Genomic DNA, 63,451 nt, shown 5'->3' with positions numbered 1-63,451 from the left:
CAAAACAGAGAAAAATAACTGTGTAAGTAGGGGAAACACCAAGGAAGAGCAATGTTATTTCCCGAGCAACTGTTTCACATGTTCCGGGAAGAACTAGGTGAAATACAGTGTATGTGTATATACCTTCTAATAATTAAAAAAAAAACATTGATAAACCTATGTTCATCTGAGTGAGGTTCTCAGCTATTGTCAATTCTCTATGATCCAAAAATAAACCAGATATACTATATATACAGGCTTTAAAACCAGAAGAAGTCACACTATTCCTGAGACAAAGACACAGAGCTGCTGTATATTTAGGGTAGATGAACTACAAATGTAAACAGCACACACTGTAAAAGACAGAACGTTTGAATCCCATGAATGATAATGAAGCCAGCGGCCAATGAGTGTTTATTCCAATTCATATGAAGGGAGGCAGAGGTCAGTGACTCAGACAGACAGTCAATAGCTCAGTTGGTGGCTTTTCTTCTAAGACCACAGCATGTAACTCTTCATCTCAGCCCAGCATTGTATCGGGGCTGTGGCTGGTGAAGGGCCAAGTCTCCCCCCTCCCCCGCCCCATCCGAGAAGCAGGCGACAACTGCAGCAGCAAATGGTAAAGTCACACTCCTACTGTATGATCAGCAGGCCATAAGGCCAAAGGTTAAACTGCCAGAAAAGTTACATTGTTGTCACGCTGGACGACTTCCGTGTTATTACTGAAACTGAGCTGATTCATGGTGCCTACTGCCATTCTTTCAAATAGAGTGGAATACAGTTCAGCAGGGTGGTGAAGTGAGGAGGGGTGAGGAAGAGTTCGAACCCGCTGTTATGGCAAGCACGGCAAGCATCCACCCTGCTGAAGTGTCCTTGAGCAAAACACTGAATCCCTACCAGCTCCAAGGTTAAAGTTCTGTAGCTGACCCTGACCTTTGACCTCCCTGTGTTTATTTAGTAGTTTATTTGATAGGGACAGTGCAGTTAACATAATTAGCTCCTATTGTAGCTCCTGCTAATTTCCAACCCTAGTCCCTAGTTGGGCTTTTAAATAGACTACAACTATCTAAAATGTCTTGTATAGGATAATAAAAAGTACAAAAATTTTAATCATCCAATCTTAAAATTAGTTATGATAATATAAAGACTGGCTACAGGTGAGTACAAGCCTGATAAGATTTCAGCCAGTTCTTGACTTTTGAGTTAAAAATCTTAGTATCCTTAATTAGTTTGATTTCATTTGGTAGTTTATTCCAGGGTTTAGTACACTTTATTTCCCCTTTTTGGATAAATAGTGAAAATGAATAAAATAAATTAACATGAACTAATAGATCATATCAAGGCTATTTGTGGCCATTAAGCTAAAAACAAGGCTGTTTTTCTTAGTTCCTCAAGAATTTACACTTTGAGGTTTTCAACAGCGATATTCATGTCTGAAGGAGAATCACTTTTATCAGCCAATAATTAATGTCCAAGAATTTGTCATGGTGGCACTGACGCAGCAGGATATGTCACATCATGACATACCAATGAGTCACGTTAAAAACGCAATTCCCTCCAATTTCAACAGAGCTTCACTGAGCGTTTCCCTGTTCTTTTGAAGGAGGCCCGTAACACATTTCGAAAAGGAAACAGCCTGTACTACTCATTAGTAGTAGGCTACAATTTAGGGAAGTGTGCGCCATTTGAAAGTCTTTGTGTGTTTTTTTCAGCTCAGGCGCCGCCTCGCCACGGGAACAGAAGAGGCAGTGTATCGCCACATGACACAGCAAACACACCACCACCCTCACACCGTCTGCCTGCCAGCCCCCGGCCTCCCCTCCGCCTCCGCCTCCGCTCCGCCGGGGAGACAAAGCGGATAAGGCGGAGGGAATCAGGCTTAATAAGGAGCGCGTGGAAGTCCGTGATGTAATGAGGGGGCTTGGAAGCAACGTAGGCAATAACAGGCTTTTCTGTGTTGATTATGTCAGTGTTCACCCGCGGCGTCCTTGTGGGAAATTATCAAGTGTCTGTTCATCAGGAGAGTAGCAGCACTACTCTTACCTTCTGATTATTTTTACTCTGTATGATACAGCAGTTTTGTTGATACGGAGCTAAATAGGAACCATCCCTGAACATTGGGCTGATGATGACCCATCTGATTCAATGCCAAAACTTTGGGGGGAAGATTTTGGAGCATGCACAAAATCTTGTCAATTTTCACTTGACAGTAACTAGGAATTTGAGCATGATAGTGAGCTACTCCTACTTGAGTACAGATATTCTGTCTGTATATCCAGCTATCCACCTGCAGCTGTGTAGCTAGCTAACTAGCTAGCTAGCTATCTTGTCATGGGGGCCTTTGTGAAGTGTATGTGAATGTAATTGTGTTAGAGAGACCAGTAACCAAGGTGATAGTACTATTAGCAGGCTTCTAAATGTGACATTCAACATAACATTTGCGACAACACACATTTGCCTTATTATCACCACTGTCAGGTGAAAACCTCATGTCCAAAATATCAACTTTTCAGGAACTAAGATAAACAGCCATGATCTTAACTTGACCACCATGTATTTTTGAGTTCAACCAATGGGTTTTGAAAAGGTTTCATATTCCCAAGAGGTCGGAAAATGTTCTCAACCGGTAGAAGACCATGTAATCCTTCAACTGAAGTTAAAACATGAAAATCACCAAATTTGGAGGTTTTCAGTGATATGTTAATAACAACACATATTGACAGAGTATAGGTTGATGTTAAGATATATTATGTTGAAAAGTGACACAGATGTGTGTTGTCCCAAACTAGACATATGGATGTGCTGAAAATGGCACGTCCTTTTTAGAGCATACTCATGGCAGGATAAGGAAAACTGACCACACAGCCTACAATAGGAAAGTACTTGATCAACAATAAATGTCAGTAAACACAAGTGACATTTCTGAAATCTAAATAATCACTTGTCTGTCACCCTAAATGCCTTTAGTCCTATAATATAATCAACAACAGAGCACAGCGTTCTGCTAATATTGACAGTCTGAGTCATCTGCATTGATCTAGTCAGTCGCCAAATATTAAACAGGTAAATATTGACTCCAGCATTATTTCAAAAACTGACCATCTCTAAAGAGCCAATGGGTAGAGAGTCATACAAAAAGGAGTATTCAAAATATTCTTGTGTAAACACTGGAAAAATCCTGGTTCCTGGTGTTACAGCCTTCCACTCACAACAGTTTCAGGTCAATCAGTTACAGGAGAAACTTTTACCTTGCACCTTATCTTAAATGATCGTTGTAGGGTCACAGGAATATTGGTTACATCCGTTGTCAGGGCTTTGTGGCTTTGACCCATGCACTCTTATTATCTGTTATTGATCGCATGTAATGTTAGTGAACTGTTAATGTAAGGGTTCCTTCTTCAATGCATTAATACCTACACATCAGCTGTCAGCGGTCCATTAACGTTGATCCCATAATTTTCAAGCAAAACCTTTCTCTTAAAAATAACTGGTAACTGCAATTGTTATACAATACATTAAGGACTATTTAGTAGGATATTTGCTTTGAAATGTAGTGGTGTAAGAGTGTAAACTTCCTTAAAATCAAAGTACTCATGTAAAGTACAAGGATCCCAAAACTTGTGCAAATAGAGTGCTTGAGTAAAAGTACTTATATGTTTCATCCCTACATAGAACTATTTGGATTTGGAAATAGCCATTTTTAAACATTTCTCAGAAAATACAGAACAGGGGAAGGTTTTCCAAAAGCAACTTTGAGCTGAATCATCCTTTGTCCCATTACAAGCGAATGCACAATGAAGACCTTTGTGTTAAGGTCAGGGTGGGCGGGTTTCCTCGCAAAATGGGTAGGAACAGCTACTTTGGAAAGTAACAAACCATCATTTGAAGGTCCTATTCTATTCAAAAAATCTGATAATCTGCTCTCATCTGCTCTGTTTGAGATGCTTTTGAGAAACCAGACCATGATATCTCTGATGTTGCATAACTCAGATATCCGTGTGCTTTAGAAAACCAGGCAGAGGTTATCATCTGTGTCTCCAGAGGAAGAGGAACTGAGATGCCCTTTGCTTAGGTGACTGCCTATCAGCTGTTGCAGAGGGAATGTTTTGCCAGAAAGCTCCTCATTATCAGTCATTGGAGTAAATGCACTGACCTTGGGAAACTGGCAACACCTTGGCCTGGAAAACAGAGGCTGTGACGCACATTCACCTGCAGCCATGCAAGCTACAGCACAGGTGTGAAGGAATGCTTATGGTGCAGGATAAAAAAAGGAGACAGAGAGTCACCTACAATGATGGAATATATATATTTTTTGGCTTAATATCATATTTATGCATAACATTATGTGCACTACTTTATGCAGAACTGTGAAACGTATGAAGCGTTCTTCTCCCAAATGCTATACAGCCAGAAAAGATTGAAGATTTGGGAATACTAGGCTGCTGTGTCTCTCTAATTTTTGTCTAAAATACTCAACAGAAGAATGTATTGAAAACCAAAAAGGGTGCAAACCTCTCTGTTGTGATAGCAAAAGTATAAAGCCTTTATTTTACATTGACAATCTGAAAAATTAAAACTGACCAATGTATTTCAAGTCGAACGAGCGTTTGAAACAGTCAGTCATTCAGTTTTAGCTTTTCAGATTGCCAATGTAAAATAAAGGCTTTTAACTTTTTCAGGCCTTTAAATCCGTTATCACAATGGATTGCCCCAAACTATCTTTGGTTTTAATACATGCTATATATCCAGTGTGGAAAAAATCTCATCATTATTCAATGTGTCAAAACTATAATAAGGTTTAAGTCTGTTGAAGTCGTATCATTTTGTCAACCAAGAGCTTAAGTTACCTACCATCCTTTAAAAAGCTGTATAATTTGTTTCAATTCTATCAGCCAAAGAGTTAACTTGGTATCACAAAAATTCCCAGCTGTTATTTTCTAATGTGACAAAGATTTTCTGGAATTTCCACATCTGAAAGAGAGATAGATGGCTTTTTGTGTCCTCAGCCTTGTTGTTTTTGAAAACTTCCCTGACATACACACATGAGTAACGCATCACATGGGACAAAGTGAGACAAATGACATTGTTCAAGCCTGACACAACAGCTCGCCATGGTGGAAAACAACATTTTTTATAAAATCACATTTTCTGGGTGTTTTAAACACTGTGCTGTTGAATTGAAGAGTGTCATTCTAAAATGATTTATCCAGCATATGAAAAAAGCGAAAATCGGACAAAATGGCTGTTAGCAAAGATATAAATATAGATATAAAGATATAAATATATTGACAATTTTTAAAGGGACAAGAACACAAAAAGCCACCTATCTCTCTTCATCTGTTTCCATCTATCTATCTTAGATGTGGAACTTCCAGAAATTGTTTGTCACTTTATACAATAATAGACTATTAGTGACTATATATATGATATATAAAGTGACTATATATGATATATAAAGAGTTTTGTTCCAGAATGAGATATCCATCATCTGACAAAAGGAATTTACCCTTGCAAAATGAATTAGAGCACCAATTAAAATAGTTTTTAGTGGATAATGAGTAACTTACAGTCTTTTACGGACTGGATCCTCTATATTTTCAAGATACTGAATGTTGAACTAATGATTTCTTTTCCAAAAATGGATATAAAGCAGACATATAGTTTATATATAGTAGAACTCTTCATTTCTAGAGCTTCATTAATGAGATACCTTGTGTTTATGAGCTATGTCATTTCTGATCTAGTTCTCTCCAGTCAATTCTGCATAAATATTATTGCAACAATAGTAGGAAAGTAGGAAACTGATATTCCAAAAACCCTGCCAGTATGAGGAGCACCAACGTACAGCCGTGAATTAAACATCTGTTTATCAGGCTAAACTGGCATCTTGTGTATCCGTGGGCTGTCTGTGGGGTCAAGAAGGTCAACGCATCGCCAGGGATCCACCACAGCAACCGCCTATTTCATTCAATGAGGCCAGAGGAGGGGGGGGGGGACTTCACTGCCTACACAAGGGTATCATCTTACCTCCAACACTGGGACATTGTGTGTGGCCATCTCCAGGTGGCCCACTTTGGAAGTCATTTTGCAGATATGGTTGGCGTTTTCACACTTCAGAGGGATGTTCACACATTCAGGATCATGTGTGGAGCATGTCTCACAGCCAGACTGATATGGGGGGATTAGAGTCTTAGCCGTGTCGCGTTTATGAAGAAGCCTTTACCTGATGTGTTTTGTTTGAGCTCCATGCGTGAGCTGCCTGAGGCTCGGGTGTCACGCATACAATCCTCAGCTCACAGGGTGTCGGGTTTCCGCCCGGCCCGGCTGGCCTCCTCGGCTGCCGTTACCTGGCTACTCTCATCACTAATTCATCGGCACCCCGGGTCCCAAAGCTCCGGGTGGCTGGTTGGTCGGGCGGGGGGAAGGACAGTGTGTCTCTGCGCCCAGGCCAGAGCAGCACACCAGCAGGGCTCCAGGAGGAGGACCGCACAGAGCTGGGGCCGATGCAGAACGGGGAGGCGATGAGCCCGCAGGACTCCAAGGCACCGGGGGCCGGGGCCTCAGAGGAGCAGAAGGCCCAGAACCAGAGCCAGAGCCAGACTCAGGGGGGTGTGGAGCCCTCGGCGCCGCCGCTGCCCCCTCCGTCACCACCTCCGCCTGGGCCGCCGGAGTACCCGAGGCCCAGGCTCATCTTCCACACCCAGCTGGCCCACGGCAGCCCCACAGGCCGCATTCACGGATTCACCAACGTCAAGGAGCTGTACGCCAAGATCGCCGAAGTCTTCAACATCTCCTCCTCAGAGGTACAGAATCCTGGCTGTTCCTGGTTCAGAGATCAGATTGTGGCATTTCCACTTTATGTTGAAAATAGGTCAGTTTGGTTTTATTTCCTCCTTGTATTTCTGCTCTGACAGGCCAGCTGGAAATAGGTGTTAGGTTTCCATCAAGGCTGGTTTCCATGATGCACTACTGAAGATCGTTTGGCCTCGCTACTGTCTGCCAGACTTTGTACCCGTCTGATCCTTGATCAGGATCAATAAGGGAAACAAATAACCAGATAATGATCTAGCACCACACAGATAACACAGTGAATCATGTTGACCTACTGGAAGTGGCCTTACAGCAATCCAAACCACGTGACGAGAGAACTGGCATATTTTACTCAAGTGGAAGTATTGCTACTTCAATTAAATATTACTCCAGTTAGAGTGTTTGCCTGAGTAATGATAATAGAGTAGCTCACTAAAGATAACAGGTGCTTAGTTACATTCGAGCAAATGTGATTAAGATTTTGTGCATGTTGCACCCCTCCTTGAAAAAATTAAACAGATAACCAGTTTTGCTTGCTCCTTGGAAATAATTTGCTAGGTGATTATCAGCATAAGGTTTGCTGATTCATTTTAGCTCATGGCTATTGGCCAAGTCAATTATCAATTATAAGTCAATTATAAAAGGTTAGGCCAAGAATGATTCCCTCATTGTACTCACTACTCTTTTGTCTAGAAACAAAAGAAAATTAAAAACATTCAATTTGTTTTTATCCAGCCAAATAAAGACAACTTTTTTAAGGGTTAGGGTTAGGGTTTGTTAAGTTTGACCTTGGTTGACCAAATGAAAACACCTTAACAGACTGGATCCTCTGTTTTTCAGAGATATTAAATAATAAACTTCAGGTAATTAGTAGCGTTGTGGAGTGAAACCATTCGTCTATTGCACCTTGGAGGATCCAGAGTGTGCTGCTGCAGTCGGGTTACAGCAGGCAGCTGGCAGGCAGGGCCAGAGTCCTTGAGAGGAAATCTACTGACTAAACTTTTAGTAGATCAGGGCCGGCCAAGCCACACTGCAGCCTGATGCTGCGCTCAATGCCAAACACAGCCAAAGGCCACAGGCTGTCTGAGGTGAAGGCTGCCATGGGGAGATCATGGAGCTACCAGCAGCTAAGGCTCACTTTTGCATTTCTACACTTTAGGCTTTTACCTGACATGTATCCAGAGTGACTGGCAGTAGGTTCAACAGAAGAATAAGCTTGAATTCCTTGATCACAAACAGAGATTGTGAGCCTAGAATGATCATGTATAGTAGGCAAGGTAAGGAAATAAGAACCAAGGAGAGAAGGAAGGAAGGAAGGAAGGAAGGAAGGAAGGGAAGATCTTTTATGTGTAGGTAACAGATTTTCTGTCTTGTGTTGTTTTTTTGGTTTTGGTTTGTTTTTAATGTGTTTTTATGCCTGCCCTGAAATTGGAATGAATAAAGTTCACTGAGCTGAACTCCACTGAATTGACTTGAATTAAAACAAACTGAAAAACCATAAAAAGCATCACTGAGCATAGTAACAGGTAGTATCGTAATATCCTGCAATTCATAATATTTCATTGTTAAAACTGCCATTTGTTGTATGTGTAGTACAATATCTAATCTTTCATGCTACCATCATAAAAAGATATATATATATTAACCTTTTTTATCTAAGGATGGGCATGCACATACGTTTCCTGCACCACCCTGCTCAGTACAAACGCTTCCATGGCCTTCATGGTACCGCAGTATGTTATGGTATATACTCGGAAGGCATAATAAAGAACTGGCATTGGTCTTATCTAAAGCTTATCGTGTTATGTGTTATGAAGGCCATCATGAAGGAATGTCCTATCTGTGTAATATTACCCGTTGGACTTTAACTAATGTGGAAATGAAGTAATATGAACCAATCAGCAGGATTTTAAGAAATAGCTAACTGATGTTCAACACACACAGATTATTTGTACAAACTGTAATAGTACACAGAGCCTTCACTTTAGTTAGTAATAAATACATAAAAAGAAATAGTAAAAAGTAGTCCTGTGACCCTAGAGCCATATTAATTATGTCAGAGAAGGTGTCTCTTTTTTTTAAACAGTGGATTTCTCATTTTGGAATAAAACTCTCCATCTCATGCAGAGGCCAGTGAATGTGTGTGTGTGTCTCATAGACAATCAGTTAGTGTGTAAAAGAAATCTTCTAGTCTCCTTGGTCTTTTCTGAACTAGGACACCGAACAGCAGGGTGCAATCACAATGCAAAGAATATTCAAAATCAAAAATTACAGAACAGTTGAAGAGCTTTGTTCTGAAATCAGATATTCACCAAATGCATGGTAGGCTACTTTTAATAAAAGGACAGTCTGTAACTTAAGTCCTTTGTCGACAACATGATAATACTTTTACAGACTGGATCATTTTATTTAAAAGATATTGAATGAACGATATCAATACAATTATTGCATTAATAAGTGAGATAACAGCTGACTCAGGGAATCTTTAGGTTTCAGCCAAATTAAGACTTTTATGACCTTTTGAACGCTACCAGAGGTTTAATTCAAGACCAATTTATCAACCAAAAGAAAGAGACAAAACCTGACAGTATTTCTGATTGAACATAACTAATGAAAGTTCTGAAACTATACATGAGCAGAAAAAGCACACCAGGAAATGTTTAAGGACATGATGTCCAACTGTGCTAATTAAGAAATGAAATGCACTGAAAAGACTCTTCATACTATCAGGAAAAAAAGATACAGAGCGTTTTGGAATGAAACCTTGTATAGCATAACAAAGACCTTGAACTACAGTCAGACAGGACTGCTAGACACAAATGTTTCTGTGTGAAATATCAGACTATTAATTGGCGATAATGAGAAGTGCAACAGTCTCCTTGACCTTCAAGTTACAGTATAGGCTGACTGCCAGAAAAGACCTTGGACTGCAGTCAGACAGGAAAACCTGCCAGAAGAATCACTATGAACGATATGTAGCAATTACTGCGTTATTAAGTGAGATAACAGGTGACTCAGGGAATCTGCACGTTTCAATTTAAGACTTTTGCCACTGCTACTTTTACTACTACCTGAATGCTTTGAATGCAACCTGAGGTTAAATTTAAGACCAATTCATCGTCAAAAAGCTGACAATAACAGAGTATTTCTGATTGAACACACACTACCAGTCAAAAGTTTGGACACACCCAGTTGAATTGATGTGTTTCATTCTCTTAAAGCCATTTTGATCTAAAGGCTTCTGCTTAAATGCTTGAAATTTGTTTCTTAGACAAATATAAATTGTGAAGTTGATCCTATGTATGAATTTCTTTCTAAAGCCTTCGTCTTTCCATCAAGGTAAAGGGCGGCTACTTTAAAGAATCTAAAATATAAGATAGTTTTGATTTGTTTAACACTTTTTTAGTCACTGCATAATTCCATTTGTGTTATTTCATAGTTTTGATGACTTTACTATTATTCTAAAATGTGGAAAATAGTAGAAAATAAAGAAAAATGTGGTGTGTCCAAACTTTTGACTGGTAGTGTAACTGAAGTTCTGAAACTATATGAGCAGTAGAAAAAAAAGACACCAAGAAATTAAATGTTTAAAGACACGAGGACCAGAAATAAAGAAATAAAAAAATGCACTGAAAAGAAAATATGTTTAGCATATTGCAGAGGTGGAAAGTAACTAAGTCCATTTACTCAAGTACTGTACTTAGGTACAATTTTGAGGTACTGGCACTTTACTTGAGTATTTCAATTTTGTGAGACTTTCTACTTTTCCTCCACTACACCTCAGAGGGAAATATTGTACTTTTTACTCCACTACATTTATCTGACGGCTGGAGTTACTAGTTACTTTGCAGAATAAGGTTTTACATGCAAAACATACGATAAGCTCATAAAATATGTTGCATTGTGAGTTTAAACTCCCCAACAGTATATGGAGCAGTTAGACCGACAACATTAAAATACTTCTTACAGGTTAATGCATCAATAATTTAACTCTCTGAAAGAATGAGTACTTTTACTTTTGATACTTAAGTACATTTTACTGCTAATACTTCTATACTTTTGAATGCAGAACTTTTACTTTAATGAAGTATTTTTTTTTATTCACTTTGCACTACATTAATCTAAGAGTGAACATGCATGTGGGTCAAGCTTAATGTGACAAACTGGAAGTGCAAGTAATGTTTATAAGAAAATAAATCAGACTGCCGGTCCCATTCACATCTTTTGGTGAAGCTACTTGCTATTTGCCTCACTTTCCTCACTTTCCAACACTTTAACAGATAGAAAATGATTCTATCTGTTAAAAGTTTTGTCATTCAAGGTCTTGAATGCCCCACAACCCTTTATAAACAACTATGATTTAACTTGAGCTCGTAATGTCTGAACACAAAACAAAAAATATTATCTATAGTGAACTACTTTGTCTATTGTGGTTTATTTCTTGAACTATAAAAAATTTTTTTATGAAAGGAATGATCCCATACTGATCACATGACAAAATGGCCACAGTAGCAAAAACAAATCCCTTTGGGAAAACTGCCCTCTGCTGTTGAAATTATATACAGCACAGTTAAAGAAAACCTGATGTGCTTCATTTGCCTTTGAAATAAAGCTGGAGAGAGAAAATAAAACACCAGGCCATGCCACAGGTTTACCATAGAAACTATTAGTTATTTTCTTATATTGTCTATGGTATAATAAGATGTAGTAGTATGCAATATAAATCAACAGGGGATTAATATTAATCAATATATCCTTTTTTAAAAAAAAAGATTGTTCAGTATCAATATCTGTAAAACCACGTGTTTTTCACCAAGGACTCAAGTTATTTATTATCATTTAAAAAAGTACCATAAGTTGTTATCATTTTTAATTTTGCAAGAATGTAGGTGTCACTTTTGCTCAAATGGTGGATATCTCATTTTGGAATGAAACTCTTCAAATCTCACAATTGATATCATATAAAAAATGCAAGAAATCATGTTGTAAAAGTAAATGCTATTATTTTTCAAAAGGTTGTATGTCATTTTGGAGCAAAACCCTTCAAATGGTAAACTACACTAAAACAACTCTAGTTCACTTTCTGTTCAAATTTACTCCATTAGATCATCAATTAGCACTTAATAGGGACACTGGAATTTTGTTTGTTGTGTTAGTTCTTCCTGTGTTCAGGACATTGTGGCTTTAACCCCCCTGACTCCTTAGTTAATTTTTCTCTGCTTTTGCACCCAAGCCTAAAATGTGAATGTAAAATGTTAAGGGAAACATGAAGACACAATGAAAAACATAATGATTGATAGGAAAGAACTAATTAATTAATTTCTTTTATAGGCTGGATCCTCTACATTTTAGAGATGCTGGAAAATAAAGTTAATAATATTTTTCCAAACTAGACAAAGTGTTTTGGAAGGAAGCTCTTCACAGTAATGCTGATGAAAGGAAAACCTAACTCGGTCTGTTTATTTGTCTATCTGCCAGATCCTGCGCTTTCAGATGAATAAAAGGAACAATTAACTTGTCTGTCCATCAGATCCTGTTCTGCACCCTGAACTCCCACAAGGTGGACATGCAGAAGCTGCTGGGGGGGCAGATCGGACTGGAGGACTTCATCTTCGCCCACGTCAGAGGGGAGACCAAGGAGGTGGAGGTCACCAAGACGGAGGACGCCCTGGGCCTCACCATCACAGACAACGGAGCCGGATACGCTTTCATCAAGGTGAAAACAGACTGGAGGAAATCAAGCTCACGTCTTTATGAGAACTGGCTCGAGTTTCTTGTTGGTTATAGTTTTGCAGAATTCTCTGGTTTGGCTGTGAAAGAATCACAAAGCCCCCAATGACCATGAATGAAACAGACTAAGCCTTTACAGCAGTGGTTCTCAACGTGGGGTCCGGGGACCACCAGGGGTCCTTGAGGGAGTTTCAGGGGGTCCCCAGCAAATTGATGAATTGTTGAACTTCAGCATTTCATTTACAAGAATTTAGAGAATGTAGAAGAATGACTATTTTGATCATAGTTTCACTGTTATCTCTCTACCTACAATACAGATAGTCATGGAATTCTGGAGAAAATCATATCTAACAGTAAAAATATTCTCAGATTTGGGTCCGAGAGACAAAATTTCATCAAAAAGGGGTCCGTGGCCCTAATGTGGACTAAACTAGGGGTCCTTGATATGACAAAGGTTGAGAATTACTGCTTTAGAGTCTTAAGTTAGTAAGTCTAACCTTTCCAGTCCCAAGCTTTAGGAAGAGGTCTACTCCAAAAATGTAAATCCATTTTGGGGAAAAAATCATTATCTTAACTCCATCATTCATTATCTCTAAAACATACAGGATCCAGTCTGGAAAACTGTTGTCATTTTGTCGAACACGGACCAAGTTGCCTAATCAGTCTCTTTTAAAATTTCTCTTGTAACATGTTGTTTATACTTACTTGCTTTACTTGTTTCCTTCGTAAACCTTTTGGTGCTGTGTCCTTTTAAATTGTGTTCCTTTTATTCTCTCAAAAGTGCTCAAGATAAAGTTTATTATTATTATTATTATAATAACCATTACGCTCCTTTAAAAATACCAGTTTGTTTTGATTCTGTGATATTAATCACTTAGGCTCACTGTGATATAATTTTGTAAAAGTAGTATACAAGAAGAAATTTCACTCCTCTGTTGACAAAATGACAACACTTGCACAGACCGGACCCTCCAGATTTCATAGATATTGAATGATGGAGTGATTTTTTCCAAAATGGATTTGTAGTGTTTTAGAAGTGAACCCTGTAGAACTTCCTCAAGGAAACTCCCTCGGGGGTCCCCAGCCCCCAATCTGGGAACCACTGGGCACTTACACCCATGTCACCAAAATCCTTATCTGTTTCTTCCAGAGGATTAAGGAAGGCAGCACCATAGACCGGCTGAAGTCGGTATGCGTTGGCGACCACATCGAGGCCATCAACGACCAGAGCATCGTCGGCTGCCGGCACTATGAGGTGGCCAAGATGCTGAAAGAGCAGCCGAGAGGCATTCCCTTCACGCTCCGACTGGTGGGGCCCAAGAAGGCTTTCGGTAAGAGGAAAATGCATGTTTTTATCGTTGTTTGGTCTTTACAATCATGTGCACAACAGATGTAATCTAGGAACCAGAGGTGTGACCAAGCTCAAGTCTCAAGTCAAGTTCCAAGTCTAAATATAGATTACCAAGTCAAGTCCAAGTCAAGTCCATGTCATTAATGCTTTCTATCCTACCAGGTCGTTACATGTATTCACTCTGCATCTCTTGGAGTAAATGAGTCCCTGATTAGATGACTAGAATGAAAACCAGCAGGGTTTCGGGTGCCGGTAACCAGGATTCAGTGGTGGAGAAAGTACTCAAAATCCTTTACTTAAGTAAAAGTACGAATAACATAATGGAAAAATACTTAATTTAAAGTAAAAGTTCTGCATTCAGAAGTTTATTTAAGTAAAAGTATAGACGTATTAGCAGTAAAATGTTTTTAAGTATCAAAAGTAAAAGTACTCATTATTGATGCATCAACCTGTAAGAAGTATTTTAATGTTGTAGGTCTAACTGCTCCATATACTGTTGGGGAGTTTAAACTCTAACATTGCAACATATTTTATGAGCTTATTGTATGTTTTGTATGTAAAACCTTATTCTACAATGTAACTAGTAACTCCAGCCGTCAGATAAATGTAGTGGAGGAAAAACAGAAAGTCTCACAAAATGGAAATACTCAAGTAAAGTGCAAGTACCTCAAAATTGTACTGAAGTACAGTACTTGAGTAAGTGGACTTAGTTACTTTCCATCTCTGCCTATTGAAAACCACTGGAATTGGGAAGAGGGTAAAAAGAGGCATTTCTGTTTCTATGCTTCCCCCTTCTGGCAGGCAGATGAATTACAATCCAGTAGGTTGACTCAAAACAAGCACACAGCGTTAATTGCCGCTCCATGGATGGGTTAGTGAGAACAACCAGGGGCAAATTCCATTCGGACAGCAGGGAAGATTAAAAATTTCTACTACGTCAACTTACCTGCGCGGCAGATAAGTGTTCTATCAATAGTTTGACTATTAAAAACACTGTCATTTTGTGTTCTCAGTGCTTTCAGTGCCAAGAGCTGCTCCCTGGGCATGTTTGCCATGAAAATCTATCCATGTAGGGACAGCTGATTGCTGCTGATTGGAAGCCTCAGCCTGTTTTTATATCCGTTGGCCCCAGCGGTTGATGAATTTCAACATCCCCCTGGTACTTTCCGGATTTCACCAGCCAAACAGGAAATATAGAACAGACAGGAACCTTTAAAAGATGGCTGGCTACGTACCAAAGTGTCTGGAAGAGTGGTTAAACTTCAAAGCCACAGACATAATTTGCAACTATTTGGCTGATGTTAATTTCCCCACCCTGGTCTCAGGCTGTGGGAGCTTGTGTGATGGTAGACACCCAAAGGTGGCTCTGCAGGGTGAAGCAGGGGTCAACTAAGGTTCACTTCAAATGGAAATACAATCAAGTACAAAATAAGATGTTCGCCATTTAAAAGTGTCATCAACTGTCACAAAATGACTGACAGCACAACATTGAAATAAAACAAATGTAGGCCTACTGTAGGGTAGTAGGTAACCTTGTTTGACACTTGTACAGAGATACTGAACTATTGAAGGTAATGTTTTTTCCCCCTAAAATGGATAGTATTTTGGTAATTAACTGGAAATGAACTATTAAAATGTAATCCAGTTCCTGAAATAAGCCTTCACTCTTTATCATCCACTCTAAAAGTGCTTTGAGGAATCTATAGGGGTTCTTATTTCACCCTATAGGGGAAACACAAAAGGTTCTTTGAAAAACCTCTTCATAAGAAGTCATGAACCTCCAGCATGTGGGTTCTTCAGGGAACCCTTTAGGTATTTTGTTATCCCTAGTGAGGAACCCCAAGGTGCCGATTGGCTCCCTTCAGATCTAGAAGATCTAGAAGAATGGCTGATGAACTTTTTTTAGGGGGTATGGCTTTTGTCAGTGCTGTTACCTGGGGGAGGGTTATATAATTTAGTTTATTGGGTAGTTTTCAAAATACATGTTAGAAACTTAGTACAAGTATCTCAAACTGATTGTGGACAATGCAAAAAGTCTGTGATTTATTTCTTTTGAGGAATTTGCAGCCTGAGGAGGGGGAGCTTGCTGTTTTGGCTAGAAAGTGTTTTCTTTTTATCATTTTTTAAATAGCATCTCTGCTTTATTGGATAGTGCACAGCGCGCACCTGGCAGAGCGTTTTCTAAATATTCTAAGGTTAGTTTTTAGTTTACAGTTCAAGTACTGACATAAGACATGCACAAATGAAATGAAGCAAAACCTTTCATACAGCAACCTGTTCCATACAGGAACAACCTGTATGGGTACACAGACACACACACACACACACACACACACACACACACACCTGAAGTCCCCCGTTCATCCTTTCACACACTTTGTAGTTACACAACACTCAATGTCAAAGAAAATGTAAATATTTGAACAAAATGTACTTGCTGTACAGTGTGTTCCCTTCTTGCTAAGGAGCTTAAAAGGCACTTTCATTTACATTTTAGATATTTAGCTGCTGGGAATTAGAATGAGTGAGCAGGTAGGAGACGGAGCTGAGGGCGGTTTGACAGGACAGATGGCTGCTGATGAGCTAGTTCTGCATGTCTTATGTCTCAGGTTACACTGAGAAAGAAGACGAGTTATGAACTAATTATGAAGTTACTTTCATTTTCGAATGAATTGAACCTCAGGTGACCCCAGCAGCTCCCTGCACTATGGCACCACCCTGTGGTGACGACCATCTTACACATTTACATTTACATTTTAGGACATCAGCTGACACTCACATGCGGAGCGACTTGATGAGCAGGCAGGAGCTCAGTGTCTTGCTCAGGGACACTTTGGCAGACGCACTGTTGATGGACACACACTGGCCTTCATGTGACCTTTCTATTAGGAACAGCCTCTCTAACCATGAAGCTGCCCTTTTCTTTCCTTTTCGAGAAGTGTAATACCGGTCTACAGGACTATAATGACAGCTTTATTTACTGCATCTGGTTCAGTTTCATGGAAAGGGAAGCGCGTGACGGACACAACCTCTTCTGACTGAATGAAGCAGAGGTGGCTGCATTCGTCCACACCCTCGCTTATCAGACAGGAAACTAGACCCGCAGTCCACGGGACGGCTTCCTGTTGATCTGTATTTCTTAGTATATTTTGTCCAGAGTTCCTGGGCTTAGTTATGTTCCTGAGGGAAAAAATGATATCATTGATGAGTGGAGCTGCCCTTGGGCTACACTAACAACAGGAATCTAGACTGAAAGTTCACATATACCATTTGGTGGACGTTTTTATCCAAAGCACCTTACAAAGAGTGAGTACACATTAACCCTAACTCAATTTTCAGGCAGTGTAAATGGGGCCTAAGCTTTTTATTAAAACATGAACTGAGAAATGAACTAGGCCTTTAGCTGTGTTCTTATCCAAAGCAACCTACAAGAGTAAAGAGTAAAATAAGCTTCAGTTCCTTGATCACCAACACTACGCCAACATTATAAAATAACGTATTCATATATAAGATCTTACTTACTAAAAAAATGAAAAACTAAAAAACGAAACTAAAAAATAAGAGACAGACAGAAAACAGCTTTGTCTACATACAACAGTTAGACCCCAGTTTCTGCTACAGGTGATGACCGGAGCAGAAACACATTCCCCCACTTCACTGAACAAACCTGCCAATCAAATCTTTCATTGGAGTACGCAAGTAAATTAAGACTCTTAATAATTGAACCCCCCCCCCCCCCCCCCCATGATTGCTATGGCATTAGCTAATTGGAAATTTGAATATGATGGATTAGATTTCATGCATAAAGTGATTTATTAAGCTAATTACAATCCTGAATGCACACAGAGCGTACCGGAGACAAATACCAAAACAGAGCCGAGACGTTATTAAGGTACAAAATGCATATTACATATTAGCCCTAGAGAATCCTGGGTAATGCTCAGAGTGGGATGGTTCACAGCCACAATTACAAAGTCATATGTGTCTGTGAAGCTAATCGCAAAACATCTTTCTATTGATGAATTGATGAATTTTTAATCACTGATGATTTGACCAGGCTAGACTGAGTGACATGTATAATATCCTGGTGACAGTTATGGGGGAGGAGGAGGAACAAACACACACACACACACACACGCCAGAGCCAGCTGCACATAAAGTATGAACAGTATGAAGGGTTAGCCTAACCCTAACCCTAACCCTAACCCTAACCTTGACCTAACCCTAACCTAACCTAACCCTAACCCTACTTTTGGGGTATTTACATAGACTTACATTAATTTCCTGGAGACTTACCCTAACCCTAACCCTAACCTAACCCTAACCTTGACCTAACCCTAACCTAACCCTAACCTTAACCACTGACCCAAAAATCAGCTTTTTACCAATTGGGGACACGGCTTTTGTCCCCAATTGCACAAGCCGTCCCCAATCAATTGGTCTTAAGTCTGGTGTGTGTCCCTGAAAGTGACTTAAGTCATACCCACACACACACACACACACACACACACACACACACACACACACAACCTGGGAGATACTTGGTATCATTTACTGTCTTGTATGACTGTACTTCTGGCCATCAAGCGAGCAACGCCACCCACGTATGAATTTCAAAGCCCATGAGCTTTTTGGACACATGTTGGTTTTCACACTTTTCTCATTTTGTATTCTGACATCCCATATGACAGTTTTTACTTCAGATGTGACATTTTTAAATCAGAGGTTCAAAGTCGAGATGAAATGAAAAATGCCTTTTTAACCCTTTTAGATCACATCCCCGGTCATATTGTGCACCTATTTAACAATATATGCCAAAAAAAATACAAAAAATCAATTTCTTTGTATTCTTATATCAAAATTCAATCATGTTTTCTTCCTGTAAAACAAAATATGCCGTGTGCTTATGTAAGCATGCCCATAACCAATTTCAACCAATAATATCATGACATCCACCCATCAATCAATCTTCAACTTTTAGCGCACAGAGCTAACATTCATTAGTTAGCTAGCTAGCAACAGCATGGTACTTCGGTGTGTCTTCGGGTGTTTTGACACGCCCACTTTTCAACGTTCAAATCAAATTCCTCCCAACGTTATGTCCCGCCTGTCTTTCCTGTTTCACTCGGAAATACGTCACGATACGGAAGTTAGATACTCTTGAAATGCCGTTTCATCTCAACTTTAATAGTTTTTTTTCCACATGTGAATTTTTTTTTTGGTACATTTTCACCTGCCATGTGAAAACTGACTTTCACATGCAAAGCAACAATTCACAGGTAAAAATGTAATGGGAAATGGGAACTTTCACATGTTCACATATGAACACCAACATGTATCCAAAAGCACATGTGCTGTGAATTCACATGTGGTTTTTCATGTGATCTTTTTTGTAAGGGACCCACTGGAGCAGTTTGGGGGATAAGTGCCTTGCTCAAGTGCACGGAGGCAGTTTTTTAAACCTTTATTTATCCAATCAAGGAACATGTTGTATTACTTTTCAAACCAGCACAGATGTGTTAAGTGAAATATTTCGGGGGTGGCAGGAAGAAGAGTATCCGGGTTCAAGCCTCCATGTCACCATGCATCCGCACTGCTGAAGTGTCCTTGAGCAAGACACCAAATCCCCATCTAAAAGACTGTGAAGGATGACACATCATAGTTTTATTCACTGACCCTGACCTCCCTGTAGAGGGGGGCATGAGAAAAGAGGAAACCAGTAAAACACAAATGTGCATTTTCCGTAACTAGACGAGTGGGTTTGTTGAAAATTATGCATCCGTTTTTTATCAGTGCTGGAATGATAGACAAACCTCTTCCAGAGAAAAAGTTAGACATCCGACACATCATACAACAACAAGGAAAACAGCTTAGCAGTATCTTCTGTGAGATGTCATCCTGTGTTTCCATGGAAGCAGTCTTCATTGTCACACAAACATAGTTTATTAGGCTTACCAGTAAAATGGTCAAAGGAAACATGAGAAATCTCTGAGTCACATTCAGCCATACTGGAACATTCCCTCATTCTCCTGTACTTCACTGGAACATTGAAAGCATTATTCATTAAAAGGGACATAAGTGTTTGCTAATAATAACACAGACATGCATACATTGGCTCCAGTAGCGTTCTCTGGTTATGGGATGCAACATAACATCCAACTGCACCCTGAATTGTTCATACATACTGTACATACCTCATAAATCAAAATTGACTCAACACTTTTTCCAAATCATTAGGGTCCACTCCTCATTTCTTAATACATACAACCAATCCACCAAGCAGCACTTATTTAAATAAAAATTCATCTTTTAAATTAGAGGCAGTAACGGGAATGTTGTCTTCAGGTATGGTGAAGATAAATAACAGTCTAACAGTTTGAAAAGATGAAACTTTTCTCCCTCATGAGAGAAAAATCCCAGCACAAATCAGCTCTCGGACATACTGAATGAGCATGCTTTGACCTGTATTGTATGTATAGCTTATTAAGCTTTCAGTGGACAGTTTTCATTGCAAAAAAGAGTTTCATTTCAAAATGAGACACCGTAATTTAATATGTGCCACCTACCAAAGTAAACCTTCATACTGACTATTGTTGAAGTCATTAGATATCGTAAGCTCTTTACTCCCAAAAAAGTTACACTTTAGTGGATCAAATTATTTGTTAGTTAAAAGAATTTCACAGATTACCACTTTAATTTGATCAAATTTTACCGTCCTGTGTGTGTGTGTGTGCACGCGTGTGGTCAGACATGATCGGGATGAGGACCAGGGCGCCAAAGTCCAGTGAGGGCAAGATGGTGAACGGCAGGGAGACTCTGCGTCTGCGCTCCAAGGGTGCTGCCACAGTCCAGGAAGTGGTGAGTTTCACACGCTGCACTGGACAATGGCTTTAACCGTCAGAGACAAACACTCAGGTGGACCCACGTATACACACACACACACACACACACACACACACACACACACACGTTTGCATACGCACCCACGTTCAAAGCAGTATCGACTCCCACACCATCTGTTGATTCCATGGATTTTTAACAAAAAACATCATTTAGTCTATTATTGGGTCCTAAAATTGTAATTTTCTTAAAATAAGTGAAAAAATCTAGGTTGAGATAATTTCACTTGTTTCCAGTGCAAATCCAGTTATTTCAAGAATTTTGTAGAATCAAGTGACATTTTCTTGATTGTAGTGCAGTAATCTTCCTTATTCTAACTTGTTTCAAGATAGTGACACTAATTTCTAAATTTAAACAATTTCTCAATTTAAACAATTGGAGTTATCTCAGAAAAATCTAATTTGAAGGCTGAATATGAGGCTAAATGACTCGTGAAGATGGACGTTTTTTGCAATTCACGCAACATCCATTAGCAATTATCTCCTCCATCGAACAGTGTTTCTCAACCTTGTCGGCTGTGACCTGTAAAAACCAAGTGATTCTGACTTGCTACACCTTAACACAGGATGAGTGACATCAAGCAACGGTTCTTATTCTCCCCTTTCAGGCTATTTCACTTGAGGCTGTACAGGTTCATTGCTTCACAAGAAGAAAGCTACAAGTAGAGACAAGTTGAGAACTACTGATTTAGAATATTTTACAAGCAAACCATCCATAGAAGGCAGCTAACACCTACTGGCAGTAACAGTTTAGGGATCATTGAGTTCTTCGTCATCTATCTACTTTTGTATATTTATGTAACACATAGGGAAGTGATAAACAATAGCCCAAGACGTCCTTGGCTGTTATGTAAGTTGTCATGAGAGAGTTCTATAGCAATATTTACACTGTGAGCTCCAATGAGTTTCCAATGACCGTAATGGATTTTATTGCCTTCTCTGCCAGCCGAATGAGTTCGAGGAGCGGGCCACCAAGAAAGTGGACGACCTGCTGGAGAGCTACATGGGCATCAGAGACCTGGAGCTGGGTAAGACCACACACTGACATTTGTGTCCTGTAGATACACATTAGCCTCTTGTCCATGATTGCGCTCAAGGTGGATGTAATATACTGTATGTCCACACCACACGCAAGCCCCGGCTTCAGTTTGGGCTGTGATGGACTGGACAACCTGTTCAGGACGTCTCCCAGCCTTCCACCCAATGCATGCTGGGATATGCCGCTGCCCACCGCGACCCTGGGACAGATTAAAGGACAATTTCACCCTCGGATACTCTTACACTGTTATATGTCTTCAATCGGTGATGTCCAATGCATTCCAGGAATTATTTTATGATGAAGTGTTGCAATCTACCTTTTTGTTGTACCCACTTTCCCTCAACCTGCCTCGTCTACTTTCCTACATTTCCTACATTTCCCAGAATGCCTTTCGACAACCCTCAGAGAACATGCCTGAACCTCAGTACATGTAGGTGGAGCGAGCAATAGCGATAGTGGAGCGAGAGTTTTTCCAGTCGAGAAAAAGCAAGTCACGTCCCTTAGTCAAAATGCAACCTGTCTTGTAGCTGCATTGCATTCTGGTCTATTGAAGCTACTGTCAGTGGAGTCATTGGTCTCTCTCTTCTACGATGGATTTCTCCCTGTATGATTGTTGAACGTCTCTTGGTGCAAAATGGCGGCTCTAGAAAGAAGCCCTCGCTCTTTGATTCTGAGGGACTGACATCAAAACCTGACATTTACCGTTGATGTTTTAGTTTCTGCTATCAAACTCCATTATAGCCGCTGCAGATATATCATGTGATGTCTTGTTATCTATGTTTTGCCAGTTATGGGAATAAGAAAAATAACAACAACAAACAACAAAATGACATCAGCCTGCATAGTGTGTCAGTCATGTCGTCTTTTACATTGGCTATTTGTCTGTCCATGCTGAAAATTGACTGTAAAATGATGAGAAAATTACTTTGCAATGTTACCAGGTATAATGAGAAATTGGCAGCATCATTAGCGACTCAGCTGTAACCTCCGGGTAACCTTAACCTCATTGGAGACCCTCCCAGCCCAATTCCAACCCTAACCTTAAATTGAGACTAAACAACTAATTTTTGTCACTATGCCATGTCGCAAGAAGTCAACAAGGACTTTTTCTCCATGTTTTGTGTCATCTCTGCTGAATGTCACAGCAACCTCACATGATGCAGAATGAAAAAGCAGATCCCAGGGTAGAGTTTGTAATACTTCAGCATAGAATAGGGGCTGTCCTTTCTTAAGTTTGCATACCAACCATATGAGCTTGCCCTTTCCCATGGCTTTTAAGACCTGGCCTACGTACCAAAAGGGCATTAGCCTGTTTAGACCTCATATGAATTAAGTGACAGGGTGATTTTTCACTCTGTTCTGCTCTCTTGTCCTTTTTAGACAGTGTGTGCCGGGGAATTGATCCTACAAAAAGTATGTTTGGCTGTATTGAGTCCAAGAAATGTGGAGGACAACAGGGTTATTGAAAGTTGGATCAGTTGGGGAAAGTATTTGCTAACTATAATAATCGCTCTCTTAGTTAGCTTATTTTGTTAAGAGTTAAGACAAGACCATAATTCCTCTACTGACCTAGCACTACAATTCTTGGCGATGTAAAATGTGACAATGGAGCATCCAAACCATGACTCATATCTTGACCCAGACATATGAGGATGCAAGCTCCCTTTGAGCTCCTGATGGTTGGGTAAAATGCACAATGAAACTACTGTATATTAATATATGAATGAAAACACAGTCAAACTTTCTAATGGGCCACATTGAGAGTGACACACATCTCTAAACTTCATCTAAGAATCATCAAGAATTTCTTCATTCAGTTCTATGCATCAGAATAATTCAATGTTTTTGGGAGCAACAGTTACCAGATCATTTATAGGTGGCTTCCACACCTACATTGTTTGGTGTGGACTTTATGAAGTTCGGATCATTTTCACAGGTGTGAACATGCCATGTGGACTTGGGTGTGGACCAAAAACTTGGTTCGGCAAAAATCTGTGGTCGAAATTTCGAAATTGTTTCGAAAATGCCCTTAATCTACATGTTTTTGATGTTCTGCACCTAAAAAGACTGGATGTGCACATTTTAACCTTTTTATTTGTTCCAATACAAGATTCTCAAACTAGTCAATGCATTATCAATTAAATCTTAATTGTTAAAATTTTCTTTGTCATGTTTGGTCCCATTCGTTTGATTGGAATTAAATGTTTCCCATTCAGTGTTTTGTTCTCTGGTGGAAGGTCTACCCTTTAATGTTTGGATTACGAATTAAGCCTTAAAAGATGAGATTTCTGCAGCTAAACCAGGGCAGGAAACTAACTTTTTGTCTAACTTTTTTATCCACGGTGGCTGGTAAATCACAAAATCCATTGGCCACTTTTATTATTTTATCATCTATTTTTATCTAATTTTATCATCAGACTAGAATAGGACCTCTAAATGATTTTTAGGTACCTGTTGGTTTTTGGCTGGTAGGGTAGAAAACCGGTTGTAGCCCTTGATTAGCCCTTGATTGGATCACATCATGAAGATTTACACTGGTGTTTCCCTTCTTCCCTGCAGCAACCACCATAGTGGAAGCGGGCAAAGACAAGAAGAACCCTGATGACTTTGCAGAGGCCTTGGACTCAGTTCTGGGAGATTTTGCTTTCCCTGATGTGTTTTTGTTCGATGTGTGGGGGGCCATCGGAGACGTCAAGAACGGCCGAATTTAGACATGTATACTGAAGAGAGAGAGAGCTTCTCAGAGATTCGGTCCATCCATTTGAAAAAAAATGTTTTGTCTAGAAGCCTTGAATGTTGCTTTCCCAGTGCTCTTATGATATTTTAATTCACTTCCTTAGAAAACATGACAGGGACTGCAATTTCAACCAATTTCTGGCACTAAACTGACTAAACTGGCACATCATCATTATTCGTGTTCATTTTGATAAATCTTCACATTCCTATGGTAAATATACACAAAACACAGCAAATTGCAGTGCAGTTCTTCAGTAGATTTGCAGCAAAATCCAACATTTACATTTACTATTTAGACATGATGCTCTTACTCGGAATGAAATACAATGGATACAACAGTAAAATAAGCTAAAATTTGCTTGTTCACCAAATTACAACCAGTTGTAAGGAGTGATGGGATCACAGCCACAGCACCCTGAAAATATGTAACAAATAATAATCCATCCGTGGAGTGAACATGTATGATAGCTGTAGTTGTATTGATGTAAAAAATGTTTGTGAAATCCTGGAGGGCATGCCTCCCATGCAAACAGACCCATCTATTATGTAATTATGTGTTCAGAACATGTGAGGGAAGATGAATACGTTGGAGGAACATTAGAGAATCAGCCAGCCATCTAGAAAACCAGGAAGTTAGATAAGGCACAGTAATGATTTTCCCTCAGATGTAAAGCCACTGGGAGAACAGGAGAGGAACAAGGGGGGCATCTTTGGGTCACACTGCTGGAATGTATCAGTCTACCTCTCCACTACCAATATCTGGATTCCTGCACATGCTAGTAATCCACATGCATGGTTTGAGAATTATTTGGACTCAAGCTAATGGCATTTGAGCAAGAGTGAGAATTATTTAGGAAAAAAACCCCCCAAAAATACGATATTTTCAAGCAGGCTGTACACAGTACTTTGAGTAAGCAAACTGGCCCCAAAGCGATTGAAATGTCAAAGCGATTGCGATTATATTGCACATATAAACTATTGCAACTAAATCTATTGCAACTTTCTGACTATCGAATATATTCTCAATAATCTCAGCGAGTGATTGACCTATAAAGCGAGAAGCAACTTTGCAAAAAATTTACATTTTATATTTTATCTGAAAATCTTATTTTCTTCACACAGAGTATTCTTGAAAGACGTGACAATATCTGGCAGATGGACATTTTTTGCAGTGAATATCATCTACTTTAATTAGATCCTTGTGGGAGTGAACCTCAAGGGACGAACTCCAGCCGGACGCTAGTGGGTGTAGAAATAGCATCTAGTAATCCCTGCGTGGCATGATATGAATTCCAATATCTTCCTCTCATCATCATTGTCATACAGGAAGACAGACCCAAGATTTCCCACAGTTAAAAAAAGTAATGACAAACACAGGCATCTCTCAGTCAGGAATGTCATTGTCCATGTAATGGGAGAAAAAAACATAAAAGAAAACAATTACGTAACATTAATCACTATCAGCTTGAGGTAATTGGCAAAATGCACACCCTGTCCTCTCACTTTCCTTCATCTTGTTGTTTGCCTGAAAAATGAAGGTCTTCATGTTCACTGCTTAATTCATATTATAACTACATAATATTAAATTCTCTCTAGCTTATTTGTAGTTTCACACTTTTGTCATGAGTTATTATTAGGACACTTTTATGTTATCTTGTTGTTTGGTTTGTTTCAAAGACAGAATGTAAATAGGCATTGTTCACATCTGTGTGAAAATAAAAGTGACGCACTGTACCAGTTTTGAATAATGAATGTATAAACTTGGTTTTAAAAGCCTGTGGGATGTTTGTCAGTGTCTTATACTGTAGTATCACCGTTCTTAGCTGCGATGGCTGCCATTCTCTCTTTCTGTCTGTGTGTTGGAGAGAAACTACTACGCAGAGAGAGAGAATCGTCATACCGCATGCTGAAATTTGACAGTCTAATGTTTCCTTGCTCAACAGAAAGGACAGATGCCGAGATGAGGAGTGGAGCCTCACAACTTGGAAAAAAGTATTGTCATGTTCTGTGAGATATCTATGTTTACGTGTAAGCAAGGAAACATTTAACTGGCAAACTTTCTCGACCCAAAGAAAGTGAGAAGAGTGACCCATCGGGGGCTGCGTTGCTCTCAGCTACACCAGTGTTTGTGTGATAGTGAAGTTTTGATTTGACACTTTATGTATATGACAGCGCCACTTTATGGAGACCTGAAAATGTAAGGCATATTTCACATGTTTCAAATGTAAATAAAATGGTTGGAGTCATTCCTATCTGCCAGGTTCTTGTTTGCCTCACAGAAACATACCAACAAAGTCAATTTCAATAGATTTCTTCTTCTCCGCATTTTTTATTATTATCATTTATTGACATGGAAAATCACATGCTATTTTTGTCAAAACACATGCAACTTTTACACTTCATATTTGCTGGATAATATTGGATCCTTAACTTATAATATCTATTAGTCAAGAATAAGATGCTGCACAAAGAGTTAAAACAGAAGTAAGACACTGCACAGCTGCTGTGAGAGTATGAAGAGATTTGTTCCAAAATGAAAAATCAACCTTTTTTTTTTAAGATGACAGAGGATGCAATTGTCAATTTGGGGGTACAACAAAAAAGTAACATAATGAGTAACAAATCGCTGCTCCCAGGGAGTAATACATGGTAATATTACTTTTGAAATGAGCAATCTATTCTAATCTATTACCATTTTTAAGTAACGAGTGCAACACTGCCAATGATAATAGGTAGCTTAAATGTTTGGTTGACAAAATGATAACACTTTTACAGAGTGACTCCTCTATATATTGCAATACTGAATAACAAACTTCAGACACTGATTTAAAAAAAAAAAGACATAGCATTTTTGGATTTTAAACTCTTCAAGTAGATATTGTGACCTTTCATGCAGTGTAACAGGTCTACAGTTCAAATAAATAATGTTCTTACACCTTTTGGTCCTTATCTTTGAAATTAAGCCTGTGACAGAGACTCCAAACGTTTTTTAAATACTGACAATCTAAACAGTGCATTTTCATGGTTCATGCCCATATCCATGAGTTGATTTGGTGAAATGATCACATCCTCATTGAAATCCACTTTACTTTCTATATTTTGAATCTCAACTTTTTCTGGCAAACTTGCTTGTGTCCGTATGTGACAAGCAAGCATGAGGAGTGAACCATAGATCTGGAAAGTCTGAAAAAGTATGAAAAATTACTTGATCATTTCCAGGTCTTGAAAACCCCAAAACGTCTTGATGAATATGGAGGTATGTTGTTGTTCACATAGCTCCACTGTCATTTCACACAGTATGTTTTATTGTGAAGAATAATCTTCAGGTATGGAGTGATATGGCCTAGTTGACATATTGTTATATTGCTATTCCTCTGTCTGCATACATCATATTGAACTCTGAACACAATCTTCAAAACCAATATATGACATTTTGAAATGGAAAGTGTGACGGAAGCCTGCCTCTGGCATATTTTAAGCAATATTTCATTTTAGTAGAAACACTTTCACTTTCACTTCTGTAGAAGCTCAGTCAGTTTTCAATATTAGGTGCTCTGGGGATCCACTCCTGCCTCCAATATTTAAGATTTTCCCCCAACTTTTCAAGGGCAATGATTTCAAAAGGGGAAAAAAAAAAAAAGTTCTTAATGAAGTAACGCTGCCTGGGTCTGTTTTGCAGTGTTTGTCTGTGTGTTTGAAGTCTTTTTTAGGCAAGATCCAAAGCATGAGTGATGGTGACTGTGGGACTCCAGAACAGCTAATTTTAGCAGCTGACCATTAACTCTCATAAAGTACATGTGCAAAAAAAGTGATAAAGTTTCTACCAGAGTGAAATGTCACATTAAAACAACTGTCTGAACTGCACTTGACAAAAAAGGGCATTAAGCTACGTGCCTGTGGAGGACATGTGATCTATCAAACACCACAGCAACTTTTTCTCAAAGTTACTCTTTGTAATGACATCTGGTATACTTATATGCTGAACAGCTGCAAATCATCAGTCCACACAAACACACACACACACACACACATACGCAGGCTTTGCTGTTTTTAGATCGATAGCCGACTGCGGTCATACATTTTCAACCAACTTTGGTCCAACTTTGGAGAGCCGCCTGGCTCTGGATCAGTTCTGATGACAGCAGCGATGCTTCACACTGCAAAGTGTCCCATCCGCTCCAGATGCTGTTGGTAAGAACTGCTTGAAGTTCCTTCTTTAGCAGTTAATGATCTCGACTAATACTATATTAGCTCATTGGCTGAGTTGGATTGTTCAGGAACCACTGCCCACAGAAGAACCATCTGTCGTCTACATGATATGTTTAGAACCAAAATAGCATAGATGGGCTGTTCTGTGATTGTCTAGACAGTTTTAAATCCATCTCAGCCCGCCAACTGTTCAGCCTTCAGCTAGCAGGGTGGCCTAGCGGTTAGACAGACTGTCCTATTACCAAAAAAATCACAGGTTTGATCCCCAATGTGTGTCCGTCAACAGTCTTTTAACACTGAACCCCTGCTCACTCATACAAGTCGCTCTGAATAAGAGCACCTTTGCTAAATGCCTATACTGTACATGTGAAACATCTATATGGCGGATATGCTGCCAAACAAGATAACAAGGTTCAGTCCTTCCAGATTATGGCTGCGGCCCTCCTGCTTATACTGGTCACAATCAACATGAACACACGAACAGGAGAGCAGAAACCCAAAAAACCCCAAAAACTCCAATGATGTCACCGAATGCTTGCTGAACTGAGCGACAACTCAGATCCAAGCAATCAGGGAGAAGGAGGCGGCGGCGAGGGGGGAGCGCCGTTCAACTTCACCGTCCCTCCCGGTTCATCCTGGCCCAGGCTGCTCCCAAGAGAAGACCGGGTGAACCTGCGGATGGTGTCGTTGAAGGACGGGTACAGGGTCACGATGGAGCCCCGGGACCAGTCGAAGCGGGGGTAGATGCGCTTGAGAACGGCCCGGCGAAAGAGGATGTACACCCAGGGGTCCAGGATCTGGTTCCAGGTGGCGAAGCGAAGCCACAACAGCAGGTAGCGGATCTGGAGACGACTTCCAGACAGCACAGTCTGTGCAATAAACACCTGGTGGGGGAGAAGGAGAAATGGAGGGGGAGAAAGGAATATGGAGGGAGGGAAGGAGGGATGGAAAGAGGGAGGGAAGAAAGGAGGGAGGCAAGGTGTGATGGAGGATGGATGGGACAAGTGAGGGAGGATACAGGACAGGGATGGTGAAGTAAAACAGTTGCCGAAAGGAAAGAAAGAGAAGATGTAGTTAAAAGAATTGTAAGACATTTATAATGAGAAAGTAAGGAAGAAACAGCAAATTACAGTTGAAAAGTGTAGAAAGTAGTAGTAGTAGAAAGGAGAGAACAGGGATGAGGAACGAGAGAGAAAACATGACAAGATGAATATTCCATATTCACACGCACACACACACACATCTGTGTTATGTCCCACTCTGGGACTGCATGGCCAGGCTAATTTTCCTGTGGCCCTCCTGAGACAGCGGCCATCGCAACACAATTATTCCCTCTGCCTTAGCTAAGCAGCAACATGTGATGTGAAGCATAGCTTTATTTCTGCCTTATTAGCATTAGCCCAGCACTCTCCTGTGGGGGCTAAACATGCTAACAAGCTCCTTTAGGAATGACAAATTGGCTTATCGTTGTCTTTCTTCCAAATTCAGCTAATCAAAATTCAAACTCTGTGGTTTACATACAGGCAGTACAAGTAAAACACTTTGGCACGTGGCACATGCAGAATTGCTGTTTAGATATATAAAAAAAAACTGTTGCATGCAAGGTCGGTGTTACTGGTGAGATGAAGTGCACATTGGAGTTTTAGTTAGACAAATATTTCTCAGAGGCAGCGCAGCGCTGCTCAGATTATCTCTGCCTCCAGAGCAGCTCTGGAGGCAGAAATAATCTGATTGGTTGCTTTAAACCTCAATGGGCGGAGCCAAATAACCACAGATTTAGAGTGCAAGTTAGCTAACTGGCAAACTTGAATAGCAAACAAGGAACTCTGGTCAAAACAGAAACAAAATGACTTATTTTTTTCATTCATTCATGATTGTAAATTCAGCAGCTAGCTAACTAGCTTACCTGGATAGCTATAGGCTAGTATGGCTAGTTTGAATTTTCAAGGTCAGCTAGGCTAACCAGCTAACCTTGATAACTGCTAGATTGGATTTTCTTAGTTAGTAGCAAGAGTGCTCATAATATTAACTGCCTCCTCTCTTAGCCTACCACCTTTGTTTTTTTTCACTGGGCTGGCAGAAGCTCTTTGGTTTAATCTATCACTGATATTATTTCTGCCCCAGGGAGCTCTGCTTCCGAGAAATGTTTGTATAACTAAAACTCATATCTGCAGATGAAGTGATCATGGTTTTGATGAGAAGCCGTCTGTGTTAGTCTAAGGGAATGAAAGCAGGCACATGGGGAATAGACAGAAATGACAAAAGGCTGAAACTGCACAAGTGAAATGTTTATTGGCTGGTTGGGAATGGAATGAAGCATAAACAGCCGCACCAATATCAAGACGCTGGCTGCACCGTGAAGCATGCTCCAGATAAGGTGCTCATGGGTAATGCGGTTTGGAAGCTGGAAGGCGTCGGGGAGACTTTGATGCACAGATGAGTCCATGAGTTTCCTCGGCAGATGTTTGGGGAGGGCTGGGCTAGCCGGCCAGCCACAGCCCAAACGCATGAGGGGCGTGAGCAGTGACTTGTGGGGACGCTGTGTTATTGTTAGGAGTTTTGGAATTTTTTTTGCTTCTACTCGCCTTAGACGGGACTCTTGACACATGATGTATATCCAGGGGTCAAATATCTGATTGCAGGTGGCCATTCGTATGTAGAACAAAACAATGTCGGGTCTTACAGGTTCAGCAGTCACAGCGCTCATCAGAATAAATATCTGTGCAGGGCAGCACACACGGGGTTAGACAGGGCTGCAGAAACAATGATTGCTATAAGCAGGGGGCTATGGCTCGGATCCTACCATTCCTTAATATGTGTTGCTTGAAATGGGGATCTAGGAATCTAAGCTTATTCTACTGTTGCACCCTTTTATAATGACCATTACATCATGACCATTTGACATAATGGAGAGCAATTTTTTTCATGGAGGTTGGGCTCTCCATCCCCCTTTATAGCATCACTGTCCAGTGGAAGCCTTGTATATCCAAGGCTTTTTCAGGAACTAAGAAAAGCAGCCTTGTTTCAGCTTGACCCCTGTGCATTTTTGAGTTTATCCAATTGGTTTTGAAAGGGTTTCAGAGGACCAAGGGTTGTAGAATTTTCTGAAACCATAGAAGAGCATGAAACATGAAAATCACCAAAATTGGAGTTACAGGGTTTTCACATGACAACCACGATAGAGACACCAGGAAAGAGGTGGGAGAGAGAGGGATGAAAGGAGAGGAAGTCATGGCTGGAGTTGATTCTCGGTGTGGATCTTGACCTGTGAGATTAGTCTGCCACTACGCCACCATCCGGGTTTGACGGTTAATATACTTCTACATGTAGTGTTTGCAGCATATAAGGGCATAGCGTTCACCCATGCTGTAAAGCTGAATGTGACATCGAGGGCAGCTAGGGCATTAAGGGGCTTCTCTGATCCAGGGCATGTCCAGCAAGATCAGCTAGTTAGGAGGCTGCATTGCTTAGGAGAAATGAGGCATAGGGAAGGGAAGTGGAGACAGGGAGCTTATAGGACCAACCTCGTGACGCCTCATTTTGGTTTAAACATTTGAAGGGGCAGCTGATAACAAACACTGAAGCTGAGAAAGAGAGAGCAAAAAGTGAGAGCTAGAGAGAAAAGTGAGGGTTGGGTGCTACCAAGTAGCTAAGAAATATTTCACATATGCCATTTGGCAGACACTGTTATTGAAAGTGCCTTACAGTATCATGAGTGAATGTATTTTTAGCTTTGGTAGCCCTGGTGGGACTAATCCCTAACTCTGGCAGTGTTAGTACCATGCTCTCCCCACTGAGCAACACATGGGCCACCATTTTGAACTTCCCATCAATTATCTTTATCATGAGTGAAGTTAGTAGACACTTTTCTCCAATGTGGGCATGAGGGCACAGAGTTTAAAGATGTTTTTTTACTCTGCATTATTTCATGGTTTTGAATCAAAATCTATGCAACATAAAGAGACATATGGGGAAAAGAAAAGAGTAATGTTTGGGTAGACATATGCCACTATGGTGGACACTTACTGTATATCCAAAGGGCTTTATAGCTTTTTACAAGCGGTATACTCTTATTCCATATTCTTGAATCAAAGTCTATGCAGCATAAAGAGACATATAGGGAAAAAGACAGAGCGAGCCAGACAGATGGAGGAAGATGAAGAGAAGGCTCGTGGTCCAGAGCGGATATCCCCCTTCTGTCTGCAACCGGAGATGGCCCATTCTCCCATAGGCCTTATCACAACACACCACACACACATAGGCACACACACACACACAGACAGACACAGACCACAGACACACATTCACACAGGCTGTAACAGGGCCAGCAGAGCTTCCTGGACAGTGCTGGCACACAGCGTTCTATTTATTCTGCAATTTTATATCAGTTGGCTCAGGGGCTCTTTTGAGGACAGGAGGTGATCAAAGTAGATGTGTTTTCATATGCGAATTAGAACTGATAGGTGTATGTTATCGAGGGCTTTTATCGACCAGACATTATTGTCATGCAGAGATAATACAATTTGTTTGCTGACTGAATGGTTTGCATTCTTACAGAAGACAACAAGAAATGCAGATCAGTTGAAACACTGAAAATAAACAAAGTTGGGCGTGTTTCGCGCACTACAGATCGAGCATTGGAGCATGCGATTGGAGCACCTAAACTATAGAACAACCAGCCTGATAAATTAGGCAAACTCTGTATCTACTTTAAAGCTGCATCAGGCAAGATTCTTTAATGTAAAAATGCACCATAAATCAGCCCCAAATCACAAAGAAGCAACAGAGAAGAATGTCCCATCCACACTGTAGATTCCAGGGTTAGATTATGGTTAGGGTTATTTGCCCAAATTAATTTCAGATGTTGGGTATGGTTGCTGGTGGGAAACTGAATCGGGATAGGGAATCAAAACTTAAGGGTGAAATACAAAACTGTCTCCTAAACAGCAGCAAGCGAGTGCTCTGTCCAGAGAAAGTTGGATTCACCAACGATGGTTGAAAGTCTTCACCATCTCCACCCTCACCAGCCACTAAGGAGAAGAAATTTAGGTCCAAGAAGTGTGCAGTTTACTAACATCACTTTACTCGATTTCTGGGTAACGAAGTCCTTCAAACTTCCATGAATTCAAACAGTTATCTCTTGCTGCCACTTGGGGCCGCCAAAGTACGAAGTTGCCTACTGCAACTTACAGCTAGATCCCAGAAACTCAGTTATAAAGCTTAAAAGGAAATTGCTTTTCATTGTGGTTGTATCATTCTCTATAGAAGCAAATCCTTGAATATGCATATACATGTATACATATGTAAAGCAGGCAACTCACCAATAAGGGGCACCAGCAGATGGAGGCGATGACCATGATCAGGATGAGCTGCACCATCATCTCCACCTCGTAGTCGCGGCGACGCTGCGTCCTGTCCTGTCCGCAGCACACCTTGATCAGCGTCACCACGCTCACCGTGTTCAGCAGGAAGGACACTGCGATGGACAGCAGCCCGACCAGCGAGAAGAGCAGGGAGAAGGCCAGGTCGCTGCCCTTAGAGCTGATGTTGAGGAAACACCAGGAGCCTGGCATCTGGATATGGTAGCTCCCCATGCCCAGTAGGGGCAGCAGAGCCACGCAGCCGGCGAACGTCCACACCATCAGCACCATGGACACCGCCCTGCTCTTGGGCATGTTGGCGGAGCGCACGAACGGCCGGTTGATGCCCACAAATCGTTCCACGGCCATGGCGGCGCCGAGCAGCAGAGGGCACAGGCCGTAGAAGACCATGGACATGCCCATGAAGTTGCAGAAGTGGCAGTGCGGGTCCAGGTGGCGCCAGTTGAAGTGGGTAATGTGGAAGGAGACCACGATGGAGCCTGTGACCAGAAGACCCATGAAGTCGGTGACCACCAGGCCGCACAGGAAGATGAGGAAGGAGGAGCGCGAGAGGCTGTGCGTCCGGTGGAAGGACTTGAGGAGAACCACAAAGGCGATGAGGTTGGAGCTGAGGCCCAAAGTGCTGAAGATGGACGAGAAGTAGGCAGAGGCGATGGTGTGGTTGTACCTGAACGGGGGGCTGTTGATGGAGTAGCAGAGCGGGACGGTCTGGTTGGCGAGAGGGGAGGCGGAGACATTCATGGTGGCTAGCTGGTTGATTGCTGATTTCAGATGGAAAGACTTAGACCATTGTGAGGAATTTCATTTTTGTCCCTTTTCTTTATGTTCTCTCTTCACCTTCAAAAGCAAAAAGAGACAAGTTCAATTTCAAGATGTTGTTGTTCTTGTAGCAGGGCAGAGAACACTTAAAATAAACAATATATATAGAAACATACAAGACATAGTGAAATGAGAAAATAGAAAAAGCAGTACGTCGAGTGGCCAGGGGAGAAGGAGCATGGGATAGAGTCCATCTGTTAGGAGTTAAGCTGGTTTATGTCACATGTATTTTATGGGAGCTTCAATAAAAACTTCAAATGTGGCTTTACACATGTGGTGCATCAAATTTGTTTACTTTTGTGGATGAAATAGTAAATTGTACTTCTTGAATTCTTTTAGTCAACGAGCGCACATCATTACAAACTAGCAAGAAAATTGGCATCTAGTTTAATAAAACGCACAAATCAGACATAACATGGATGCTTTTATCCAAATCGCAATGGAAAACAACGAGTGCATTTTTAGCATGGGTTGGCCTGATGGGAATTTAACCCCTAACCCTAGCAGTGTTAAGGCCATGCTCTGCCCATCGAGCTACACAGGACCACACAGAACATGTAGAAAGTGACTGGAGTCAGTGATAGAGCTTGGACACAGCAGTTCTATGATGGAGAATGATCAGTATGTTAACAGTCACATGTACGCACTCACTTAAACACATGCAGACGGTGACAGCATGTGATGGAGAGAGAGAGACACAGAGACAGAAATAGAGAGAGAGTAGCAGAGCTGGCATATCTTGACAGGAAATGCTGTTACGCCAACAGAACTGACAGAGACATTAACAGGAAATCAAGACCAAGTACGACAACCATTACAGAGCCCATAATTGCATATGATTGTCCTCAAGCCAAGTGGATGTAAATGTTATGGATATATGGATGTATATATGCAATGGAAATTGAATACAGGAAATACATTTTCTCAAAACAAGATGTTTGTGTGAGGGCTTATAGTGCGGGTATTCCTCCTGATGTAATCCTGAAATAAACTAAAAGAAATAAACAGGAAATCTGCAAATTCCATGATGTTATCTCTGAAGAACGCCTGTTATGAGTAAATGAAGTCACTGCATTCAAATTAACCAAAAGTGGCAAGGTCCCATGCACTAATTGATCAAAACAAAATGTACAGCAGGGGTAGAAGACGAGTAGAAGGGGTTTCATTCCAAAAATATATAATTTCATTCCAACACTATATATACATATTATCTGCCAGTAGTCATTTCGTCAGCGTAGGTGTAACGCCTTTCAAGATAAGATGGAACTTTAATGAGCCCCAGGTGGAAAGTGGGTCATTGCAGCAGCAAATATTAACACAATAGAGAAAGGAAGAACAGAATATAAAGAAGGATAGAGTAAATGGGAGGTATTAAACATAATTCAACCAATGTCACCAAGACAAATTCCTATACGATTAAAGTGATTCTGGTTCTGTGAACTGTGCTGATAGTGAAGTGAACTCAGATCAGTTGATAACTATTTATGATGTGACTTTAATATAGTTAAATGTATAATTAAAGCTGCACTAGCCAACTTCACGTTAGTGGTTCCAAATGGCAGCGAGAGGTAACTTTTTGAAATTCAATACCCAGAAATCATGTAAGGTGACGTTAGTAAACTGCACACAGCCCGGTCATGTTCACGTGAAGGGTTTCATTCCTGTACCAGGAGTTTTCTTACCTTGCGAGGCAGCTGGATTCGCGAGATCACGATCACGCGAGAATCCATCTTGCCAGGCTTCAAGTTACGCGTTTGTGGCCGAACCACAGTGGTTCGGACCAATCAGCGTCCTATGAGGGCAGCTACGGGCGTGGTTAAGGTGTGACGACAGCGAGAAGCGACTGTTCGCTCACAACAATGGCGGCTCCTATAGAGGCTAGCGTAGATGCTGCTATAACATCAGTTATTTCTGAACTGGAGAGTATTTCTTCATTGAAAGAAGAGCAAAGAACGGCACTGAAGGCTGTTTTCGCTCTTCTCCCGACCGGTCTGATTGGTTGAAGTTAGCCCGTGATAGATGGTGATAGACAGATGGTTCATCCAATCACCTGCCAAGTATGTTTTGAAAGTGCTTGCCCTTTTCCAAACAGTTTCCAAGGACGACTTCCTAGATGGTTCTGTGTAACAAACCATCTGGCGCGTCAGGTTAGTAGTTTTCCTGCATAGGGGAATCTTTGGCAGCCAGCAAAGTCATTTCCTCTAGCGCTAATATGAAAAAAACAAAACAGGAAGTTGGAAATGAACTGGAAAACTGCCAATTTGGATGATTTAACTTTTGGGACAATAGGGCCAACCGACTAAGAGATGGTGCGCTTTAGTCACAGAAAACGAAAACTAAACAGACTCAGGGTATCTCCAGGTTCTAAAAAAATCTTTGAATACCTAAATTCAAGGGCTCAAAAGTCCTTGCAGCCTAAAGCTCTCTTAGAACAGGATTAGTATTAGGTGGGGATCTCATGTAATTAATGAATTATCCCAAGTCTGCATTTTGTTGAATGCTTTCCGGTTATCGCTGCAGTTACAAATCACTGGACGTCCCCAGGTGATATAAATCCCCTGTGAATAGGACTTAATTCTTACATTCAGTTTTAGAGGTCTTAATAATGTGGTTTCTTGGTGTGTTGTTTTTCTACTGAGAAATCTGCACACTCATGTAGATCCATCGACAACAGTTTTCTTTTTTTTAATTATTTCCCCATTCAATTTAGTGGAGAAATTGGCCTTATCTTTCATTCTAACTGGTATTAAAAAGGTATTAAAAAGTCTAATATTTAACTTGATGAAGCTGGACACTCTGAAATTGGTACAACAAATGCTGCTAATATGCAAATTAGCATTCAACACCATCTGTCCCTTACAACAGGAGCACCACCAAAGACCCATTTCACACCAGGAAAAAACCTGAACACTATATATCCATTGTGGGGGAAAAAATGTTGCCTGATGTTCAATGCACAGTTTACAAAAAAACACGTGATTACTTTGTAAATACGAGGCTTAAAATTGAGAATAACTTCAAACATATTCAACGGTGAGTATAATTTCATGCCAGCAGTCATGAAATTATAGAGAAAGAAATGGAGAGGAGGAGTGGGAAACCTTTGCATTTTCCACTCACAGCTAACCGCACCGTTATCAGATCATGCCTCTTCCTTCCTTAGAGAATAGCGGTAACAGACATGGCGGCTTGTGAGTGTGCCATTAGCCGCAAGCACCTGACAGCATCCAAAATCAATAAGTTATAATCCAAACTGCTTCACTCCTGCGGCCGTACGGTTGCCTATTGAAACTAATGGGAAACCACAGAACTTAATTGTGAGGAGTGGAGGAAGAGCAGAGCACACAGGATGTGGAATGTTAAATGCATGTAAAGTGATATGTGTGGTCCGGAGGTTCCCAAAGTGAGGTCCGGTGACCGCCGGGGGTCCTTGAGGGGTTTCCAGGGGCAAAATGTTACGATTATTTCACTTCTGAGAAGTTAGCGCAATCATAACTAACAACAAAAATCTCCAATCAGATGTCACCTACTCTCCTTTGGGGAATGAACTTAAAAATATCGTAAAAAGCCACTGGCACATAATAGAGATGGATCCCCACCTCAAAAAATGTTTTTAAAGCTCCTCCACAAGTGATCTTCAAACGACCAGCTAACATCACAGCCATGGCAGCTCAAACAGATTTACCTCGAACTGTTTTGGATGAGATCCCAAATGGGAAGTGTAAGTGCGGCGGATACGCACAAATGCACCACATTCAATCATCCGTCCGCGGGGAAAAGCCCCTGTTTCCCTTGCATATGTGGGTTTGACTACAAGGCCGCTCAAAATGTGCATCAGTGAGCACCGCAGCGGCATTAGATCCAAGGACACGCTCAGCCCAGTGGCAACTCACTGAACCCAGGCGGGCCGCAATGTGTCTACTGAGATACACGGGACTGGAGGAGGAGGAACAGCCACACAGTCTCTCCAGACATTTTGGATTTAGGAACTTAAAACATTAGATCCCTTTTGCATGAATATGGACTTTGATAGTTGTCCTTTCTCTCAAATAGATTGATTTGATTCCTGTGGAAATACAGTTGTATGCATTTCAAAGTTTGTATTTTCCTATATTTATGTGTTTTTTGATTTGTCTGATAAAGTGATCATGTTTTTTTGATATTGCATATTATTCAGGATTATACTGATATTACTCTAAACTGACACTCCCTGATGGACGGGTGTTGCAAATGTAATATCTTACAACCTGATGAAGCCTTGTTTGGGCAAAACGTTAATGTAGTTGGTGTGGGTGAAATTAAAGCACGGGACAGCAATATACTGTGTGCAGACATTTCCTTTTGTCTTTATTCCATGGGACTCAGTCTTTTCAAACGGGGCTCCATGGATTAAAACCTATCTACAGTATTTTAGGATTTCTTGATGTGAAAAGTTTGGGAGCCCCTGGTTATAGTGTGCTGTCCACATAATATCTGCACCCTGTTGTCCATGTACCAGCATGTGTGTCAGTTGGTATTGTGAAACTCTATTAGTCAGATTTATTTATAAAGCGCTTTAAACAAACAGATTTGTCACACATTGCTTCTAGAGGCAAAAGACACAAATACAGATGAAAACAGGCCATAAACAAAGCAGAGGATAATAAAAACAAGAAGAGCCACAAGTGCAACTCCAAGGAATGGGGCCTGGATTTCTGTGTGTGTGTGTGTGTGTGTGTGAATGTATGTATGTGTGTGTGTGCCTGTAGGTTGTCAATATGTTCCTGTACTACTAATGTCAGGCAAAACCAAGCGAAATTCCTTTACATTTATTCTACTTGATGATTAAAGCGAATGGGATTCTGTTTATGAACTGTGCTAACGGTGAAGTAAACACTGTTAATGACTGCTGACTGGTTTGAAAGATTAGAAATTCAAACAATAAAGAACAGATGTCCCATATACTGCGTTTTTTTTCAACATTAATTTTTTTGCAAGAAAAGCCCCAGAATATCAATCAAACTGGTGTAAAAAAGTTCTTAAAACTACTCTCCATGCTTTAAATAATTTGTTTTTACAGTTATTACAAACTGTAAATTAGAATTACATTCGGGATTCATGATAGATTTTCCTCACAAATGATTTGAATATCATTTAACAAAGTTTATTTGACACTTTGATCTAAAGCACCTTAAATTACCTTACATTTTTGAGTGCTTCAACCTTTTTTTAAAAATTTTTTTCTTTTAGTTTTTTAACATGGGCAGCCTCAGTGGGAATCAAACCCCTAACCCTGGCCGGTGATAGTGCCTTGCTCTACAGGACAACATGTACTTCATAGGTTAAAATAAAAAATATGAACCACTTGGAACCATGCAGCATTTATGAAATCTGTGTGCGAATATTAAATAATAAAAACACTTCAGTGGAACCATGGCAGGAGCAGGACTGCTGGGTCTGTTCCCTATTATCAGTTCAAATAAATCTCATGCCTGTTGCAGAAAAGTTGGTACAAAGTTGTTCTTCACTTCTGCAAGACCAGCGGCTGAAATGTGGATTGATCAGCTTTAATGATTTGCCTTCTTTAAAATGGTAAAATAAATAAATCCGTCATTACAGTAATCCCCAGTGTCTAATTACTATTATTTATGTCCACATTTCATCAATAGAGAGAGTTGATAGTCTCTTCATCATCCTCTAAATGGTGCAGTGTGTGTGTCTTGGTCTGGGCAGCAGAAAACTGTCATGAATACTGATGTAAAGGAACAGGTGCACAGTCACTTCACTGACAGTTATATGACTTCTGACAGATGATGTGAACAGAGGAGTGTGTTGGTTTCCTTTGACACAAGATGGTAAAAGAACTTGTAAATTACTTGTAAACTACTCTTGGAAAATGATTGATAGCAGCAAGATGAGAGTAAAAGATGGTACTTTAAGGATAGAAAGAGAAAGTGACTTAGATCTGACAAAATGATGTTACTTTTACCGACTATCCTAGCGAATAAGACTCCTATAATAATCCTATAATACATTTTAGAAGACTAGGCTACTGTAAAAATATCACATCAAAAGTCCCAATGGGAGTACTACAGCAATAGTGACACCATAGAAGATAAAACTACTATGAAGTTCGATACTGTTACTATAAACCCATTACTTACTATCAGTCCCTATAGTAATATTATAAGAATATTATAGGGATTTTTCGCTCTTCTGAACTTCAGGTGATGATTTCATTTTCCTCCAAAGTGTCATGAAAATCGAGATGTGAATGCCTAAATCAGATAGGCCTATCCTTTTAATAAATTCACGAGCTTGCTGTTAATATTAAGTTACCGCAGCACCTACACGTGAAGTTTATGAAGTTTATGGAGCTATGAAGGCATGGCTTACCATCACAGGAGCGCCTCCACTGACGGTTCACGAAAGTTGAGTCTCTCGGCTGGCAAGTGTGCGCTCCTCCGTCCGACCCATCTCCCTGCTCTTGTAATAGTTATAATAATATTAAAAAATAACAATCAGAGTAACAGGTGGGGGGGCATGTCTGCGTGGAGGCAGGTAGACAGGTCCAGTGTGAGAGGGCTGGATGGAGATAAAGTCCTGAATCAAGCCCGCAGTCGTGTCCCTTCTCCTCTCTTCTCCCTCGGTCCTGGACTCCGGCGGCTCAGAGCCTCATCGCTCCCTCTGCGGCCCGGTTTCCCCTCTCTCTCTCTCCCCCTCTCTCTCCCTCTCTCTCCATCCCTCCCCGGAAGGCGGAGGGGAAGGGCTCCGAGGTCAAGGGAGACACACAACAGTCTTCTGGGAAGGGATCCAGTCAGTGAGACCACAATAAGCACAGGAAAAAAAGTCATGAACAATGAAAAAAAGGCCATTTTAAAAACGTATTGTTGTGGGAGAGAAACCGGATAGTGCTGTTGCAGTTCAGTCACAGCTACAGGGGCAGATAAAGGTCATAGATTAGCCTACTCAACACTTTTAAGAACAAGAACAGATCCTGTACAGACCCACGGCGCGTGTTCTATGCATTGAAGCACTGCAATTACCTAATTCCATTAACATTACTTAAATACCACAAGATGATGTCACCTACCGTTAAGGTCTGTAGGGCAGCGAAGACGAGTTACTGTCTGCAAATCCCCGTTACTAGTTTCACTTTTGTTTTCACACCGGGAGACTGTGGACTGAGTTCAGTCTGCTGGTCTGCTGTCTGTACATCTCCACATTACAGACATGATGTGATGCGACATCAGGCGCATTAGAGATCGATTTAGATCCATTTCTATTCACTGACCAACTTTTGATTTTGTGGCTCTGTATGGGAAACACTGCATCTCACAGTCAAAGACGCCCTCTAGAGGCCATCTGACGAAGTGCATCATCTCACTAAGCGTCACCTGACTGACTGACTGACTGCTTGACCTGAATTTGGCTCGTGATGCCCCCGGCTGCTCCGTGGGAAAAATAATATTTTGAGCCTCAATGCTAGATTAAATTACTTCAGTAGACTTCATCTGCTACTTTCTCCTCAGAAAACCTTTGGATTCACACTGCAGAAAATGCTAACTTGCTAACTCTTAAAAACATATTCTTTTTCAAATTAGTGAAAAAAAAAATCCTTTCAAAGGGGCAAGATAGTTTTGTCTGTTCCTAATGCAAATCATCTTGTTGCAAGCATTTTCTTGAATCAAGTGACATTATTAACAGAGAAATCAGCCTCACTTCAAGATATTGGCATTTGATTGAAGGACATTCTCTAAACAGGTGAAACTGCATTGGATACAGATGGAATTATCTCACACTATCAGCAGGATTTTTCAGTCGTTTTAAGAAGAAGAAGAATAAGATCTAAAGACAGTTTACGAGATTGGATAACTTGTTCAGACGGACATGTGCAGTGCAGATGTGCATCACGAGTGCCAAATACTTTTGGTTGAGCACAGGCCTAAAACACACAGAGGAACAGAGAGAGGAGAGCAGGAATGAAAGTAAACGAGGGCAAAGGTAACAAGCTTAACAACGCTGCAAGCTGTAAAGCTGCTATCTCCTGGGCTGATGTATATTTACTGTCTGCAAATGTATGATGAAATCGAAGGAAATCCTGTAGGATCTGTTGTTAGTAAAGTGTGTCTCAGTAAAAGTGTTAAACTGCTTTACATTTTTTTTTAAACGCGATTCTGATTACCGAGCCACTAAGCAAATATTTTTATATTATTATTATAATATTGTTAGTCTCTTTGACTTTTCACCCCTCAGTTTGGCATATCTTGAATTATACAAGCGTGAGATATTTATGTGGAAAAAAATGCAGTTCTACCTAAAAAGGCCTGATTCTAATGATAGAATAGCAAAATAGTGTTTCCTTTGGCACACACACACACACACACACACACACACACACACACACACACACACACACACAGACACACACTGAAAAGAAGTAGATGGACTGTTACTGTCAATGGGAGAAGCCAATTACAACCAATCAAAAATGCCTATTACGGTGAAAGTGCGGCAGGCAACAGTCCACAGTCAACATCATAACATTTACATTACAATGCCTCAAAATTACAGGAATCCTGATCCTGTCTGACATGACGGCCTGAAGAGAAGAACAGATTCATTCCACCAGGAGAAAATATCAACACCTCCTCTGACAAACTGACAGCTGTCATGGGAGAAAAGCAGATTACTGTTTACTGTTAAAGTTATGAGTCATGTGCAGACCTTTGGGTCTGTAAAATGTCAAAGATGTAATCTGCGAGATTCATGTTTTAGTTTCTATTTTTTGGTTGCTCAGCGCTAATTGCTGTGTTGTTTCTGCACTGCGCTTCCCAGAGATCACCTGTCAATCAAACAGTGGGGGCGGAGCTTGGATTTTCTGTTGATGCAGTTTGAGTTTCTCTTTTCTCTGTCTGTTCAGCCATGGTGGCTATCACTGCTCATGCTAACTACCCAGTTCTTCTTCTATTTATTTCAAACAAGCTGGGAACATAAAACGCATCACTTCCTGTGCGGCAGAGGATTTTTCCCGGGAAAGAGCTACCAGACACCGGCTGTTTAGAACAGCAGATGGAAAAGCTTTAATGAACTGGCTACAGGTTGAATCACTGCGTTCTATCAATCAGCGATAGAGAGTTGCAAAACATTATGGATTATTACTTTAAAAGTGACAAAACACTTTAAAGTGACAAAACACCTTAAAATGCTCCCAATAAAAGACCAACCAAATATGCATGAGGCACATGAGGCTGAAGCGCCGCTGAGCGCTGCGGCTCTGAAACAGACGGACGGCCTGAGGTGTCAGACTGTCAGAAAGTCCATGATTAACCGGCAGGATTAACACTGCAGCTCCCAGCCGCTGTCGAACAGCTGGAACCCGTCTTGAAGGCAGACTGCAATAAAACCGCTATCACAACAAGTCATTTGATCTTGTGTTGAGTCGTAAATCTAATACTTCCTAAAACAAGACTGCCAAAGGAGAGAGATAACTTCACTCGGTTCCAATGCAAAGCAGCTTGTTTTGTGAAGTTTCTTCAATGAGCCTCGTCTCTCGAAATTTTGTGAAATGAGCACGATGTCTTCAAATGCAAAAGTGAGAGAAATTTGTTTTCCCACCATGAAAGGATTACATGGAGGAGACATGAGTAGAACCAGGCAGTAGGTTGACACTGAAATAGAGCGGTGGATGGGCGGATACTTTTACGTTCAACTCAACTGGCTTCAAATCCCAACGCCTACCAAGACATTTTCTTCTTTGAGTGAAGTTTTTCTTAAGCTAACCTTAACTGAAGTTGTTAAAACATTAGCTAACCTTTTCACATGGAGAACAGGTGAAAATGGCGTGTCCGATGCGCGGGATTGTCATACAATCCTTTCGTCGTGGAGTAATCTTCATATCATTCGTGTATTAACGTATTTGCGCTCATTTCACAAAATTTTATGACTGTGTTGTCTTTAAAAAGTGGCATGATTTGCCTTATTTCAAGATACTGTCACTCGTCTCATGTTGATGTGAATCTGCACTGAAAACAAGTCAGATTATCTCACTCCAATGGCCAATGTTTTTCTCCTTCTTAGTACAATTTAATACGCAATAAAAGATTAAATGACTTGTATAGATGGATAATTGTTGCAGTGCCAGCGTTAGATTTCCTCACGCTATTTCCACTGCAAGCAGACATTATTTTAGACACGCTGTTCCTCAGCACTGCAGGACACTCATCATCTGTCTCTATAGCTGCAGCTACACTGTACCATGCTGTCTGAGTTTACATAGTGACTGACTGCTGAATGGATATATTACAGTATAAAAAGCGATATGTATGTGTAATATGTCTATTGTATGTCCTGCGCTTTCCTCTCGACCCTGTACCATGGGTTCTGCAAAATATGTCCATCTTAACAAGTCATTTAGTCAATTATTGAGTCCTAAAATCATAATTTTCTTAAAATAAGTGAAAAAATCTGCCAATGGCGAGAGATAATTTCACTTGTTTCCAATGCAAATCAACTTGTTTCAAGAATTTTGTAAAAACAAGTGTCATTTTCCTGATAGTAGCGCAGTGATCTGCCTTATTCTGACTTGTTTCAAGATATTGACACTCACTTCTAGAAAATTCCTTAAAGTGAAACCGCATTGGAAACAAATGGAATTATCTCACCTCATTGGCAGATTTTTTCTCTTGGTTTAAGAAAAATAAATGACTAAATGACTTGTTAAGATGGAATTTTTTTGCAGTGTATGTTACTATATTAGTCATCAATAAACCTCTGCACCAGTACCACCAAGACAATGCCCTGTGCATTTATTATAGTTGGTGAATTAAGTGATTTACATTATGTGCAAAAGTTAAAATGCCCTTTTTTGCTACGCTGAGAGTGCCTTGACTTCCTTAAAGAGCGAGTGTGGCTCCCATCTTGCATCAGCAAAAGGTTTCCCTGTTCCCACCAGACGTTCTGCTTCCCACAACAGGAGCCTCGAACGTTCAGGAGTCACGTTCGATAGTTTCTGCATTTCATCACTGGGCACCAGACAAGAAAGAAAACAAAAACACATTCAAGCAGCCTAATTGCTGTTACCAGAAGCCCTTCGTCAATTCTTATTCCCCTATGATTTCATTTTATGCATCAGGGATATTTCATTCATTCATTTCCTTTACACGCTTATTCCTGTTCGGGGTCATGGGGGGGCTGCAGCCGATCCCAGCATGCACTGGGCAAATTGGTAACTGAATTGAATTGAATTCAACTGAATTTAATGTCCCTCACTTTTTGCATGTTGTCATTATATAATTTTTTGTTTTGTTGTCATTTTCTTTCTTTTAACCAATTTGGCTGTGTCTTTGCTTGTCATGCTTGATTGAATTTTGTTGGTATGATTTCTTTTCTTTTAAGCTCCTTGGCATTTATTCATCACAAATTTGTATTTCTTTCCACCTGTGTTTTCGGTATATTATAATTTACAACTGCAAAAAAAAACAACTCAATTTGAGCACAGCACACAATCTCACAGAAGCACAACATGGTGGATGGATGGATCCTACCAAGCTTTGGCCTAGCCTTAAGGCATGTGGATTCTTGCAGAGATTTCTCCTACAAGAGCTGCTCTGATATTCCCTCATCTATTCCCCATGTGCTGGATGAAAGGGTCGGAGATAAGGGATGAAATGGTGGATGTCCGAACAACCACCGCGTATCACGCACAAGCAATTCCCTGAGCTGTGGACATGTGAGCGAGGCCCTTTGGAGAGAGAGAGAGAGAGAGAGAGAGAGAGAGAGAGAGAGAGAGAGAGAGAGAGAGAGAGAGAGAGAGAGAGAGAGAGAGAGAGAGAAACAGAAACTGCAGTGTAAAGCCGAGATGAGAAGCATGAAGTTGAAGCAGCGAGGAGAGCTGCTCCTCTACCGCTGTGCAGTGTTTGATGTACGGCTGCCATGTTCCAAGCTCTGTGTAGGTGACGCATGATGTTTTGCTGGTGACTTGTGGATGTTTGCGGCCTCTTGAGTGTTACAAACTGCATTTATTAATAAAATATAAAATCTTTATATGCCTTATATGCGTCAAGGAGGCTGTTGCTTACGGCTTATCTGGTGTCCAAAATGCCTGGATTTACCGTACAGGCACTTGAGCATAAGTCACTTAATCTCCTCTATTAGACAGACAAGTACAAGGCCTTGCCCATAGATAGTGCGGTGATTTAGACCAGCGGTTTTCAACCATGTGCCATCAAAGCCTGTATGTAAGTCTGCAGGTTCTCATTCCAACCAAACACAACAGCAGCTGGTTTCACTGAATGGTTCCTCTTATCCAGTTAAAGGTGTAGTAATCAGTGAAACCAGCTGCTGTAGTGTTTGGTTGGAATGGAAACCTGCAGACTCTCGGCTCTTGACGGCACATGATTGAAAACCACTGATTTAAACCAACCACATGCACACTTCTGGCCTGGGATCAGTTCCTACCAGAGCTTTCTCTCCTGTGTCTTCCATACTTTGTCTCCCTATTGTACGGAAGCCCATTGAGGACATGTATTCATACATTTTTTTACACTGTTTTCCCATGATAACGAATTGATTTAACCTTGTTTTCTTGAGATATCGAGTTATTTATGTCATTATCTCTAGATAACACATTTTGTTTTCCCAAGATAACGAGAAATTTATCTCATTATCACTAGATAAAGTAATGGGCAGAGTAATTATCTCGTTATCTCAAGACAACAAAACTTTGTTTTCTCGAGATAATGAATTACTTTATATTGTTCCTCGAGATTTTGATCTCCGGTGCATCACACATAACGTGATGACATGCTGACTGACTGAAGATACCCTGAACACTAACTGCGACATTTGGGTTTTGAATTATATGGTTTTCTTTAGGATGTCAGTTCCAAGCAGAAAATTATCTCTTTTTGTTATCCCGAGATCTCGAGATAATTTTCTCAAAATGTGTTATCTCAAGATAATTACATAAATAACTATCTCGAGAAAACAAAGAAAATGAAAACGGAAAACGACGTAAATAAAATGAATATATGTCCTCAATGGGCTACTGCTATCTTCTGCCTGAATAAAGAGAAAAATAATAAGGGGAGTAGAAAGCAGTAGTAAGCAGTCTGCTTAAAAAAAAAAAGAAAGAAGAAGAACAAGGCCTTCTGCAAAGCTCCACTGACAGCGGTGGCTTAGCTGTTCCCACACCTGCCTCTGAAATTAAGCTTCCGGCTGCTGGGAACAAACAGACAGGTTCTGCTTAGTTTAACTCCACATTGGTCCATTTGCCGGCTAATTGCATTAAGGGTCAGGTGCCAATGCCCACAGGCTGGCACTGCAGCCTCTCAGCTCAGAGCCAGTTGGCAAGATGTGGATCCTGAGACGAACAAAAACAGTGTCTGATGGCAGGGGTCAAAGGTTAAGAGGAGAGGAGTCAGAAAGCCACCGAGACCCACCTGTCATCTTAAAAAGGTGTGTCAAAAATGAGGTGTCAATTTCAGGACGTCAGTGTGTCTGAGTTTGGGACATAAGTTGTTTCAATACATGTTGCTATAAAATATATTGTGTTGAAAACTAACAGCAGTGTGTATTATCCCAAACTCCACACACAAACGAGTTGAAAACGACACTTCCTTTTGTGTATACACTGATAATTCATGGCTGTTGTAATGCTGTAATGGTGCTTACTAAGGATAGAGTAACATTTTGCTGAATACTTAAATATATTGAATATTCACCGAAAATATCGGCCATCGGCAGCTTCAATACAAAAATATCGGTGCGTGTATCAGCCTTCAAAAACCCATGTTGTTTGAACCCTACTGCTTACTACAAGTATGCAAACACATGCACAGTTTAGTTTACTGAACTGCTAAAAATGCAAGTGAAGTGATAAAGCACAGTGATAGGCCTACAACACTATGATTAAACACAAAGACGAGATAAAATGAATATATTTAGCAGGTGAGATAAAAGAAAAAAATCCCAAGGGTTTTATAAAATCACCTCACCTCAAAAGAAACAAGAAACCCGACCAAACAAAGACAAATCAAGATGTCAGCCATCACAACACACACAGCAGGGCGGTGGTGGGTTAGACCTCAGAGAGGCAGACGTGACTGGAAAGTTGCCAGTTTGAATTCAGAACCAGCTGGAGAAAATCTGTGTTGGGAAAGTGAATGAGAAACTCTCTCTCCCCTCCCATATTAACTACTGACAAGGAGCCGTTGAGCAAGGCACTTAAACCCCAGATTTGCTGCGGTGGAGCTGCTCAGCGGCAAACAGTAGAAGGCTGCAGTAGTACTAAGCAGCTCCCAAGGGTGAATGTGTGTAACTTTATGAATGTGAGGCAGGGTGTTACAGGAAAAAGACTAATGCTCACACTGCATATAATGACCTGTCCAGTGATATTTTTAGTCAAATTATCTCACTGCGTCTGCACTGGCAGATAATCTTGCCGGTCTCAAAAACAATGAAGAAAATCTTGAAACAAGAAACTTTCTCCAAGACAATTTCACTTTCACCAATTAAATATCCTGAAACAAGTTACATTATCCTGATAAAAAAAAAAAGGCAAATTTGTTGAAACTAAAAATAAAATTATCTGGCAGTGCAGTAAGATGATTTCACACACAAAAAAATCCTAAAATAAGCTTGATAAGTCTGGATACAAGATAAAATAGCGTAACAAGTGTGTCAGGTCTTGCAGTGCAGTCAACTTTCCCGGGACAGGATAAAACACACACACACACACACACACACACACACGTCCCCAATCAACTGGTCTTAAGTCTGGTGTGTGTCCCTGAAAGTGACTTAAGTCATACCCACACATACACACACACACGCGCACAGTACTTCAACATTAGCAGTCACACTCACCGTCCCGTAGCCGACATACTGACATGCATCCATCTGAGAACAACAGCCCAAGCGTGCCGCTTTGCTTTCTGCCTAATGAGCTGTAGAAGTGCTGCGGAAAAAACACCCAGAGCCCCAAGCTGCCTCAGAGAAACCGCTCCGTGAACTTTGCTCGAACTCTCCCAGAAGGTCATACCTGTGGCAAATCTCCCCATGGCGGCAGCGCAGACACGACAGATGTATTTTGTTGTGCTATTAAGAGCTCGGAGCAAGGCGACAATACATTCCCGGTGTCAGCCGGCAGATTAGCGACTGGGAAATCCCTGAGAAAGTTGCAGATGATTTCTCCCCGTCTCCTTGCAGACCCGAACGCGCCTTGACAAACAGCTGAAAAGAAGGTCTTTGAAATGTGGACAACCTCTCGCTTCGTTCCCAGTCATCTGTGCAGGCATGTTGGAACAGAAGCCAAGAGGCCAATTACTCGAGGTGAGAGGCATGACTCATCTGACTAGCACATAGTAACGAGCAGCAACTTCAATTCACTGTGAAAGAGTCTTTTTTCATCATGGCACTGATCATGATGAAAAAAAAGACACTGTGTGTCAAAGCGCTGTATCTGTCAGGGTTTGGGCCATTCATAAAATCAATTGGGAATGCGTGATAAATTCCAATTCATTTCCTGTAGTTGGAAACAGAATTGGAATTAAATTGGAATGCCAGGAAACAGAACTGAATCCCATTAAATTCCATGAAATTATGTGAATTTGTCTTGACTTGCTAAATGTTATAAATCAAACATGATCACATGTTCTGCATCAAATACCACCTGAAATGTTCCTTTAACATTTTATGATATTCAGTAATGATAATATATAATACTATGTATAATCTTAGATAAGTGGTAAGAAAAAACAAAAAAACATGGAATTTCACAGAATTTCATTGAATTAAATTAAACTTCCTCAAATTCCAATTCAATTCCAATTCTGTTTCCCGTAGGTTTTTTTTCACATTCCAACTCCAGTTCGAATTCCTCAGTTGAATAAATTGAGCCCAACCCTGGCATCGGTGGCTTCATCCTTATTGGTTGGTAGAACTCAGAAGTGACGAGCGGTGCGCTTCAGACAAAGTTGAAATTGTTTAAACTTGAGAACAGGTCCAGTGCTCACGGCACTAAGCGCTAAAAAGGAGGTCAGGTACCTGCTTTTGGTCGCAAGCACTGAAAGCACAATTTTTCCACAGGAAATAATGAAAAAACACCACCAGCACTTTATTCACAGGTCTTTGGTACACGGCCCCTTAATGCCCAAACAGGCTATATTTTTTACCTTCACATTTAAGGCTTTTAGTGGACGTTTTTATGGAGAGCAGTTTACAATGAGCGAGCAGGCAGGGGTTCAGTGTTTTGCTTGGGGGAACTTCGTCAGGACCTGTATGGTCAGGACGCGTAACTGTTGATGGAGACATATTGGCTGTTGCCAGAATCTGACCTGTGACCCTTCAATCATGGGCTTAGTGGTTAGAAAGACCATGCAAAAGGTCACAGTCAGCGTATCCATCAACAGCCATGGTTCCTGTTGAAGTGTCCCTGAGCAAGACACTGAACTCCTGCTTGCTCACTCATTCTAAGCTGCTCTAGATAAGAACTTCAAAATGCCTAAAATGTAAAAAAGTAATTCACCAAAGCAGGGTGACTGACGAGTCTCCCTCATGACAGCGCCCTAATTCGGCTTTCCCCACGCAGCTTAGCTTTGCTCTAGTTCCTGGAGCAAAACAACTCCCAGACAAAAACCATTAGGCTCAAAACCCTTCGAGTCAGCATCGCACTCACATTAATCCAGCGGCTCAACTACGGCCCGCTTAATTGGAACTTTCATATACACTAATAATACTACTGTCATTTTAACAGGACCTCGCAGGCCCACCAGAAGGCCGTTCATCATGTCCTCGAAATAATCGCACGCTCTCGTAATTTAGCGGTACACGGCGGCCACAATTATAAGCGCGTCACGAGAGGCCGTGTGAACGCTTTAACGGAAGAGGTCGTTAGCGCGGCAGTTTTCTTTAGGGTTAGTCCTCGCATAAAAGATGGCCCGAGTTTGCTCTCCCTGGAAGATGTGCTTAATTGGAGCAAGAAAACTTCAACGTCAGGGATTTCCCCCAATGCCATTAAAGGGATACAAGCCAACACAAACAAATAAACAAACATGAAGGCAAGGTAGCCTGGAACCCATGGAAAAAAATCAGCATATAACTTCTATGAGATGCAAGAGGAGTGCATGAAGAGCTGGGTTCTTCTCTATTAGGCTATTTTTAAATCTGCATACTACAGCTGTGTGTGTGCGGATGGGTTAATGCATTATGCAGCCTTTCTTCCTGCTGTTCAGTTTGCGTTTTTTGCACTAGAAAATGGTAAAAGATACCCTTCTTCGCAGCTACTGTACATTAAGATATCATTTTTCCGCCTAAATTCAATTTCCCTGCGCTTTAATCTCCCCGAATGTGATTCATTTGTGTTCATGTGGACATGCTTACAGTAATCTCTTGTGCTGGACTATCATGAAAATGTGTTGCAATCCTAGAATGTGGTTTGGTTGAAGGGAAGTTCCACTGCTGTTCATTCCATGCAAGTGATTACTGTAAAATTAACTTGAGAGGATTATGCAGAGCGCAATATTGTATAGATTTTCTTCCCCATCATCATTCCTCTTATTGCACGCTGTTGAACTTTTGTCCCTATACTTCCTTGAGCCTGGTTTGTGATGGTCTGTATATTTTTACACATTTAGCTGACACTCTAGAGCAGTGGTTCTCAACGTGGGGTCCGGGGACCACCAGGGGTCCTTGAGTGAGTTCCAGGGGGTCCCCAGCAAATTGATGAATTGTTGAACTTCAGCATTTCATTTACAAGAAGTTAGAGAATGTAGAAGAATGACTATTTTGATCATAGTTTCACTGTTATCTCTAATACAGATAGTCATGGGATTCTGGAGAAAATCATATCTAACAGTAAAAATATTCTCAGATTTGGGTCCGAGAGACAAAATCTCATCAAAAAGGGGTCCGTGGCCCTAATGTGGACTTAACTAGGGGTCCTTGATATGAAAAAGGTTGAGAATCACTGCTGTAGAGCAACATGCAATGAGAGTGCAGGTAGAGTGTCTTGTCCAAAGACTCATGGCTGTTGATGGACACTCAGTAAAGTGTTAATCTGCGAGGTCCTTATTTTTTTTAAAATTTTGTTTCCATCTTTGATGGTAAGTGGTCATTGCTGTGGTGTTTCTGCACTGCATTTCTCACTTGGCAAACAGTTTGTCCACTACTGTGACGTCTTTTTCCTTGGATTGTTTGTTGATGAAGTTTGAGTTTCTTCTCTTTTCTTTGTCTGTTCAGCCATGGTGGCTATCGCTGCTCAAGCTAATTACTGCTGCTGCTGCTGGAAACATAACACATCATTTCCTTCCTGTATCAATTTGTGATAGACAGTAGCAAAATGGACATTTACTTCAGAAATTGAACTACTGCAGCGATTGAAATTCAAGACAGTCTCTTTACGCTGTCTGAAAAAAAAAGTTGTAAGAGTTGTAACTTTTGTACCTTCTGTACCTTTTTGACAACATGCACAACTCTGCCCTCCGAAGGTAAGCAGCAGTAACTGCTTAGTGTATTTTAAAAGTCAAAGGTCATGCCTATGGTTTTAGATATAATATCAACAAAAATGATACCCATAAATAGGCCTACTATTAAATGGCATACGGTGCACTTCTGTAGCAGATAAATGACTCATTCCACTGCTCTTTGGCTCTGTAGAGCAGTGCAGTTGTCCTCTGCTCAAAATAACAACTTCCACAAACTGAGCAGAGAATGAGACCAAGAATGTGCGATAAATGGTGACTCTAAATAAGAAGATAAAACCTAGCCAATACCCATCATCTGCACAAGGGTGATTCCAATCGGAGACATTCCTTGACCTTGTAGGGACAAAAAAAAAAAAAAGCCTTAACAGGATTACATAGAGATGAAGCTTTCTTCTCAGCCACTGGGCCAAAATACTTTCCACTTTGCACACTGGATTAAACAACCTGAGAGCATGCTTTGGACAGCGAGCGCTAGGGAGGAAATATTGCACTGTCTGGCAGAATCTGCAGGAGACAAACTTTAAACAAGGCTGCGGCAGTGGAGTGGGATACACACTGTAAAAAATGCCTACCTTAACAAGTCATTTAATTTGTCTTCAGTTTTAAAACCTCTAAAAAGTGGAAAAATCTGACACTGTAGTGAGATGATATTACTTATTTTAAGAATTTTCTGGAATAAGACAGATTTCATGATGTCCCGTCAATCCAGAAAATTCCTGAAACAAGCTAAGTTGCATTGGAAACTAGAGAAATGATTACAGGATCTAAAACCGAATACAAGATTAAAAGAATACTTGGGGGGGAAAAAAAGGAAACCAAGGCACTCTTCTTTTGTGTGCAAAAAATAGGAAGACATTTATACATCTACAGTATATTGACCATAGAAACTTTCTTTTGCACCTTTTTTCAAATATTCATTTACCCTTTACTCCAATCAGCACCGGGTTTTTTTTGTAGACTTCCAAACAGCACTAGGCAAGACTTTTAAGTAAAAATACACCCATCTTATTAACCTAAATCACAAATTGGAGCTGCAACAGAGAAGAGCCATCCAACCTAATTGAGGCGCAGTAGATTTACTTTATTTGCCCAAATTGATTCCAGGTGTTGGGTATGGACACTGGGAGGATGGAAGGAGAGATTCTTGGTGGACAGGTTGTGATCAACTGAAGAGTGAAATACAAAACCTTCTCATGAACAGCAGTGAACGAGCGCTCCATCCAGAAAAAGCGATGGCCGAACCTGCTACAAAAAGGAATTTAGATGTGAGGAGTGTGCAGTTTGCTGGTGTCATGCTACATGTTTTCTGGGTAATGAAGTCCTTCAAACTTTCACAAATTCAAAAGTTTCCTGCTGCCACTTGGGGCCGCCAAAGTGCAAAGTTTCCTGGTGCAGCTTCAGTGTTCTGGTGTAAGTGTAAGGCAAGAGTGCAGTGTGGTATCCCCTCTTAACCTGTAATATTATGAGACTTGTTAAGATGGACATTTTTTTGCAGTGCAGTGCTTATGCCTAATGCCAAAATTACACTTTAATTCTCACACAAACAGCAGGGCACTTAGAGATGGTGACAGGGAGGAAGAGTGCAAAAAAAATATGACAAAATGAAACAGAGAGCCTGAGAGGAGAGGAGAGGGGGAGAGATAGTATAGAGAGAGGGAGAGAGAGAGAGGGAGAGAGAGATAGAGGATGAGAAAGGGAGTTGCCGTAGCCCTCCCTCCATCTCCAACATGATTCTGTTTTAATAGCAGTGATCTGTCAGCGGTGGAGCTCTGCCTGGACTCAGAGAGAAAGGAAAGACTGAGGGAAGAGGAGACAGATTATAGGAAATAACAGCAAGGGGGCATAAACAGGAGTCGTGTCGTGACGCAGATTTATAATGTCGCTGTTTACTGCTGGCAGATGCTCACACAGGCGGTTCTCAGCAAGCTTAAGGGGAATATTTGAAGGGTTTCATTCCAAAATGCTACATATCCACTTTGAGCGGGGGAAAAAATGCAGGGAATTAATCACCGAAGATAATCCAATCCTCAAAAATATTAGTATTTTGTAAATTAAGGTTTTAAGATAGCTGATAATTAAAATATTTTTCTGTAATGTGTTTTGCTTTTATGAAAGCAATCTTTTTGTGAGAGGGGGTGTCACTGTTCAAAAGTAGATGGCTGGCTGTGAAGCAAAACTCTTCATTTGCTATGGTCGCTTCATCTAAATACCATTAAGCACAAAAAGAAATCCCCATTTTGTATGCAATAAAAAATTCCCATGCGAATGAATTACAACTGCGATGGTCTTAATGCACAGATTCCATGTGATGTTGTACCAAAACAAAGTGGGTAAGTCTTTGCTAAACAGCATTACTAAGCATATTGCATGATGGAGTAATTATCATAGAGAAAGCGAGAGCCTCTAGAGAAGACAACACATTTCAATACATCATCTATGTTAATCTCTGATTTAATTGAATGGAAATTACCCTTCAGTGTGGTTATCAGAATGATTAAATGCTGAACTGTATCCTGCAGATGGCAGCAAAGCCTTATGGGAGAACTGGCTATGGTCTCAGCTTTTTTTTCAGGCCTGATGGGGAAAGTAGCATTCAGTCCTTTGCAGAGATAGAAAGCAACTATTTAGATCTACTCAAGTTATTCTACTTGGATAGATTAGAAAAGCAATGCTACTTTTTTGAGCATTTTTACTCAGAAAGTAGCACTATGCTTACAATGTGAGTGTTTTTGCTTTGTATGATACAGCAGCTTTGTTGATAAGTAAATAAGAAGCATCCCCAAACACTAGGCTGATGATGACCATCAAATTATTTGCATCCAGGCCAAAAGCAACTTCTCCCTTCATTTTTTGAGGGAAAATTTTGAAGCATTCGCAAAATCTGGACAATTTTCACTTGACAGTAACTAAGAACTTTTTAAGAGTATTTTTTAGTAAACTACTCTTCTACTTAGGTAATTTTCCAGACAAATATTCTCATCTATCAATATCATCAATGTCAGTGTCATTTCAGTAACATTCACTTCATGTCATCTACAGCAGCCTGCAGCGTGAAGCCTTCAGAATCCAAGCCCAGTCCATCCCTTGTATTAAGGACCTTCTCACACCCAGAGGTAAGATCCTGCAGTCGCTGGGCAGTAGATTTTATTAATTTTCTTTATTTTTTGCACCATGACTGCTGGTTGACATCAATGGGATCTCAACGCCTCACTGTATTTCTGCTTGGCGAATCTGTAGGCATGTGACAGGGTGGCCCTCTGACACCTTTACTGTTCTGGCTTGAGTCCAAATGTCAGTAAATTCACAATGATAAAAGGTGGTCATAAACACCTAATGGTCTGTCATGAATATTTTAGAGCCCTGAATATCATACAGAAACGTCCTCTGGAAAACCACAGCCTAAACAAGCGACATCTCAGACAGATAACCTCCACAAAAGGCGCGACGCAAGCCCCTTTTTTTGGTTCTTTTGGCTTTTTCCCCGGCCTGATTGGATTGATTTGTCATTTGCAACAGAAAGAGCTCGGCCACGGGGCTGTGGATAATCCAATTTATCGCTTTGCCATTTATTACAAATTTCTGTGGCTTTTGGGTCCAATGTCACATCGATTCGTTGATTGCTTGCTTAGCTGGGTCCTAATGAGCTGCCGTCTGAATCACTGCATAATCACCGCCCTAATTCACTCCCTCGCCTACCCTCGCACTCGGTCTGTCTGCTCGCCGCTATTAAAAAAGAATGGACTGAGACACAGCTCTCCAAGCAGACAATTAGTAACATCATCCTTGAAGCAGGGTGTCATACTGCGTATATTAGCCTTTAATAAATGATATTTCTCTTGTGACTCAACAGAATCTTGTAACAGATTGCCGTTTCGGGTGACAAACGGCTCGTTGGCAGATAATCTGCAGTGGATCTGTGTGTGAATCAAGGGAAAGTGAACAGCGAGATCTTGGGAGAGCCATTTTTCGAGCTCTTGAAATGTGGGGACAGTCGACAGCTACACCTCTGGATTCCTTGGCCTAAATTTTGATATTTGCAACCAGTTAGGCGAATACAAGATTTGCCATCATATTCACGTGCAGACATTTTGCTTTGAGGTTATCAGACGTGTGGAGAGCCTCACTCGAGGACAGATGGGAGAGCAAATACCAACAGGTGAAGGTTTAGCTCGGCGCCCATATCAGCCTGTCTGGGTGGCATTTATCAAGCCTGAAGAAGGGCTTAGGGAAAAGGAAGGGTATATTTGTAAAAGAGGCTGGTGGACAACTATGGGAGGAAGATAATCAAGCCGCCAATGGACAAAAGAAGTGCAGCATCTGTGTGCGCTTCATCAGTTGGCCAATAAGCTCTTGTAGCATGGATTTTTCATTGCAGGTTGCAGAGAAATGAATGATTTACCATGTACCATTACATTAAATTTGCAGAATTGCATAAAAAATAGACGGATAAGTAGGTAGGCAGGCTGACAGACAGACAGACATAAAGACAGATAGAAGGACAGATTGACAGACAGGTAGACAGACAGATAGACAGATAAATACTTAACAAAAACAACACAGGCGAAGTGGTTTTCAGACAACATTTCTTTAATACAAAGTCAACATATCTACATACACAGTGGTTTTAAACCAATTATTGTTTCAGTTAGAAGTAACAGTTTGAAAGCGATAGCACTTGGCCCTCATACAAAGGAAAACTATTTTGCTGAGTTTGGGTTCTTTTTCTTTTTGTTGGCTGTTGTATGTATATGTTCTATTCTTTTGTTGTAATTTTTCTCTTTTGTTAGTTTTCCCCCCATATTCGGCGACATATTCCGGTAATTTGGCGGCTGTTTTCAAAAGTCTAGCATCTTTACATGAAGTCAAAAGAGTAACACGTTGCACAAGCTTCCAAACACTTTCCACGGTTTCAGTTTTGGCATGGGCCCTTTACCAGTCTATTGAGTTCCATCAAAAAAAAGTCCTCAATTCAGGATTTAGTTCATTATGAAACATCTCAAGGTTCCCACTATTCAGAAAGGACGTGCTGGAAATGTGAATTCGCAGCAAGTTTTTTGTTGTCTTTGTCTTCCATTGGTTGCATCGCACGGCTCTGTTTCATTGAGTCCTGATTTTTTTTCTGCATCCCATAACAAAACGTGGCCGAACAAAAACACATGGTATGGTTCTATACAAGGCTTAAAATGCTCTGAGGAGAAAATAAATCATCATGTCATGTTTCAGGAGCAGAGAGACCGAGCAGTCTGCACCCACATTGGCGGTGACAACTGAACAATGTATGGCCTTTAGCATAGCTGTATTTGTCCAACAGGATATTTATGGTTTACATCTTGGCATTTTAGGCAGTTGGACAATTTGGGACTTTATGGGGGATTATGGGAAACTATTAAGGAATGTGGTTGCTAGAGGGGACGAGGGGACGGGCTTTAAGAACATTACGAATTTGGACATGAGGGTAATCAACACCTTTGTAATTCCATCTTTACTTGGAGACTTTGGGGATCAAATTATACATATACATATAGTCAATACATTTTTTTTAAAACCCTTCTGGTTGCTTTAGACTCTCATGGTGTGAAACAGGAGACAGATTGCTTTGAAGATATCAGTGACAGCCCATCTTGTCTCCAGCAGAGCTGTGCTAAGGCCAGAGCAGGGAACATTTTGTCCACAGTGGCTGGTGGTTTCCAAACGTCACCAGCCACATTCACAGCCAAACCGATTGAGAATGTAATAGGCCCTCCAAATGATGGGTGGTTACCTGCTTAAATGGCCGGTAGAGTAGACTAACTTCCCAGCCAAAATGTACCAGCAGATGGCTCGTTGAGGCCATAGGTATGGGAGCAGAGGCTGGCATGTGTCCCAGTTTAACTGCTAGCAGGGGAAATTAAAGGCAAAAAAAAAATATAAAGCAAGTGGTAATTAAAGACCAGGGAGCAGGGTTGGACAAAGAATGTTTCAGAAGGAGAGAAAACAGGCTTTACAAACACCAGGAAGTTGGATATGAGCAGAACCTCCATCTTTGTAATTCTGTCCCCACTTTAAGTATGAGATCTTGAGGGTCAAATTATACAAATACATATAATCTATATATTTGTTTATTTACAAGTATTATATTCTGGATCATAGTGGATATCTAACAAAATGAATGATCGCATTATGTCTGAAAAGAAGGAAGTAAAAAAAAAAAAAGAGAAACAACTTAGAGGATTTTCTTAAAAACTGCGGGGGTCAAAGTCTGTACATGATCATACGAGGTACAGTACGTCAAGATGGGCTGATATAGAAAACGAAAAGGGCATCATCATGAAATTCTCCACTGATTAGATGGTTTGTAGACCAGTTCATCAACAGTAGCTCATAAAACAAACAAAAATAAATCAAGAGAATACTAATGCCTACAAGTTAATGACAATAAAGAGTCTCAACCAGGTTTAAAAACACCATCTCCTTATCGGCACAGGGTCTACCCAGTGGTAGAAGTTAAAAATGGGGGGGGGGGGTCAGGAATGGCACTTGGCCAATCACATTGCCTCGCTGTTTCTAAAGAAACACACTAGGTTGTTAAGGTTACCAAAAAAAAAAAAAAAAAAAAAAAAAACAATAAAAATACCCATCATCATTTCAAACATGAGCAATGGGTGTTACAAAAAAAAGAAACCAATGATGAAGAGGAGAAAAACTTAATTCATACTAAGTGTTTGGATATATCTTTATATTCTGCATTTAAATATATATGCATGTGTGAGTGTGCGATATATATATACACATATATGCACACGTACACACAGACATGTTATACTTAACATTTCTACAGTGAAAAAATAGAATGTCTTTCAACGTAATATGAACAAATAAGCATTTATCTTTTCCTGCTAATTTAAAAAATGTGATACAACATCTCTGTTAAAAAACTAAACCAAAAATAAAATAAAAAGTCAGCTATGTAAAGTAAAATAATAAGTCATCATAATACAACATTAATGTTTTCATAATGTTACAATAACAATAAGGCTTTTTTGGAAATAAGAAAAGATTACACACAGTTCCGTCCATCGCTCCCGTTTGTGTGCGCACCCGTCCGAAACCCTTCACAGAATCCATACACCCATGTCTACCAAAGCACAGACCTCAAAAATAAAATCAGGGGAATTCGAAAGCTTGATTTTTTTTTATCAGACACATATACATTAGTGCGTCAAATCCAACCTGCAGTTGTTTTTGGGGCATCTGTTTCAAGTTTTTTTGGGTGATGTGCAAGTAACACGTATGGGAGAATGTCACTACCACATCATGGCATCGAGATCCAACATGGCGGCCTATTCTAGTCCCCCACAGAGGCATCATCCCAAAAAAATTAGAGGACACAAAACAAAAAGCATCTACTTTGTTCACCCACCTGTTACCGAACACACATAACAGTGGAACTACAGGCCAATAATTTTCAGGCCAAAGTACCGTTTAGTAACTGCAAAAGGCCTGCGCCACTCTTGAGTGTCTATCCCATGAAAGAGGTGAGTACAGAGGAGGCTGGGGAAAAAAAAGGAGGAGATGGAGAAGATCGGGGGAAAACGATGTCACGTGGATGCGCTTTCAGTCACGGCTGCCTGGGTGCGAGCGGGTTAGCAGAGTCGGCACCTTTTTTGTTCGTCAGTTTCCCCTCACCGAAGAGTCACACGTACAGCATACACAAGATAAGCAGCATGTTTGGTTTTGACAGGAAATAAAAAAAGAATAAAGGAAAAAAAAAAAGAGATTACAATTTATCATAAGACAGAAAGATATAAATGATGATGATGGGTGTTGGTCACTGTACACAGAGAAAGCCCGCTTTGCTGGAGGCAATCCTCATTCGGCGGTTCCATCGGTTCCCGAAGCTTCGCGCCCACCAGATTATCTCTTGTTCAAAATGGTGGTTGATATCACCGAAGCCCCCCATGACGCAATGGTTCCAAAAGAGAGGAGTGATTGTAAAAAAAAAAAAATCACGGGACACGGTCGCCGTCGCTCCCGCCTTTACCGATCGCAACGACGACGCAGCCGGAGCTTCTCGCGACGGCCCGAGATTTTCCCCAAATTTCTCTGGTGACTCGAGGCTACTGTGTACTTCCCGGGGTCCCGTTGAAACACGCTGGGGTACGTCTCAGCAGCCCCGCGCCGGCCCGCACTCCCAGGTTGCTTGGGATACCGATTCAGTACGCGTGTATCGGTATGTGTTAGCAATACGGTGAGATGCGTGTCCTCGCTTTCTCCCCGACAACCGGCGACTGCAGCGCCGTCTCCAAGCCCTAAGCGTCTCAGAACAGGCGGTCATGTGATGATTACATCAGTAGTTGTGGGTGTTTTTCCAGACGAATGAGGCGTATCACTAGTAGGGCAGAGTAAAAACTCAGGGTTGATTTGATGCCAAATGGGAGTATTCTCGTGCTAGTCTCATTTCCACTGTTTCGATGTTTTTTTTTTTTTGTTTTGTCTTGTTCGGGTGACCAAAGTTCGGAGACAATCATTCGTGTTCACACAGGCAACCACAATTTGGTCATTTCTCTAGATATCACTCACGAAAAATGTTGATAAAGTACTCGAACATTCCCCCCTTTTTACCCCGTCACATATCAAAAAACGAGAGAAAGTCACCCCGTCTCGGCTACATCCATCTGCCTCTCACTGATTTTTGCTTAAGTCACCGTTGCTTTCTCCTTCGTCCGTCCCACTGTTGCCGTTGTACCACGTAGATATTTTTGAGAAGAGAATGTCCACGAAATGTTTACAATGTCCTCCACATTGAAACACTTGAGGTAAGGTTAGCAGTCTGACACTTTGATCGTTCCCCGCCCCACAGCTTGAGCCACAGCTTTTGGTTCCTCTCCTCGGGCGATGAGGACGTCAGTTTGTTTTCCTGATGATGGGCAACTTTCCTCACTTGTGCCGAGGGTCCCTTAAGTCCAATTGGAATTATTCTAAACTGTTTGGTTGCCTAAATGGGGCGTCTTCTTCTAAAAATCTACAATTAGATCCTGTTTGGAGTATTTGGATTACTGGGGGACGTTGTTGTTGTCGTTGTTGCTGCTGCTGCTGTTGTCGTTTCAAATTTCAAGCAAGTTTCTATGGCTCAGGAGACTGGTGAGGGGGGAGACAGGATTCTGGGGGGACAAGATGGCTTTTTACGTTGCATAGTGATCAAAGCTTCCTAAGTACTCCAGAGCCGCTTGGTAGCAGAATTGGTACTCATCCTGTAGGGAAAAAAAACACAAAAACAACATTAAGAAAAAAAATCTCAACAATAGTTTGAATAGTTTTGTTCCACAATGATGTATCCACCATTTGAAAAAAATTAACACCTACTCTTAACTCTAAACTCTCATTATTTTGTATGTATGAGGAGTTGTCTATGTGCATAGTGTGTGTTTTTGGTTGTTTTTAATGCATTACTCACAGAAATAAATAAAGACTAATTAAAAAATGGTAATTACATTTATTGAGTTGGACTGAATTGAGTCAATTTGAATTAATTGGCTGCAGCTAAAAATTCTAGGTCTCCTGACCAGATGCGATGCGACACTGATGATTCAAACTGTACAGTATCATATATTATTTCCACCCAAAACAAGCAGCAGAGTGTGTGTGTGTCTGTGTGTGTGTGTGTGACCTCTGACCTCAGTCTGGACCATGGCTGGCCTCTGTGTCCGGAGCATCTTCACCGTCTGGAAGATGTCCACCACGCCTTCATAGCGCATCCTCTCCAGGACGATGCTGAGGGTGATGAAGACCCCGGTCCGGCCCACTCCGGCACTGGAACCACACACACACACACAAAAATTAATAAGGATGTAACAAGTATAGCCACACATGCATTATAGTTTTCAACCTCAACATCATATAATTACCTTTAAACCTAAACCCTCGCATACAGTAGTAACTGTACTATATGTCATGCTACCTGAATGGTGAATGTATATTTGTAGAGTATTATCTACTGTCTTTTCGAATGTCTTGCACTGTCCCCTTGTACTGTAGGAGGTCCTCTAGTCCCTTAC

The 63,451-nt window shown here is 40.8% G+C and overlaps 3 protein-coding genes across 4 annotated transcripts in view; 1 reads left to right on the top strand and 2 right to left on the bottom strand.

The window, feature by feature from the left end:
- Positions 1-6,482: 6,482 nt before the first annotated feature.
- On the top strand, positions 6,483-24,519 carry gipc3 (GIPC PDZ domain containing family, member 3). Its single transcript, XM_078285760.1, has 6 exons — positions 6,483-6,782; positions 12,320-12,505; positions 13,670-13,850; positions 20,619-20,728; positions 21,716-21,797; positions 24,368-24,519. Exons 1-6 carry the CDS (start codon positions 6,483-6,485, stop codon positions 24,517-24,519), a joined length of 1,011 nt encoding a protein of 336 aa, XP_078141886.1.
- A 2,351-nt stretch (positions 24,520-26,870) lies between these two features.
- Positions 26,871-41,553, bottom strand: tbxa2r (thromboxane A2 receptor). 2 transcript variants are annotated; one of them, XM_078285726.1, is made up of 4 exons: positions 41,329-41,553; positions 34,075-34,971; positions 31,339-31,472; positions 29,344-29,637 (listed from the first exon to the last, which is right to left on the bottom strand). In XM_078285726.1, the coding sequence occupies exons 2-4, from the start codon at positions 34,873-34,875 to the stop codon at positions 29,460-29,462; spliced, it is 1,113 nt and encodes a 370-aa protein (XP_078141852.1). In that variant the 5' UTR covers positions 34,876-34,971; positions 41,329-41,553; the 3' UTR covers positions 29,344-29,459. The 2 variants fall into 2 exon arrangements, with proteins under 2 accessions (XP_071771838.2, XP_078141852.1); XM_071915737.2 differs by lacking the exon at positions 31,339-31,472 and having other exon boundaries at positions 26,871-29,637.
- A 21,022-nt stretch (positions 41,554-62,575) lies between these two features.
- The window catches only part of ptprsa (protein tyrosine phosphatase receptor type Sa), a 296,738-nt gene continuing 295,862 nt past the window's right edge, over positions 62,576-63,451 (bottom strand). Inside the window, exons 34-35 of the mRNA XM_078285725.1 lie at positions 63,071-63,206; positions 62,576-62,647 (exon numbers count right to left, since the gene is read on the bottom strand). Coding sequence (XP_078141851.1) covers positions 62,579-62,647; positions 63,071-63,206 — 205 coding nt within the window. The 3' untranslated portion in view covers positions 62,576-62,578. The remainder of the gene's footprint in view (positions 62,648-63,070; positions 63,207-63,451) is intronic.

Source organism: Centroberyx gerrardi, chromosome 9 (genome assembly GCF_048128805.1).
Source record: "Centroberyx gerrardi isolate f3 chromosome 9, fCenGer3.hap1.cur.20231027, whole genome shotgun sequence".
In the NCBI taxonomy this organism is placed as follows: domain Eukaryota; kingdom Metazoa; phylum Chordata; class Actinopteri; order Beryciformes; family Berycidae; genus Centroberyx; species Centroberyx gerrardi.
Note: the sequence above shows the minus strand (reverse complement) of the source record. Positions and strands in the feature narration are given on the sequence as shown.

Bases quoted from the DNA above. Each gene is read 5' to 3' on its own strand.
- gipc3 (XM_078285760.1), top strand. From the start codon at position 6,483: ATGCAGAACGGGGAGGCGATGAGCCCGCAGGACTCCAAGGCACCGGGG. The intron at 6,783-12,319 runs GTACAGAATCCT...TCTGTCCATCAG, and splicing joins TCAACATCTCCTCCTCAGAG to ATCCTGTTCTGCACCCTGAA. The intron at 21,798-24,367 runs GTAAGACCACAC...TCTTCCCTGCAG, and splicing joins CATCAGAGACCTGGAGCTGG to CAACCACCATAGTGGAAGCG.
- tbxa2r (XM_071915737.2), bottom strand. From the start codon at position 34,875: ATGAATGTCTCCGCCTCCCCTCTCGCCAACCAGACCGTCCCGCTCTGC. The intron at 29,638-34,074 runs GTGAGTTGCCTG...CTCCCCCACCAG, and splicing joins TCTGCTGGTGCCCCTTATTG to GTGTTTATTGCACAGACTGT.